Source organism: Herpailurus yagouaroundi, unplaced genomic scaffold (assembly GCF_014898765.1).
Source record: "Herpailurus yagouaroundi ecotype Mexico unplaced genomic scaffold, PumYag 100, whole genome shotgun sequence".
NCBI classification, from domain to species: Eukaryota; Metazoa; Chordata; class Mammalia; order Carnivora; family Felidae; genus Herpailurus; species Herpailurus yagouaroundi.
This window is the reverse complement of record NW_024412391.1, coordinates 20901520-20973608: the sequence shown is the minus strand read 5'-3', so window position 1 is coordinate 20973608 and position 72089 is coordinate 20901520. Positions and strand designations below refer to the sequence as shown.

The following is a 72089-nucleotide window of genomic DNA, read 5'->3' as shown; positions in this document are numbered from 1 at the left end:
TGGGGCATTATTACTTTCATAACATCATTGATGAGTACATTAGAGCCTCAATCTTCTGGCACAGTTCCTTGCTTGTTGCAGAACACAGACATGCCTGGGTCTTTGCTGTTCATCAAGGTATACTTTGTTCTTTCTCATATTTACCCACTCAGCATTTGTTTCATTGCTCTTTTTCTAGGTGATAAAAATATAAAAATTAAAACCATCAGATACGCCCTCAAGAAACAAAAAAATATCATAGGGAGAGAGAGGACAGAGATCAGTTTTGTAACAGAGTGTCCTATTGGAATGTGGAGGGAAACACTACAAGGGAGAAATGCCTTGGTAGTTTTGCCACATCTACCACGTAATTCCAACTAAGCACAATATACAATACCATTTGTTTATGATTGAAGATATTTTATTAAAGTTCTACTATTTGCCAGGCACTGTTCTGCTGGATATACAAACAAAAATAACAAAAATCCCCCGATTGAGTTTACACTGCAGTGGTGGAAAGAGAGTCAAAAAAGTTAAGTAAAATATATGTATTCCAGATCATGAATGCAGCAGGAGTGGAAGGTAGGGAGAATGGGCACACAAACTAAATGGATGATCAGGAAAGACTTCCATGAGAAGGAGATATTCAATGATCAAAGACCTGAAGAAAGTGAGCTGGTGGGCTGGTGAACTAGATGGGGGAGCACTCCAGGCAAAGGAAAAAAAAAAAAAAAACAATGAGGGCAAAGTCCTGAGGCAGAAGTGTTCTCTTGTGTTAAAGAAACAAGGAGGCCCAAATGACTGGTGTGAAGTGAGTGAGAAGGAGCTAAGTAGGATAATAGGGTGCAAAAGTTAAGGAGGGGATTCAATCCCAAGGACACTCACTTTTACTTTGAAGAAGATAGGAAACACTGGAACATTTCAAAGAGTGAGTAGATCTGTTACTTGTCTGTTACCTTGTCACAGATCATATTGTTGTGCTGAAAATAGGTGGATGGGGGAGGGAACGTTATGAGGGTTGAAACGGGGAGACAATGTTGGGAAGCTATTGCAATGATCCAGGTGGGTTATGATCCAGGTGACTTGGACCAGGGTGATAGCAATAGAAATGATACAAAGTGATGAGATTTGGGATATAATGTGAAGCTAGATTCAAGGGGATGTGCTGATTGAGTGGATGGGAGGTTATTGGTCATCTTAACAAGACAAGTTTTGGGGGAATGGAAGGAACAAATGCCTGTTTACAGCAGGTTTAAAAGTCATGGGGAGGAAAGGAGTTGGACACAGATTATAGAAAACACTTCTGAACAGTTTTGCTTTAAAGTGACAGTAGATGGAGAGGAAGTAGGGTCAAGAGAAGGTTATTTATTTTTTGTTTGTTTTTTAACAAGGAGAAATCATAGCATTTTTTAATATTGATGGGAGTGATATAGCAGAGAGGAAAAAATGATATGAGAGAGAGGTCATAAATGGCCAAAGTAACCGAGTAGGTGAGAGAGGATGAGAGCTAGTACACAACACAAACAGTTGTTCAATTAGGAGTGTGGACAGTGGATCCATAGTGATGAAGACAGAGGGTATAGGCTGTGATAATGTAGTTGATAGAAAGGGCCATGTAGTGTAGTGTTTTTGTTCCTGTTAACTCATGAAATGGGAAGCGAGGTTTTCAGTAGAGAGTGAGGGTGGTGGAAGCAGAGTTGGCCATGTGAAGAAAGAGGTGATGGTAAAAAGTAATCATCTAGGGGTGCCTGGGTGGCTCAGTTGGTTAAGCATCTGACTCTTGGTATCGGCTCAGGCCATTATCTCACTATTGGTGGGATCAAGCCCAGCAGTGGGCTCTGCTCTGACAGTGCAGAGCATGCTTGGGATTCATTCTCTCTCTCTCTCTCTCTCTCTCTCTCTCTCTCTCTCTCTCTCTCCATCTGTCTCTACCCTTTCCCTGCTCATGCTGTCTCTGCTTCACCCAAAATAAATAAATAAACTTAAAAAATAGTAGTCATCTAGGAAAGAAAGAGAAAGAGAGAGAGAGAGAACTCAAATATCCAGGTGTAAGTGTGGGAGTAAGTGACTAAGACTGTGTGAAGGACGTTAGTGGTGGACAGGAAGTCAAGGAAATGAGAGGTCAAAATATCATGTATGGATACATTGAAATCAGTCAACAAAAAACATAATAAGAAAAGTATTGCAAAAGACAATAAGCTAAAGCTGAAATCTTCAAGTTTTACTAAACTGACTTAGGTTTAAGCCTCTGTTTTCATTTATATTGAACACTCAGACAGTTTTTAAAATGTTCATCTTTTATAAATTATTTCTTTGCTTTTTTTAATGCAATTAAACAATTAAGAATGGGAATTTATAGGGGTGGCTGGGTGACTCAGTCAGTTAGGCATCTGTCTTCAGCCTAGGTCATGATCTTGCCATTCTTGAGTTTGAGCCCCACATAGGGCTCTGTGCTGACAGCTCAGAGCCTGGAGCCTGTTTTGGATTCTGTGTCTCCTTTTCTCTCTCTCCGACCTTCCCTCACTCACACTCTGTCTCTGTCTCTCTCAAAAATAAATATACCTAAAAAAAAAAAGAATGTGAATTTATAGGGGAGTTCTCAGTGCCTCTTGGACTTGAATGCCTGTTTCCTTCCCAAGATTAGCAAAGTTCTCAGCTATAATTTGTTCAATTAAATGTTCTGCCCCTTTTTCCCTCTCTTCTTCTAGGACTCCTATGATACAGATATTGCTTTATGGAATCACTAAGTTCTCTAAGTCTCCCATCACCTAATTGTTTTCTGTCCCTCTTTTTAGCTTCATTATTTTCCATAGTTTTACTTCTATATCACCTATTTTCTCTTCTGTTTCTTAATCTTCATTGTGACTGTATCCAGTAATTTTTGCATCTCAGTTATGGCAGTTTTTAAAAATTTCAGCCTGTTAGTTTTTAGATCTTTGATCTCTGCAGCAGGGGTTTCCCTGGTGTCTTCTATGGTTTTCTTCAAGCTCAGCTAGTAGTCTTATGATTGTTGTTCTAAATTCTTGTTCAGATATATTGTTTATATCTCTTATGAGCAAGTAAACATGATACACCACATCAATAAAAGAAAGGATAAGAACCACATGATCCTTCCAATAGATACAGAAAAAGCATTTGAAAAAATACAGCATCCTTTCTTGATTAAAAAAAAACCCTTAAGAAAGTAGGGATAGAAGGAACATATCTCAACATCCTAAAGGCCATATCTGAAAGACCCACAGCTAATATCATCCTCAAAGGGGAAAAACTGAGAGAGCTTTCCCCCTACAGTCAGAAACATGACAGGAATGTCCACTCTCACAACAGTTGTCTAACACAGTACTAGAAGTCTTAGCCTCAGCAATCAGAAAACACAAAGAAATACAAGGCATACAAATTGACAAGGAATAAGTCAAACTTTCATTCTTCACAGATGACATGGTACTCGATGTGGAAAACTCATAAGACTCCACCAAAAAACTACTAGAACTAACACATGAATTCAGCAAAGTTGCAGAATATAAAATCAACATACAGAAATCAGTTGCATTTCTATACACCAATAATGAAGCAGCATAAAGAGAAATCAAGGAATCTATCCCAATTTACAATTGCACCAAAAACGATAAGATAGCTAGAAATAAACCTAACCAAAGAGATAAAAGATCTGTATGTTGAAAACTATAGAGAGCTTATGAAAGAAATTGAAAGACACAAATAAATGGAAAAATACTCCAGGCATATGGGTTGGAAGAACAAATATTGTCAAGATGTCTGTACTATTCAAAGAATTCTACACATTCAATGCAATCCCTATCAAAATAACACCAGCATTCTTCACAGAGCTAGAACAAATAATTCTAAAATTTGCATGGAACCAGAAAAGACCCCAACTGCCACAGTAATGTTGAAAAATAAAAGCAAAGCTAGAAGTTTCACAATTCCAGATTTCAAGTTGTATTACAAAGTTTTAATCATCAAGACAGTATGGTACTGGCACAAGAACAGACACATAGATCATGGAACAGAACAGAGAACCCAGAAGTGGACTCACAAATGTATGTTTGGATAATCTTCAACAAAGCAGGAAAGAATATCAAATGAAAGAAAGACAGTCTCTTCAGCAAATGATGTTGGGAAAACTGGATGGCTACATGCAGAAGAATGAAACTGGACCATTTTCCTACACCATGCACAAAAATGAATTCAAAATGGATGAAAGACCTAAATATGAAATGGGAAACTATCAAAAATCCTAGAGGAGAAAACAGGCAGCAACCTTTTTGACCTCAGATGCAGAAATTTCTTACTAGACATGTTTTCAGAGGCAAGGGAAACAAAAGCAAAAATGAACTATTGGGACCTCATCAAGATAAAAAGATTCTGCACACAAAATGAATCAACAAAACTAAAAGGCAACCGATGGAATGGGAAAAGATATTTGCAAATGACATTTCAGATTAAGAAGGTTAGTATCCAAAATCTATAAAGAACTTATCAAACTCCACACCCAAAAAAACAAATAATCCAATGAAGAAATAGGCAGAAGACATGAATAGACACTTTTCCAAAGAAGACGTCCAGATGGCTAACAGACACATGAAAAGATGCTCAACATCACTCATCATCAGGGAAATACAAATCAAAAACACAATGAGATACCACCTCACACCTGTCAGAATGGCTAAAATGAATGTTCAGGAAACAACAGATTTTGGAGAGTATGCGGAGGAAGGGGAATCCTTTTGCACTCCTGGTGGGAATGTAAACTGGTGCAGCCACTCTGGAAAACAGTATGGAGGTTCCTCAAAGAATTGAAAATAGAATTACCCTATGATCCAGCAATTGCACTATTAGGCATGTATCCAAAGGATTCAAAAATGTTGATTTGAAGGGGCACATGTACCCATGTTTATAGCAACACTATCAACAATAGAAAAATTATGAAAAGAGCCCAGTTGTCCTTCAACTGACAAAATGATAAAGAAGACGAGGTATACACACACACACACACACACACACACACACACACACACACACACAAACTGGAATATTACTTATCAATCAAAAAGAATGAAATCTTGCCATTTGCAGCAATGTGGATAGAACTTTTGCTTATGCTAAGCAAAATAAGTCAGTCAAAGACAAATATATGATTTCACTCATGTGTGGAATTTAAGAAATGAAACAGATGAACATAGGGGAAGGGAAAGAAAAATAAGACAAGAACAGAGAGGGAGGCAAACCATAAGAGACTCTTAAATATAGAGAGCAAACTGAGAATTGCTGGAGAGGAGGTGAGTAGGGGGATGGCCTAAATGGGTGATGGGCATTAAGGAGGGCATTTGTTGGGATGAGCACTGGCTGTTATATGTAAGTGATAACTCACTAAATTCTACTCTTGAAACCGGTACTACACTATATGTTAACTTGAATTCAAATACAAAAAATAAATGAAATAAAATAAAAAATAAAAAGAATGGGAATTTATAGCTAGCCTGTGACTAGTATATACGTGAATTTTTAAAATTACAAAGCACATAATGAATATAAGCATATACCTACAACGAATCCAAATTTGAAACAGTCACTCAAAGATTTATACCTAGAAAAGAAAATTTTCCATTGGGTAGAAGAGAAAAGAAAAACACCATTTTTCTTTCTTTGATATGCAATTTTAGAGAAAAGAAAGTTTTAAAAAGATGTGGCTAGTAAATGTGTGCAAATTTTAAATGTTGCAATGATCGAGTTCAATGACTCTAACTGGTGAATGACTATAGCCAGAAAAGAATATTAAGTGAAATAGTCCAAAAACAATCATAAGTGAAATCCATCACAGACCCATCATTTCACATTGGGCCATTAATCTTCAACAAGATGCCAACTGTGAATCACATGAATATCTGGATGTGAGAGGGCATCATCTATAATACCCAGTGTTAATAGAAAACTGTCAGACCCAAGCTCAGTTGCCTACTGGTGATGATCATTGATCTGCTCTTATGGAAAGACAGAGACTTATGAATTTTGGACGCCATTTTGAAGCAGGCTTTCACATGCTGCCCCATCAGTCACCTGCAGAATATTAATCAAACTCTAGCTTTTTTTAGTTTCAGATGGCTCAGTCCTTTCCAGATTGGTTACTGGGAAAGGGATATATAAGATTAATGAGGGATCTAAGTTGATATAAAAGTGCTGAAAGCTAAACAGCAGAACAGAGATCCAATTAGTTTGGGCTAAATCTCAAGTTGTAAGCCTATTACCTCACATGAGAAATAAGAAGAAAATACAGTAATATTTATTAACATTTGAAGACACCAGTGACCAACAGAATTTAAATATCTTTGTAAGTGATCTCAAAGCATGGACAATTGTACATACTGTGAAATTTCCAGCAGTAATTTTTTTTCACATTTATTTTTGAGAGAGAGACACAGCAGGGAGGGGCAGACAGAGAGGGAGACACAGAATCCAAAGCAGGCTCCAGGCTCCAAGCTGTCAGCATAGAGCATGACTCAGGGCTTGAACTTATAAACCTCGAGATCATGACCTGAGCCAAAGTCAGACACTTAACCGACTGAGCCACCCAGGCGCCCCTGCAGCACTAATTTTTAGTTCATACATAGAAATCACTCTAAATCTGTTTAAAGTAAGTGTTTTCATTTTCACTTGCTATTTTTAGAAAAAGAAATTTAATGTGAAAGAACTTGAGACCATTTTAAGATGTGAATGTTTAAAGAACCAAATAGAAATTCATCAACTTAAGGAAAAATAAGAGATTTGAGAAAAAGGAAGTTTGGTGAACAAAATAAGTATGTGTGAATTAGGTGAGGACAAGCGTAAAGTGTTTTACAAAGTTTGAAATAGCATGACCCACCACCAATCATTTCCATCTGCACTACAGAAAAAAGAGAAAATCACCTGATGTTCTAACAAAATCTCAATAAAACTGATGCAGTTAATAAAAAAAACCATGAATAACACATTTCCCCCGCTGTGTGTGAGGAGGCTGAAGTTATGTCATGAGTGCTATGTGATGTTACACATTTGTGGTAAAGCAACCCGCCTTAGTCAGTTTGGGTGGCTATAACAGTTTACCATAGACTGGGGTGCTTAAACCACATTCATTTCTCACACTTTGGGAGGATACAAGTCTGAGATCATGGTGCCAGTACAGTCAGGTTCTGGTGAGGGCTCTCATCTGGGTTGCAGATGGCTGACTTCTCATTGCATCCTAACATGGTGGACAGATGGGTGAGCAAGCTTTCTGTCTTCAACTTATCAGTGCATAATTCCATTTGTGAGGTCTCCACCTTTATCACTTAATTATTGCTCAAAGGCCCCACCTCCAAATACCACTGCAGCAGTGGGGATTAGATTTCAACATATGGACTCAAACATTCAGTCCATAACACAACACAGCTGTTGACTCATGAGAAAAATAGGGACAAAGATATATTAGAACCAAGGAGAAACCAGAGTAAAAATGTCAACTAGAACAAAGCCACTGGCGCAAGAATGTTGATGTTTATCTTCCATATAGCGAATGAAGAGGAACTGAGTGAACCAAGAAACAACCACTAGAAGAATGGCTTTTGGAATTTGACCTTGGGTTGAAGGATAAGGAGAGAACTGATTATACTGCTCTTGAATTCAGTGAGGAGTAAATAGTTCAGTTTTATTTTGCTTTGCTTTTTACTGAAGTTGAGCTTACAGGTATAGAGATAATAGTATTATTTTCAATTAGTTGTTATACTGAGAACTCAGTCAGAAAAGGGCCTTACTTTTCCACCAAACACTTGCAGTTAAGAGGAGACAAGTGTAACAGAGAAAGAAACATATAATAACCATTAATTCAGAAATCTAGTTGATCTTTGCAATACTACTATCAGTCTATACGCTTGCCTACCTGTATGCACTTTGAATACTAACATTTTTCCTACTGATTCTCCAATTCATGAAAGGCTGAATTTATGATCTTATGAAGACACTCCTGGGTGATCAGTAAGAGGATGTTGAGGGGGGTATGCAAAACTACTACTGAGCCAGCCTATTGTCCAACTGTCTGGAACTACCTCTCAAAATTTTCTAGTATCATTCTGGATACATGGGGTAATTATATTTCCTTACCTCCCTGAGGTTAGGAATGGCCATATGACTCAAAAAAAAAAAAAATAGAATGCAGGTGGAGGTGGTATGTGTCACCTCTGGGCAGAAGTATTTAATTGCCATTGGAGACTTTTCAGGACTCTCTTCCTTGGCTACTACAATCATGGAAGCATATATCAATAATGAGATGCAAAGCTGAGCTATCATGTGGAGGACAGGTGCCTGGAAGGTTACTGGAGGTACAGTGAACTCTGAACAAGATTTAAACCTTTGTTTTTAGGCCACTGACATTTGGGGGTCGTCTATCACTGCACAATAACCTAGCCTATCCAGACTAATACAAGCTCCAGCTTTCCCAAAGACTCAGAATAAACAAAAGAAACACCTTAGTTCTTTGGTATCAAAGCTGACATACAATTATGTTGGCATATAACTTTATGTTAGAAGACTCATTTGCAACTTTATCACTGAAGTTTACAAGACTGCGCCTTTTAGTAGTACATATTTATTAAAACACAGCCCTCAGTGGAACTATATACTGAAAATCGGGTGCCCAATAAAGTTAGTTACAAAACAACTGCCCTATTGAATGCATTCCATATACCCACTCACCTCTACTTACTAGGCTTTCTTTGAATTGCAAGTCCTCTAAAGGAATGCCAACTTAGCCTAAGACCCTAGGATTTCTTCAATGTCCTTTAATTTAGATGTAAAATAGGACTTTATTTTATTTTCCGCCTTTTATTCATTTCATAGGACTTCTTTCTAATCTATCAGAAAGACAGATGAGCAAGGTAGTAAATGTTTTCAGTTTTGTGGACTATATGGTCTCTATTGAAACTTCTCAATTCTGTCACTGTGGCAGGAAAGCTTCCACCGACACCAAATGGGTGTGCCTATTCACAAAAATTAACAACAGGCTGCATTTGACCCACGGATAATAGTTTGCCATATCTTGCTTTAGATGTTACTTCTGGTATAAGTCACATCCATATAATTCCATATTATCAGCTATCATTATAGCTTATTTGGGGACTACATTAATTAAATCGCCATGCCCTCTGACAACTTATCTGATACTCTTCACAATCATGAAACAAAATAGACACTCTATTTATGCTTTGGGCTTAATATCTTTTTTTGAAAAATAATTTCATACAATACTAGTTCTGCAGGGATAGATGTAAAAAAAGAAAATAAATACTGTATCTTTGTAGGATATTCATAAACCCATTTTTGCCCAATATTATATTTTAAATGGACGTCTTTTATGGAAACATTTATTTTTTGCCTCACACAAATACCAAGAGATAAAAATCTTAGTAAGATAAAGGAGAGAAAGAGATGATAGTAGCCAGCACAGAACAGAATGGATCTGTAAAACTGTTTTCAGAAAATGAAATCATGACTGACATGATCTAACATCTCTCCCTCAGGAAAATACTAGCCCATATCAAATTACGTCTGTGTTTATTAGTTCAAAATAAAACATCTCTAAAATAGCCACATATACAGGAGACTGTTGGAAAGAAGAGGAAAGAAAGAGAAAGAAAAAAGAAATGCGTATATACCTGAATCTCCTTGAAGGAAAACAAAACAGTTTTACTCTTTTTAATTTCAATCTCAAATTAATTTATTTTAACGCAATACATGTTTTGTAGGTTTCTATTTGAATTCCAGTTAGTTAACATACAGTGTAATATTAGTTTCAGGTGTAGAATATAGTGATTCAACACTTCCATACATCACCTGATGCTCATCACAGCAAGTGCACTCCTTAAGCCCCATCACAATTTCACCCTTCCCCCTACCCACTTTCCCTCTGGTAACCATCAGTTTGTCCTCTAGAGTTAAGAGTCTGTTTCTTGGTTTGCCTCATTTCTCTTTTTTTTTCCCTTTTAATGCAACATATTTTGAATTACTGGGCAAATAGGAAGCCAGCTATGGCAAGTGAATTCAAACACAAAGTTATGAAAATAGATGAATTATGATAAGACCCAAGGCGATTTTTGTTTTCTGCCTCAAACAGCATGCGTATGGGTGGGGGGGAGAGGGGGGAGATATATATGTATCACACAATAGTGCAGTGTCTCAATGAGCACATCTAGAACACAGATTAAAATCAATTTTATTGGCTTGTAAAAGACACATGAATGAACTTTGTCTTTTAATGTACTTGGTTCATTTGTTCCTGTATAAACCCCTGAATATACTCATCAGTTGGTTTCTAAAGAAACTGGGATAAGTTCTCCACCTGACCGCTTCATTGCTCACTCAGGATATAACCAAGGACAAGACCTTCAAAGGGAGGAGAATAGATTGATGCAGACTGGAATGGTTCAAGCATGAAATAGATTGTAATGTGCCCCTGTGTCCCAACAAAAAGTAGAAGTGCTTCTATGTTCAGGTTACTTTGACTGCAGTGTAAGTGCCACATGGCTGGAGATGTCACTGAGCCTGAACAGGACTGAACACTGAAAGCAGACTGGCCAAGAGATGTGTACATAGACTTTGGATCAAAGCTAGCTCATCTACCACAAACTATATGAACTTGTGCAAATTAATCATTAAGTTTTGGCTTTTCAACTATTACATTGAGCTATATGAAACTGCCAATATTTGACTACTTTTCATCTACAAAATCTGCAATTTCATGATTCATCATCTGCATCTACATCATCCTATGGTTGTGATTAAGTAACAGGTTTCTATAAATGTATAGGTACAGTATAAATGCATTTGTAATTTTTCTACTTCCTCTAAAAAATTAATTAGGAGGTATTATTTAATAATAGTTGCAACGCATTTTACTTAATTGATTTATACACACAAACTAATAGTTGACAAGTACATATTTGTCATCAAAGAAATATCAACTGTATTGTAGAACAATTAATTTAATGGTGTGTATACTCGTGGTCCTGGGACCCTAAAGTTTACTTCCTCATTGGTAGAGCCTTTGCCAATAGTCATGTCATCAGGCTAGACATGTTTTATGCAAAACATGCTCCTCTGGTATAGTTTTGATACACCTGTTTGATACCTGTCTTATTTCAGGTTGGCATGCATTTGTAGTTAATTTAATGATACTGGCAAGCTCTGTCAAGATGTTGCAACAGTGACTTCACTTGTGACCTCCATCTACATGAACAAGCCTCCAGATATATAGCAGAGCTCCATTATTAATTGAAATTGGATCTGTACCTTACACATACATTCAGCTCCGGTAAAGCCCAGTTATACAACACTGAACACTGAAATGCTCAGAAGATGTTTGGTTTTCAAAAAGTACACGTTCATAAAGTTATTTAACTTTTTAGCCAAGGGTATGTTTGTACAGTATTATAAAACCTGGGAATTTGGATCAAATATCTGTTTGATAGATCTTAAGATTGAATAAATCCAAGGTGAAGGGTTGGGCGCTCATATAGGGAGAAGATTGAAGCAGGACAGCAGAAAATGGTCACTGAGTCTCTAGGGTAATTAAGGAATCCCTAATGAGTAGTTTTAGAACTGAAGAAACAAAGAATAATCCATAATTAATAATGAGATGTGACAGATTTGCTGGTAATGTTTATAATTACAATTAAACCATGAAAGGCACCTGACTCCCATTGGAATGTGGCAAGTGCCTTGTGGTTGCAATGCATCTCCTACTCAAATTTCTCAAAATGCTTTTTAGACAGATACTCTATTAGGTTAAAAACACTCAAGAAAAACATTTACAGTCAGAAGGACACATCACCCTTCTCCTTTATATCTGGAGTTTACGGAAGGTGACTTCAGTGAGAGAGGTTATGCACCTCCAAGTTTCAATCATACTCTACAAACTAGAGGATGTTGAATATTTTATTACTCTTTCATCCTCACCTATTTCACAGGTCTCAGACTGTCCTGGAAATAACTGGAGTTGTAGCCTGAACACTAATGAATTTTCTGAATCTTCAAGATCCATCGGAAACTAGGCTGAGACCAAAACTCTTGGCCGAATTTTAAAACATATGTCCATTGGCTTAATTTCCCATCAAAGAGCCTCTTCTTGTGTCCTTGTGAACTTAGCCCACATCCTACAGTCCCAAGGTCCTTCTCACACCTTAAGCAGCCATTGTCCAGAATAGGTTACTTTAGTACCCATTTTTAATTTTACGGATTATTTTTTAAACGTTTCTTTATTTTGAGAGGGAGAGCACGTGCACACGAAGGGCAGAGAGAGAAGGAGAGAATCACAAGCAGGCTCCGTGCTGTCTGTGCAGAGCCTGACACGCAGCTCAAACTCAAGAACTGTGAGATCATAACCTGAGCTCAAATCAAGAGCCGGACGCCCAACTGAGTCACCCAGGCAACCCTAGTTTTACAGATTATTTTACAATGATTTTATAGTTTGTAATAATGGTAGTTAATAGAATAACACTCACTTTTGGTAATAATTACATTTTATTTTTAAGAGAAAGTCGAAAACAGTCACTAATGATATAAGTTTGAAGTGTTCTGATACTGATGTTGGATATTTACTGGTAGATATTTTGAGAAACGTTTGAAGCATCTTAGTGACATGGTCCTATATTTCTGACCTACATAACGTCACTCCTGTTACTAATCAATCAAGAAGCATTTATTCTGTGCCTAGTACTAATGTAGATGTTGTGGAGCATTACAACATAAGATAACACCGGATTTTTTTTTTTTTTTTTTTTTTTTTTTTGAGCCTTCTAGGCATCACGGTGTCATGTGAGAATGCCCAGCTGCTGGAGGAAAATTGCCCAGAGGCCAGAAACTGCAGCTTGCAAAAATCTAACCAAAGTACAAAGGGAGCCTTTGGTGTTAACCACTGAATAAGAACCCAGCAGAGATCTTACTCAGAAAGCAGAAGTTCCCCGTGAACAGCTTTACCTTGAGAAGCACAACAAAAAAGGAAGGAAGCAAGTGTCACAAAAGAAAACCCTGGATTTTACAATGTGTCTCTTGCCGAATATTTTGTAGAATAAGCATTTGAGGAGATGTGGGGGGTGGGGAGACAATTCCGTTTTCCTCCTCCTTCCAAGAACCCTGTTCAGCCTGCATTTCTGAAGATAGTTTACCTTGATAGATAGTCTAAAGTCTAAGGAATCAATATGGCAGTGAGTCATTCCCTGAGAAAAACCCTCCCAATTCCACCTTCTCCCTCACACCTCCCTCTATAACTAAATTCATGCTAAAATGGACAGCAATGAATGGCAGCATGAGTGGGAAAATAATGTAGAAATTGCTGCAACCCGTGGAATGTACAACTGTGATTAAAGTGAACTTATTTACTGTCAGTGAGGTTATGGGCTGATGACCTTTGGAACAGGGATGACAAACAGACCACACCCATGGGACAAATTTAACTGACAAATGGGATTTAAATGGGTTTATTTTCTCAAACATGTAATTAAAAGCACACATATTCTTCTAAGAGAATATAAAAATTGTACCTTTCCAGACAGCAGATTTAAGGCTTAAATGTTTACCTTTGCAATAATTATTTTCATAATATTCATTTTTAAGCCATCATATCTTTAACTTATTTCTAAGAGGGAAAAACATGAATTTTATTTTATTTTATTTTATTTTATTTTATTTTATTTAAATATAATTTATTGTCAAGTTAGCTAACACACAGTGTATACAATGTACTCTTGGGTTAGGGAGTAGATTCACACAATCCATCGCTTACATACAACACCCAGTGTTCATCCCAACAAATGCCCTCCTCAATGCCCATTTCCCCCTCTCCCTCACACCCCCCCAACCCTTAGTTTGTTCTCTGTATTTAAGAGTCTCTTATGGTTGGCCTCCCTCTCTGTTTGAAACTATTTTTCCCCTTCCATTCCCCATGCTCTTCTGTTAAGTTTCTCAAATTCCACATATGAGTGAAAACATGATTTCTGTCTTTCTCTGACTGACTTTTCACTTAGCATAATACATTCCAGTCCCATCCACAGTGTTGCAAGTGGCAATATTTCATTCTTTCTCATTGTCAAGCAGTATTCCATTGTATATATAAGTCACATCTTCCTTACCCAGTCATCATTTGATGGGCATTTGGGCTTTTTCTATAACGTGGCTATTGTTGATAGTGCTGCTACAAACATTGGGGTACATTTTGCCCATTTCTTCCAGGTTGTCCAGTTTATTGGCATATAATTTTTCATAGTAGTCTCTAATAATTGTTTGTATTTCTGTGGTGTTGGTTGTGATCTCTCCTCTTTCATTCATGATTTTATCTATTTGGATTCTCTCTCTTTTCTTTTTAAGAAGCCTAGCTAGGGGTCTGTCAAGTTTGTTTACTCATTCAAAAAATCAGCTTTTAGATTCACTGATCTGTTCTACGGCTTTTTTGAATTCTATATTGTTTATTTCTGCTCTAATTTTTATCATTTATCTTCTTCTGATGACTGTGGGGTTTCTTTGCTGTTCTACTTCTAGTTCCTTTAAGTGTGTGGTTAGGCTTTGTATTTGGGATTTTTCTTGTTTTTTGAGATAGGCCTGGATTGCAATGTATTTTCCTCTGAGGACTGCCTTTGCTGCATCCCAAAGGGTTTGGACTGCTGTGTTAATTTTCATTTGCTTCCATATATTTTTTAAATTTCTTCTTTAATTGCCTGGTTGACCCATTCATTCTTTAGTAAGATGTTATTTAACCTCCATGCATTTGGAGGCTTTCCAAATTTTTTCTTATGGTTGATTTCACATTTTATAGCATTGTGATCAGAGGATTTACATACATGGTATGATCTCAATTCTTTTATATTTATTAAGGGCTGTTTTGTGATCCACTATGTGATCTATCTTGGAGAATGTTCCACGTGCACTCAAGAAGAATGTGTATTCTGCTGCTTTTGGATGAAAAGTTCTTAATATATCTGTCAAGTCCATCTGGTCCAGTGTAGCATTCAAGGCCATTGTTTCTTCATTGATTTTCTATCTAGATGATCTGTCCATTGTTGTAAGTGGATTATTAACAAGTCCCCTGTAATTACCATATTCTTATCAATAAGATTGCTTATGTTTGTGATTAATTGATTTATATATTTGGGTGCTATCAAGTTAGGGCATAAATATTTAAAATTGTTAGCTCTTCTTGATGGCTAGAGCCCATAATTATGATATAATGCCCTTCTTCATCTCTTGTTACAACCTTTAGTTTAGAATCTAGTTTGTCTGATAGAAGTATGGCTGCTCCAGCTTTCTTTCGACTTCTAGGAACATGATAGATGGTTCTCTATCCCTCATTTTCAATCTGAAGATGTCCTCAGTTCTCTTGAAGACAGCATATAGATGGATCTTGGTGTGTTTTTTGTTTTGTTTTGTTTTGTTTGTTTTTTTTTTAACCATTCTGATACCCTATGTCTTTTGATTGGGGCATTTAGTCTATTGACATTCAGAGTTATTATTGAAAGATGGATTTAGTGTCATTGTGTTATCTGTAGGTTTCATGATTGTGGTGATGTTTCTGGTCCTTTGCAGTCTTTGTAGCATTCCACTCACAGAGTCCCCCGTAGGATCTCTTGCAGGGCTGGTTTAGTGGTCATTAATTCCTTCAGTTTTTGTTTGTCTGGGAAAGGCTTTATCTCTCCCTCTAATTCTGAATGACAGCCTTGCTGGATAAAGGATTCTTGGCTGCATATTTTTCCTATTCAGCACATTGAATATTTCCTGCCACTCCCTTCTGGCCTGCCAACTTTCAGTGGACAGATCTGCTACTACCCTTATGTGTCTACCCTTGTAAGTTAAGGCCCATTTGTCCCTGGCTGCTTCCAGAAATCTCTCTTTATCTTTGTATTTTTCCAGTTTTACTATGATATGCTGTGGAGAAGACCTATTCCTGTTAAAACTGAAGGGCGTTGTCTGTGCCTTCTGGATTAGGATGTCTGCTTCCCTCCCTAGATTAGGGAAATTCTCAGCTCTAATTTGTTCAAGTAAACCTTCTGCCCCTTTCTCTCTCTCTTCTTCTTCTTCTGGAACTCCTATGATATGGATATTATTACATTTCATTGAATCACTTAGTTCTCTAATTCTCCCCTCGTGGTCTATATTTTCTTATCTTTTTCTCAGCTTCATCATTCTCCATAATTTTATCTTCTATTTCACTCATTCTCCCCTCTGCTTCCTCCGTCTATGCTGTCACTGCATCTGATTTATTTTGCACCTCATTTACAGCATTTCTTTTTTTTAATTTTTAAGAAAAAAATTTAATGTTTATTTACTTTTGAGAGATAGAGAGAGAGAGGCCTGAGCAGGAAGGGGCAGAGACAGAGGGAGACACAGAATCTGAAGCAAGCTTCAGGCTCTGAGCTATCAGCACAGAGCCTGACACAGGGTTCAAACTTATAGACTGCGAGATCATGACCTGAGCCAAAGTCAGACACAATTGACTGAGCAACCCAGACACCCCACAGCATTTCTTAATTTGTCATGACTATTTCTTAGTTCCTTGATCTCTGCAACAACAGATTCTCTGCTGTCTTCTATGCTTTTTTCAAGCCCAGCTATTAATCTTATGACTATTACTCTAAATTCTTGATCAGATATATTGTTTATATCTGTTTTGAGCAATTCTCTAGCTGTCATTTCTTTCTGGAATTTCTCTTGAGGAGAATTCTTCCATTTCATCATTTTGTCTAGTTTTCTTTTATGTGTTTTAATAGCTTGTTATGTGTCCCACACCTGCAAGTACTACTATATTAAAAAGGGGTCATACACTGTCCAGGGCCTGGCCCTTCAGAAGATGTTTTTGGAGTGTGTTGCATGCTCCCTGTCATTGTGACTCTGGTTGCTTTATCGCCCTACTCATAGTGGTGGTTTGGACCTTCTACCAGGTGTGCTTTGATTTGTTTGTTGAAGTAACCCCAGAAAAAATTTTAAATAAAGGGGGTGGTGGTGGAAGAAGCCTTATCTCCTACAAAGAGAGAAATGACAGGGGCAAGGAAAAAGAAAAGAAGAAAAAAAATTTTACCAGGCAGAAAATCAGAGAAACTATACAGTTTAGTCCAGAGAGAGAGAGAGGAAAATAAAGGATATACAGAAGGGGATTAAAAACATCTGCTTAAACAAACCAACAACCAGGCTAGAGAAGGTAAGAAATAGGAGGAAGAAAAGGAAAAAGAATAAGAATAAGAAGAAAAAAATATATATATACGCATATATATATACACATACATATATATATGCGTATATATATATATATATATATATATATATATAAAATAAGAATTGAACAAGAATCAAATCAGATAATGCAAAACCATTGGACTCATATCAGATGGTGCCTTGGAACTGGTGGCTGTGCTGGTCTGGAGGAGGGTCCATCTGGTTTGGTCAGTGTCAATCTTGTTCTGGTAGATACACAGTTACCAGGCACAGAGGGGCATGGTTTGGTGTGGGTGGGTCCTGCCTCCACTGTGGGCCCCTTTTCAGTTCCCTGAAGCCCCACCTTGTCAGTGATGGGGAGAAAAATGGCGACACCCCAGTCTCTCCTCCCTGGACTGGGTGACCCAAATCACTCTGTTCAGGCTGTCCTCACAGTGCCTCAGGGGCATGAGCGCTCTGGTTTGTCTCACTCCACAGTCTCCCATGCCTCCCAGGCACTCAGCTGTGATTCAAACCCTGATGTCTTAAAGGATCCCACTCCCTGTGCCCCAGTTCCAGGGTAGTGCCACTCCACCCAGCCCACTGACAAAGGGCCTCTGGCTGGGGGGCACCTGTAGGGTCTTTTGTCCTTGGAGCAGCTATATGCCTTCTTCCCACAGCACTCAAGGGAGAAGACTGCTCTCTCCAACTGGGCCTCTGAGCTTGCTCAGGACCCCGGGGCTGCCTCCCCCTCCTCCCCAGGTGGCATACAGGATGGCAGGCCTAGTCCAGAGAAAGCCCTGCAACTCTGGATCAAGTTAGAAATTGGTTCTTTCTCTGCTTTTTCCATTCCCTAGTTCATATTCATGGTTTTTCTCTTGTCCACATACAATCCTACACTTCCACAGCCTCTCTTTCTCTTCCTTTTATCTCTCCACAGAAGGGGATCCCTCCCCTCTGTGTCTACACTGCCTGTTTTCTCTCTCCCAGTTTGCGATTACACACCTATGGGCCTCCAAGTTGTCCCCGTGGGCCCCTGGAGATGTTTCTGTCACTCTGTCGTCCAGATTCCTGGAATTCCAAGTCTTCTGGCCTCAATACTACTGTGTTTGAGGGACAAGGGAACAAAGGGTCCCCCTACTTTTCTGCCATGTTCAAAAACATGAATTTTAAAATACTAAGTGTTAACACCCAGTTTCATGTATATGCATTATGTGACCTGAATATTTGAAAATGTTGTTTGAATTATATGATCAGAATCCTGCCTGTAGAATTGTGGATAACTGTTTTTAAATCCTCCTCAGCTAGTTTGGAGAGAAAAAAACAATATTGTACTATACTATAAGTAGCAAAAACAGTTTAAAATTAAGCTTAAAATCATGGTCCACATAAAATCATTGGGAGGGATCTTATTAGATAAAGAAACCATTTTTATGGGGAAACAAAAACTGCAGAAATTAACGAGGGTTGTTTTGTTTTGTTTCGCAATATTTTACATATGTTTTCTGAAATATGTTGGAGGTAATTATATACTTTTATTATTGAAGATTTAAAAATACCTGTACTTCTGCTCTTTTCAATATATGATTACAGTTCTATTCTCAAGTGAGATTAAAACCAGTTGAAAGCCAGTAATCTCTGATGTTCATAATAATCCCTTTTACTCCTAAGTAATGTTTTCCTCTCATTATTTCCTTACACTGCCTTGTTAATTATCACTTTTTACAGTTTAAAAGTTTTTCCTTAGGGAAACTAAAACAAAGGGAGAAAGAACTTGGCTTGAAAGTATAATTCTTTATTTTTCTTTTTCCAAACAACGATGACCTATTTTATGGCACCCACTTTGCAAATTATAACAAAATCTAGTTCCTTAGTCACTGGAAATATCAGAAGGAAGTATACTAATGTGGTTCAGTCTATGGCATTATGTTCTTCATATATCTACATACTTAACTTATTTGATTGCTTTAATTAAATTGGATTGATGAAAAATGGCGGCATGAAAAGAAATGTAATTACCATTCTTAGAAAACATCTAAGTGAGTATCTTTTATTGGGTGTCTATTCCTTTCTCCTTTGAATTCAGTGGTGTGTCCTCTCTGAGGTTTTCTGGTTTCCTCATGCTATACATGAAAAAAATCTCCTTCAGCCTCTGAGGTTGTATAACATGACAAACATGTTCTGTTCTGCAATAGGACAGAATAGCCTAATTGGTCTAGAATTTTTCTGGTCCTGGTGTTAGCAAAACTTTTAAGAGTAAGTGGACAGCAAGCTTGTGGAATAATCTAAGCTCAAGTGACCTAACTTTTATTTGATTACCCAGCAAGTCTGTAGCCCAAAGGGAAGATTTGATTTGGCCCAGGTTGCCTTACTCAATTCTGGGATGTCCTTCCTGGAAAAGTTTCTGCTAGGTCAATTCATTGGCAATATACTTCTGTTGTGATATACCTTACTGTTTAGGTTTGCCTTTGTGACAATTGTGAGTTTGTTGCTAGATAGCTGAACTGTTTTATTCCCTACACGTTTCAAAAATCATGATATAATATACCAAAAAGAACCATTTGGAGTATGTATATGTTAGGATTCTTCAGGTGAAAACAACAAAAAAATCTACCACCTTGAAATGAACCCAGTGAGGCACATATCAGATTTCAGGCCTACAGAACTGTAAGAGAATAAATTCATATTGTAGAAGTCGTTAAATTTATGGTAATCTGCTACAACAGCCACAAAATACCAATACACTGAATAAGGACACATGGGTTGGGCAAATTTAGACCCACTGCTGAACATATCAGAGTGGCAAGGGAACTGCTATGAGCTGGTCAGCTGAGGCAGTAAGTAACCAAACAAATTGTTCTGGAGAGAAAGATGGGGTAAGAATCAATGAGCCTCCCTTTGGAGCTGGCAGAAGCAATCCACACCATTCGCGGCTGTTTCACAATAAAGAATAAATGTGGATGGGAAGTCTAGAATATGTTTTTTAGTACACTTACCTCAGAAGGGATGTGAAACTGGAAGGTACTTTTAAAACTCGATGGTCTGTTCAGCTCAAAGGTCATTCAGCAAAGTGGTTCCTTCTTTTCTTTCTAAGAGAGGTATGGATTAATTTTTCTTCCATGTCTTACAACTTCTCTTGATCAATGTATTTTTAATGTCTGAGGAGGCTGTAATTTGTCACAGGGTCTGTCTGAAATGAGGTGAATGATGTTTCATGCTTGGAGACTGCTTGCCTGATGCCTAATGGAGGAAAGAATGATTCAGTGGAAGAAAAATAAGGGTGAGACACAACTATGACTAAGTGTTTACAGGAGTACAATGTTTTTCCTACTTAGAACAATATAAGATCATAAACTCATGAAAAATATTATAGCAACCTATTTAAATTTATTACATAATTCTTAGTTCACTGAGGTATTTCAATAGTTCTTTAAATGTGTATTAACAAAGACCTATTTTCTAACTTTTCATGCTTATTTCCATTTCTGGCATATAGTAAATGCTCTATAAATATTTGCTGTCATTAATGCTATTTTATCTATATGAGGATCTGCAGTATATGAGATGACTCATTTCTTCCTGAGTCATCAGGAAGAACTCTGAGATGTGAGGAAGACTATTTCCCTCTGAAGTAAAATTAATGTCAACCCCAAATAGGAAGCAATAGATCATTTCCTAGACATGTGGGAACAGTGAACTTGGCTAGAAACAGCATTCAATTTAATCTGTGAAGTTAACACAGAGGTATATAGAAGTAAATTCTTGCAGCTTATCTAGCACTGTCCTAAGGATAGAGAATCAGAATCTGAGGGACATGGGCATTTCAGTTATGAAAGGACATTTGCCCAGATATCTTCATGGACTAGAAGAGCTGGGCTTCAGGACCTGTCATTTTCTTTCACTACGGTTACTAATGCAAATCCTCAGGATCTTTGATCTTAGGACATAATACCATAGAGGGTTTGAGAATATGCTTCTATGGCCCCCAATAATCAAATTAGTTGATATCCTTGTCATATCTGAGCCAGCAAGCTTCTCAACCCAGTCACATTGTCCTGGGTAATACTGAAGAAGTTCAAGGCTAAAAACCAGAATCTGGACTTTGTCAAATTCAACTCTTGCTTGATGCCACACCTCTATGAGTCTCTGGCCTTTCTAGTCAAAAAACTCTACAACTTTTTGAATAAATCCTGGTGATGCAGCCTAATTGTTTCTATAGAAAAGTGTGTATAAAGTTATAAATAACTACTTTTTAAAAATGTAAATCCTTTTGGAATATTTTAAAAGGTAGGAGTTGTCTACACGTACTCTATAGTTTTAAGGCTGAATGTTACTTTTCATATTCTAATTTTTATAAAACATGGTAAACTATGCATGTGGCTATGCCTCTGTATTTTTCAAAATAGTTCAGTACACATACTACCTTACCATGGTTCTCAGTTGGGCACCACTCTACAGTTTCTCAGAGGCATTTGTAAATGTGGGAGGTGGTGATACAAAGGAAGGAGTTTTCTCTTGTCACGTCTATTAGAAGAGGGTGGTATCTAGGTCCTGAAGGGTCAGATATAGTCAACTTACTGCAACATCGGGAGAATCACACACAAGAAAGAACGACAAAAACTGTTTTGCCCCAAACGCCAATTGTATTTCCATTGGAAACATTTCTCCTAGTTTTTTATGATGTAAGGATTGACTGTGACTTTATGAGGTTATGATTTAAAACAGAAAGACTTTGGAGGTCTGAGTGAATTTCCCAATGCTAAATCAGGAAATAGTATTACCAGCTTGACTTCTTACTCCCATATTACTGTATGCAGCAGTAGGGGTGGGGAGGTGGATGGGTGTAGGCATAGCTGGCTTTCTATGAATTTCTTTAGTTTTCAAAAGGCTCTAACAATAAAAAATATTTCTTCTCCTTTTTCAATGGCCGAAGCCTGATGACATAGTCCTTGGGTCTGTAGGAAATGAAAATCTTCTAAACTTTCTAGTTAATTTGATCAATCAAAACAGCCAAGTCAGATACCTCACCTTGGTTACAGGGAATTGCAGACTTGGAAACAAAGTCCCAGTCCTCACTCACTTGGTATGGATCAGCCATTCACTTAACACTTATAATTATTCACATAACACTTCTTTCCACTAGACGTAATCATCTAAAGGTGACAGTATAGGGGGAACCTCTGATCACCCAAGCATATTCTCAACCAGATTACAAAGACCAGCATTATATGCACACTTTGCTGATGTAGAAATAGGTTGAGATACAAATAGGGGCTGATCAAATATCAGAGCAGGGCTGACCATTTACACAAAGGCATTCATTCCAGAGACAGATGCAGCTGGGTCTCACAGGGCTGCCCGAGACAAAGACTCTTCAGCTACAATCCTTTATGAGTGAGGCTTAAACAATCATACAATCAGTTGGCATTACAGCATCCAATCTTTTTAAACTCAGTGACCAAAGATCAGCCCCAACCAGTGAACTTTCTAATTGTTGTAAATGTCATGTAAATGCCTGGCTTATCCCCAGCCCCAACATTTTCAGGAGATAAAAGTTAATTCGGAGACAAAGTTGTACGGAAGTCAGAGAAGCCTTTTAAAGCAACATTATTGAGATTTTTTAATCTCTTGCCAAAATGAAGAAAAGAAAAAGTTACATTTCTGTCCAACAATCTCAAAATCAGCAAGACAAAGAAAAATAATCCAACCCCCAAAGCCAACAAAAGGCCCATTTACTATTTGACACCCTGGGTGGACTTTGAAGCCACACTTCTCCAACAATCACTGTATTATGTCCATAGAATAATGCCAACCTATTAATGTGGGGTTTGTTCAATCAATTTGGAATTCAAATCAGAGTAAATCGGGATAGAAGGCTGCCCTAACACCAAGTCATTGAAGCTAATCAAATGTAGAGATACAAAAAACAAATAAACAAATAAAAAACAAAGTCTTCATTCCAGGAGCAGGGAAGGCAAGATTAAAACTTAATAGAACTAAAAACTCTGTCCACATTAACCTAACTATATGGTACAAAAGCGTATTTCCAAAATAAAAGAAAACATGACCCTCATGACTTTCAGGACTCAAATGTGATTCATGCTGTCTGTCCCTCCTGTCCTCACACTAATTCACAAAAGAACATATTCATCTTTACAAACTGTTCTTAAAATGTTTAGACTTTAAACTTGAAATGTCAATGTGATAGAAACAAGCTGTAGGGAGACTTTAAATGTCTATATGTTTAAAACTTGTTTTTAAACAAAAACATGGATGTGTTTTTAGAATGACTAAAGCACATCCCAACATAACTTCCCATTGCCAAAATGCTTCATGACTTAGGTCACTGCACTTAGGTCATCTTGGAAGCACTGGTAATTAGAGGCCACTTAATTGGTAAACAGAATTAGAACAATAAGATATTCAGAAACAAAAGTCATTAGTGGAGGAAGAAGACAGAAGAAAAATATGATTATATCATTTGTATAAACTTTGAAATCACACATTCTTCTAGATATTTCAAATGTCCTCTCTCTCAGAGGCACTGTTCTTGTAAACTTCCAAATTCTGTCCAAGGTAAACTTTCAAACTGTATCAAGTTCAAAATACTTTTTTTAATTAGGGAAAAGAAACCTTAGTGGACTTAAATTTCTAAATACATTATGAACACAAATTCAAGTAAGAATAGAATTACTAAAGACCATTTTTCTTAAAACTCAGGAAAATAAATGATGATTAAATAGAAAAATTTTTATTTTATTTATTTATACTTATTTATACTTAAATTCAGCATATATATACAAAGTAGGAAACAAACCAATCACGTCCCTGTCCATATAGCAAGGCATTCAGTGTGAAAAGTTTCTATGGATTTCACAGAATGTATTGAATATGAGTTATTTATATCTCTTAAACATTCAAGAAAAAACACTGAATTCAGTTTCCAGAATTGATAATTGGACTAGTAGAAAGTCAAAATGTCATTTAATAGCTATCTGATTGATTATAAAGTATTATTAGTTCAAGAGAACACTCACTTTGAGACTGATTAAGGAAAACTGTTTTTTTTTAAATTGGTCTTCAAGTTTTGAGCCCTTGAGCCAAGACTTCTAATCCTCTACAAATTTATGGGATACAATGGAAAAGTGATTTAGCACCCAAGTTCTAAGAATCAAAGATATCATAACTATGATAGTAAGTAATAATTATCTTCTGCTTATACCAATACAATCTCTTCAATCAATGAATTATTACCCTATTTGAGATTGCCATGTTTGGGGTGCAAGTGGGGAAACATAATTCAGCAAAACGTAATGAAAGATCAAGACTGAGAATTGTGAGGCTTTTACATTCAAATATGTAGGAAGTCAGTTTTCTAATAACAATGATAGGTGGTCTCCTATGAACCACAGAAGGGCAGTCTAACATTGATCAAGTGAAATTATTCTAACTACATATAACAGGAACCCACTGTAGATGAACAGCAATTTGCTTCATACAAATCCTGGTTTCATGGTACTCTCACTTGCCTTGGCTTGTTGCATGCCAGCCTTCTTTGGCCTTTCTCAGTTCTTGAACTTGCTCTGTTCTGTCTCCACAAAGAATCTTAATACTGTACAGCAGTCCCCCCTTATCCATGGGAGATATGTTCCAAGGCTCCCGGCAGAAGCTTGAAATCATAGCATATATATATATTTTTTTTATATAAAATATATTTATATGTATTTTATATATATGATATTTCGTATATATTATCACAGCATATATGCACATTTTATATATTTTATAAACATATCAATATCATAGCATATATATATTCATAGTATATATATGCTTTGATATATATATATGCTGTGATATATATATATTTGCTGTGAAATCCATATATATATATACATATATATACATATATACATATATATATATACATATATATATATATATATATATATATATGCTGTGATTTCAAGCATCCACTGGGAACCTTGGAATATATATACACACCTATAATAAAGTTTAATTTGTAAATTAGGCACCGTAGAGATTAATAGCAATAATAACACAGAAGAGTTATATAACAATATATTGTAATAAAAGTTATGTGAAGGCGGTCTCACAAGTGCATACTTGCAAAATACCTTATTGTCCTGTACTCACCCTCCTTCCCTGATAATATGAGACGGTAAAATGCCTACGTGATGAGAAGCGCGGTGAACGACGTGAGCACGCCTGACGTAGGGTCAGGCTACTGTTGACCTTCTGCTGATTCGTCAGGCGGATCCTCTGCTTCAGGAGTGCAGTTGGCGGGGAGGAACCGAAACTCGGAAAGAAAGCGAAACTGCTGTTCTCCCTCTACCTTGGCCCATCCCTCTTCATTCCTTTCCTAGCGCTTCTTCAAGGAACCGTTCTCCCACACTACCACTGGGTCTGTTTCCCTATTAATACTCTCGGAGCACTTTTCTTTCTGAACTTTCTGTCTCGGCATTACTCATACTTTCAAGAAATACTTGATTGAGGAAATAATGTTTAAAACCTGTAGGTGCTGCCATGGTGTAAACTCCAAAAGGGTCCGAATTGTATCTAATTCATATATTGTTCGGTCTCTAGGATTTAGCATAATGCCTGGCAGCAAAGTGTTTAATGCAGTGAATGAGAGAGGGCACGAAGTGGGCAAAATATTAATATGGGCTTTTTAATTTTTTTTTCAACGTTTATTTATTTTTGGGACAGAGAGAGAGACAGAGCATGAACGGGGGAGGGGCAGAGAGAGAGGGAGACACAGAATCGGAAACAGGCTCCAGGCTCCGAGCCATCAGCCCAGAGCACGACGCGGGGCTCGAACTCACGGACCGCGAGATCGTGACCTGGCTGAAGTCGGACGCTTAACCGACTGCGCCACCCAGGCGCCCCAATATGGGCTTTTTATGGGGCGCTTGGGTGGCTCAGTGGGTTAAGCGTTGTACTTCAGCTCAGGTCATGATCTCCCCATTGGTGAGTTCACACCCCGCATCGGGCTCTGGGCTGACAGCTCGGACCCTGGAGCCTGCTCCTGGTTCTTTGTCTCCCTCGCTCTCTGCCCCTCCCCCACTCATGCGCTGTCTCTCTCCGGCTCTCAAAAATGAATAAATGTTAAAACAAAATTTAAGTGGCTTTTTAGATACTTGGACTCAGTAACTTTGGGATGAAGAAGTTTGAAGATTTCGTTGTAGCGCTCAGATGTTACCATTTGCCTAAAATACATACCATGAATGTGGCCATAACTATGTTCGTGATATTACTTGATTAATGCCGGACTGCAAATTGTACAGTTTGAGCACTCTTAAAAAAAAGCAAAAACCTGTACCGTCTTACTTTTTCTTTTATTGCTGCTTATCTCACAGCCCTGGTTTCCAGCTGATTTTGCCTGTTTTCTGCATGTTATTTCAGTTTAAAGATTTATTTATTCTTTCATTGATCTGATATTTATTGAACACCTACTATGTTATCCAAATTAAGATAGTATTTCATAGATTGTTGTTAAGTGTATCAGTTAAGTAGGAAAGAATTATTATCTATAATTCCTGGAAGATCTACTTCTTAGAATTCCTATGCTAAATCTGTATTTAATAAGGGTCAAATTACATGACTTTGTGTACGTCAGTTAACTTCTCAGAGAATTCATTCTATATATATAAAGAAAGAGCTGGGTAATACTGGATGAGTTTGAAATCATTTTGAGCTCTACAGTAACGTAATTCCAGTCTATTACGTAAGCCCTGTTTTGGGTGATTTCAAATGAAAAAATAGACAGTATAAGTAGCAAAGCAAAACTGGGGTTCAGTACGTACTCTTCAATTGCATTTACTACAAGACCAGGCCAAGGAAGATATAGCAAATATTCTTCTCCTTTCAGAAGGAGAGAGGGGATACTCATAAAACATGAGTGGGACATTGCAGCAACATTAACATGTTTTTTCTTCCTCTTTATGAAAACGGTTAGCCATAAGTAAATACGCTGGGAACATGCTTTCTAGAAAGAGAACATAGAAACCCAAACCAACAGAAAGTAACTGAAGAGTACTTGAAAATACAAGATGAATTCAAATCATCAGGAAGAGGCTTTAGCTTGTTGTTTTGAAGAATTCTTGGAAGACTAGAAAAAGCTCATCTCTTTTTTTAATTAATTTATTTTTATTTTGAGAGGGAGAGAGAGTGCATGTGTGCACGTGAGAGGGGGAGGGGCAGAGAGAGAGAAGGGAGAGAGAATCCCAAGCAGGCTCCACACTGTCAGTACAGAGCCCAGTGTGGGGCTCTGAATTCACAAACCATGAGATCGTGACTGGAGCTGAAATTAAGAATCAGATGCATAACCGACTGAACCACCTAGGCACTCCCAAAGGCCATCTGTTTTTATTTATATATTTTTTATTATTTTATTTTGTTTTGTTTTTGAGAGAGAGAGAGACAGAGTGCAAGTGGGAGAGGGGCAGAGAGAGAGGGAGACACCGAATCTGCAGCAGGCTCCAGGCTCTGAGCTATGGGCACAGAGCCTGAGGTGGGACTCAAACTCACGGACCGTGAGAGCTTGACCTGAGCTGAAGTCAGATGCTTAACCCACTGAGCCACCCAGGCACCCAAGGCCATCTGTTTTTAAACTGAGAGGCAAGGTTTGGAGAAGAACATTTCTTGAATAGAAGTATCTTAAATGTTTCTCAGAGGAACCGAGCTCCCTGGCAAACATTTTCCAACTCAGGACCAGGAGTGATTATAGGGGAAAAGTTCCTACACCTGCTGCTAATTAAGACATACTATTCAAGTACAGGATAAAGGGAGGGCAGGACATTTGGAATGCCAAAGACATAAGTTTAAATAACTGCTTGTTCACTGATACAAGCTTTAGGAATATGGACCAGTCTGCAGGAGTATAAGTTTGTGTTTTGAATATCTGATGGTAAAGTCATCTTCTGTAGGATCAGACCAGTTCTTAACCTAGGTAGTCCTAAAATGGAACATTCTGGTTGACACAAATAATGTAAGTATTGCTAAGTAACTATGAAGTTGAGGAAATTTGAAGCGTGTCCTTTTTGAGTTGCTAATACATAAGAATAATATTAATAAGATATAATAATAGTGGCTAGTATTTAGTGAGCGTTTATTCTACAAAAGACTCTGTTCTCTCTATATATGTTAATTCATCTACTCAATATTGTAGGTCCCTGAAAATATCAACCATGAGAGAATATTCGTATAATTATAAATTAGTTACATGTTCTTGGAAATTCTGAGGAATTGTAAAAGGCTAGAATGAACAAAGGAAGAATCATCACAGTTATTTGCAACATCTATGGCGATGTTTCTCCAAGAGAGGTCCCCAACAGAACCACTTGGGTGCTTAGCCCACCATAGACTTAGATTCAGATCCAGTGGCTGAGAATTAGCTTGGAAAAGAGATAGTGTCTCATGTGATAAATAATGGATCCAAGACTTTTCACAGAATCAGGGAACTTTCTGAATGTGAAATATTCAGAGTCTGAAACAGAAATTCCTGCATGAAAATTCTGTAAGACTCAGAGAGGTGAAGAATTCAAATGTAATCATTGCCATACACATCGTGAAAATGAAGTAGTAATTTAAAATCTTTCCACAATTAAAAGTCCCATCCAAGATGGTTTGCTCAGGAGTTCTGTTGAATACTTAAGAAGAAATAATAGGAATTCCTCAGAAGTTCTTTCAGAAAATTAAGAGTGGAGCATTTCTCACCTCATTCTCTGGAGCCAGTATTACTCAGAGAATAAAACCAGAAAAGGGGGGTGCCTGGGTGGCTCAGTTGGTTAAACGTCTGACTTCAGCTCAGGTCATGATCTCACCGTTTGTGGCTTCAAGCCCCACATCAGGCTCTGTGCTGACAGCTTGGAGCCTGGAGTTTGCTTCGGATTCTGTGTCTCCCTGTCTCTCTTCCCCTCCCCTGCTCATGCTCTGTCTCAAAAATAAACATGAAAAAAATTTTTAATTAAAAAAAAAATAAAACCAGAGAAGGACATCACAAGGAAAAACATACAAACTATCGACCAATATTCCTCAAAAATAGGAAAGAAGGAACAAATAAGTCACTGGCACTTAAATCCTTCTCTGGTTTTGCTTTCAGGAACCCCACCTAAGATAATAGTAACGTTCCAAATCTAAAAAGAACCAAGAAGAAGAGTGGAGGGATAGGGAAAGAAGTTTTATAAGGGAAATTCCTATAAAGGACATTATTGGGCATAATTTGGGAAATTTGAAAATGTACTGGATATTAGGAAATATGGCTGTTTCAATGCTTAATTTCTTGGCTCTGATAATGATGCTGAGTTCAGCTGGAGAATGTTCCTGTTCTTAGGAGATACATGATGAAGTGTTTACAAGTGAAGCATCACTAATATCTGTAACTTATTTTCAAACGGTAAGAAAAAAAAGAGAGCAGGTGTGAAAACTGTTAATAATTTGTGATTCCAAGTGAATAATGTACACATATTCATTATCCTTTTGATTTTTCTGTTCATCTTTTTTTAAAAAATAAAATGGATTAGAGAAGTGAAAAAACCACAGCTACCACTACATACCTATCAGAATGGCTAAAATTTTTAAAAATTAAAAACAGGCAATACCAATTACTGTTGGCAATATGGAGAAAGTGATGTGGGCTCTCATACACCGCTGGTGAGAGGGCAAAATGGTACAGCAGCTTTGGCAAACAGGTGGTCATTTCTCATAGTTAAAAAGTAGACTTACCGGGGCACCTGGGTGGCTCAGTCGGTTGGGCGGCCGACTTCGGCTCAGGTCACGATCTCACAGTCCGTGAGTTCGAGCCCCACATCAGGCTCTGGGCTGATGGCTCAGAGCCTGGAGCCTGCTTCCGATTCTGTGTCTCCCTCTCTCTCTGCCCCTCCCCCAATCATGCTCTGTCTCTCTCTGTCTCAAAAATAAAAAAAACGTTAAAAAAAAAAAAAGTAGACTTACCTAAATTTCCTCTCCTAGCTGTTTACCAGAGATATGAAAACTTATGTCCACATATAAAACTATACATCAATGTTTATAGTGACTTTATTCATAACAAACTGGAAACTGGAGACAGTGCAAATGTCCCTTAACTGGGAAAGGCATACACTGTGATACATCCATACAATAAAATATTACTTCACAATAAAAAGAAATAAACTACTGATACAGCAACATGGATGAATATCCAATATATTACGCAAAGACTCAAAAGCTATATATTGTATAATCCATTTATATGACAGTCTGAAAAAGGTAAATTATAAGGACAGAAAACAGATCAGTAGGTGGGCTGAGGGTGAAATAAGGAGTTGGCTACAAAGACACATGCCTCCATGTGTCTTTGGAGACTTCCTAGAAAGATAGAACTGTTCTATAGAACTATAGAACTTTCTAGAATGATAGAACTGTTCTATACTTTTTGGTGGTGGTTACATGATGATATGTGCTCAGGACTATATGCTAAAAGGGGTGAATGTACTTTATATCTTAATAAAAAATGTATCTTAATTTTAAAACTAAATAACTAAATGTTATTTAAAAAGTCAAGTCAGTCCTCTCTCTAAACCATCCAATGGAGTCTTACCCAGAATAAACAGCAAAGTCATTGCAATAGCTTATCATCTGGCATCCTTTCAGCTCTCTGATCTCATATGGTACTTCTCTTCCCCTCCCTCAATCTGTTCGAGCCACATTGGCCACTTTCTATTCCCGAAACCTATCAAGTCATGTGTCCACCTCAGAGCCTTTGCACCTCACCTATTCCCTCTGCTCTTCCCCCAGATGGCTATATAACTTGTTTACTCTAATATCACCTTTACACTAACATCTTCTTCCTAATCCCTCCTTACACTGGTACTCCTTTTGTCCATGTTACTTTTCATTATCAAACATACCATGTGTATATAATACTTTAACATTTATTTAGTATAATTTCTGTCTCTCTCAAGAGAGGGGAGGGCTTCTTCAGAATTTTTTAACAGCTATGGCATATGCACTCACAACAGTGCTTAACATATAGTAGTAAGTTGAATAAATGGTATTCATTGGTTGAATAAATGAATTGAGATATAATGGAAGAGTCATTATTTCACCCATCCATGCTCTACACTCAATTTCACTTGCATACTTTTTATAACACACTAAAAATCAATCTTATCATAATTATTAAGGAAGTGGACCTTTATTCTAATTCCACTTTTATGAGAAAAAAGTAAATGATGAAAAAACAGAATTATTAAGCATATATTTGTAAAAACAGTATCTACATGTCCATAGAATAAACACAAATTCATCTGGATTCAGATGTAAATCACTTAGATCTGAAATATGGAATGAAGTGCTCATTTGCTCTTCCTCCTCTGTGAAGCCTTCATTCCTATCTCTTTCCTCCCAACCACTGAGCTCTCAAAGGGAGTTGGTTCACTTTCAGCTTCCCACCATCCACTCTGTGCTTCATGCATGCTGCACTTGTCACACGAAATTTTATTTGCAAGGATCTTAAGGTTAAGAATGTTAGGGGCACCTGGGTGGCTCAGTTGGTCAAGCATCTGACTTTGGCTCAGGTCATAATCTCATGGTTCGTGAATTCAAGCCCCTCCACGCTGGTAGTGCAGAGCCTGCTTGGGATTCCCTCTCTCTCTCTCTCTGCCCCTGCCCCACTCATGCGTGCTCATGCTCTCTAGCTCTCTAACTCAAAATAAATGAAAAAAAAAAAAAAAAAGAAAAGAAGTTAAATTATGTGTTCCAACTGCCTAGCCTAGCACCAGGCATAAAGAGGTTTAATAAAGGATCATTGAGTTGAATGTAAATGAGTTGATTTTTGAAGTCATAGATTTGAAGTCTTCAGAATTGTGAATTATCAAGGAAATGCTGAGTTGATTATTCTATCCAGTTATAGATATATAATAGATATAATGAATAATCTGTATCTATATAGACATACATCTAGATATATAGATACAGACATAGATATTTTGAAGAGAGTTTCATTGACTATCCCGAAACCACAGAGTTGATTTGGTTCAGTAGCTCAGACACCATTTGTAGAGTTTTCTGATCAATCAAAATTTTAGTAGACTTAATCTTATGCATGAATTTCTCTTCTTAAGGAAACTTTGAGGAGGGGGAAGACACGGGACGGGATCTGGATTAGAAAGAAGTAGAGCAAAAAAGGTTAATTTTTTTTTTAAAGCATGCTGTAGGAATTCTTATGAGAAAGCTGTGATCAAGGCCATGAGAAAACTTCCAAGCTACTTCATCCTTGGGATGACTTCATTGTGGTTATCAAAGTTTCTACTTTGACAGAGATAGCATTCAGTAAGAAGGCATATGTTTCAACTGAAAGTCAAGGATACCAGGAAAAAAGAAATTTGAGTCCCAACTGCCTCCATTGGAGTCCAACCTGTATAATATTTTCCTAATTGTTTTTTCACTTTCAGACTCAATAGCCCATTTAAATTGTCTTCAAATTGATCTTCCTACCACAGAGTTGTGACAATGTTTTTCCAGTGCTCAAAAAACAAGCCACATTTCCTGAAGGACTCCATCTGAACATCTTTCAAAGCATGACCCTTTTATAATATGGTCTCAGGGCATATTTTCATCAGCATATTCCATGAGGCTTCTATGCACACATAGCATGGGAACCAGACCGGACCAAACCAAACATTTATTCTTCAGTCGTACCCCACGAGTTTTCTCTCTCTTCCTTTCTTTAACCAGCTCCCTCCTCCTGGAGTGTTCACTCCTCATAGTACTTTTATCAAACTTCCGACAGACTATCCATCCAGTTATCTTACACAGCCTTTCACGATCTCTCCCAGTCTGGTGGGCTCTCTCTCTCTTTTCTGATCCATCATGGACCTTTACACCTCCCTAGCAGGTCCCAGCTTTAACCATAATTGTACACGCATTTGTCTTATTTCTGCTTTCTCATGCCACCCCTGCCTGATTTTGAAAATCTGACCTGGTTACTTTTATTTACTATAGGTGATAGCATAGAACATTTTCTACATCATGTTCTCAGTTTTTCTCTCTTTATAAAAATGTATTTATTTTGAGAGAAAGAGGGAGTGAGAAAGAGAGTGAGAACATGAGCGGGGGAGGGGCAGAGGGAGAGAGAGAGAATCCCAAGCAGGATCCTTACTGTCAGCACAGAGCCCACCACACAGCTCAATCCCGCGAACTGCCAGATCTGAGCTCAAACCAAGAGTCGGATGCTTAACTGACTGAGCCACCTCAGTCAGTATTTCTTGATTTGTAAAGTTGACTAAGTCTCGGGAGAGACACTGTGAAATCACAATTGTTGATCTCAGTAGCCAAACCTAGTTTAGGTGTCCTCAAGAAGTTTTCCAAAGATTTATTACAGGGATCTATAAGAAGACAATGGTGTCTTTTTTTTTTCTCTCATTCTCAAATCCCTCAAATTCCATACAATACAGATAGGGGGGGCAGTGGGGTGGGTGGAAATCCCTTCACAGAGTACTGGACTAGGGAAAAGGAGATATTCTGGCCATTGTCATTTAATTAATCTGAGTGTCATCTGGAAGATGAACAGTCTAGATTAAGTATCTTTAATTTTTCTAACACTAAAGCTTAACAATTTAAATAACATCATGCTGTAATCTGGAAGAAAGAAGTCACCGCTCGGTTATGCTCAATGTACAGAAATTGACAAGCTGAAAACAGAGGGTGGTTTCTGGCCAGCAAATTGGTTTCCCTTCTATGCTTTGTCTGAAGACAGAGACGTTACATCTATCGCTAGGCCGCTGTCTCTGCCACCTGATTTAGACACGTGTCCTGCATGGCAGGCAGTCATCCTACACAACTGCCGGAGCTTAAACTCCTGAGGGGAATCTAATATTCAAATGGAGAGGATTAGTTTTTTGTTGGAAACTTATGGAATATCAATTCAAAATAAATTTGAATATTCAAGTGTTCAAATCAAGATATATAAATATTTCATTATCCTACTACTGTACTTTCATTCTACTTCGAGAAATTAAATCACACAGATGTAACCAAGTTCATTTTTTAAGTGGAGAAAAGTTAGAATTCAGAGTGCTTCAAAGGTCAGTGTTCAGAGGAAATCAGATGACAGGTGCATCATGTTTTAGTCCTAGATTCTGCTCATAATTCATAACGGGAAAATCTATAGCTCTATATGCTAGTTCAGAGGTGAATAATAATGATAAAAAAGATACTTTCTTCCTGCTCTGCTGTCTATTCACATTTTATAAATACTTGGAAGTAATTTTACATCTGTATCTGAATATTAAAAATACAATTTTGTTTGAACATACAATATAGTTGTATATGAATCATGCATATAAAATAGTACTATTAGGAAAACTGCTTTAGAACATAGTGATTACCTGCCTTAAAGGAAAATAGAACTTTAAAGCAATAAGGCTGACTTTAAATTGTGCGTAGAACCAGTAATTGTGTATTTAAGGCAATTAAAAGATTTATTGAATCTCGGTTAAAAGTAGATTGACAATGACATTAAACAATAAAGTATAATTTATTTGGTGCTACTTTGTGAATGCTCCTTAACTACAAATCATCTCACGATACCATATACAATATACTGTCAATCACAACTCAAACATAAAATAACCTACAAAATCGCATGGCTATCATCAATATACACTGATTATATTTTTAAAAGAAAGTTAGTAATTAATTAAGGTGCAGTAACTTTTTTCAAATAAAATATTAGCACCATACCAGATATAATGATCTAAAACTATTGGCCTTCTCAAACGTCTTAAATAACTAAATATAAACATTTTTTTTTCAAAGCACAAATATTAATTTGCAAAATCAGTTCTACAGTCGTTAATATTTCTCTCTTTCATTGCATTTTTCCCCGGTAGGGAAAAATATGAAGTAAAAACGTTGACAGGATATGAAAATCAAACACATAGATCTAACCAAAGAAAAGGCTGTTCTTCAGCAATGTGTTCCAACAGAAGCGAAAGTGGACATTTCGCGGCGGATGGTACTGAAAGGCGAGAGTTCGAGTTCTGTGGTGTATTCGTTGTCATTGTCGTCGCTGGTCACTGTTGAAGACTTCTGAATGCACTCATCACAGCAACAGCAGCAACACTCCATGAAGGCCCGACTGAAGGGTTTGCAAAGACAGAAAAGGAGGACAGGGGTGACACAGGACTTAAAGAACAAAAGGAACTGGCTGATGATATAAAGCAGGTCCATGGTCTGCTGGGAAACCCCCGTAGCCATGTAGGCAGTAACGATGTTGCAGATATTTTCAGGAATAATGCAAAACCCATACAAAATGGTCAGAGCCACCACTGTACAGTTCATCTGGCTTTCCAGCTGAATCTGTCGCTTATTCCCTCGGGTACAGGCTTTCTCCGCTTTGCGGATTTTCCTCGCAGTCACTAAAGAGCAGGTGATGGTGAAAAGTGTGGGCAAACAAAAGTAACAGCCGAAGTACCACCAGAGTCTTGCGCTGTCATAGGTAAGGGCTAGAACGTAGATGGTGTCCGGTAAGTCAGGGGAGACCTTGATGACGCAGCGTTCCGCGGGAGCTCGGCCACTAAACCCCAAATCCTCCTTGCTCAGCTGGCGGAGAACGACTTCTGGAAGTGCTAACAGTAGGGCACCCACCCATATAACAGCAAGCTTGGCAGTTGTGGAAGAACAATTCTCGATCATTTCATAGTACATCTGCACGTTGGTGGCTGCTCGGAAGCGGTCTATACACAGAGCACATAAGGTGAAGGTAGTGACTCCGAGGGAAGCCACCTGCGGGAGGAGCACAGAATGCGTTTATTCCGGGTGATCTCTGAAAGATCGGAATCCTAGGCAATAAATACAGATTGGCAAAACGGGGAAAAAACAAAACAAACGAAAAAACACAAATAGAACAATTTCCTGGAATGAGGCACGGTTAACTCGTTAACTGGGTTGGTGACATTTGCCAAATCATTGTGAAGATGAAAATAGGCAGGAAAAAAAAGGAAAGAAATGTAGTGGTTCAGGGTCATGGAGTCAGAAAAATTTACAGCTGGAAGGATCCATAAGGACCCACTAGTCCAATACCACTTTGTTATTGAAAAGAACACAGACACCCCAAGAATTTCAGTCACCACAAAAATGCCTGCCACCAGAAGATCTAGATAAGGAAGGATAGTTGAGTATATCCCATTTTCATTACTAAAAGGATAATCATGTTTTCCAGTGTGGGGGCCGATAGCACACCTCACACACAGCAAACATTTAAGAGCTTATCGGGGCGCCTGGGTGGCTCAGTCAGTTACATGTCTGACTCTTGTTTCAGCTCAGGTCATGATCTCACAGTTTGTGAGTTCTCTCTGCACTGACAGCACAAAGCCTGCTTGGGATTCTGTCTCTCTCTCTCTCTCTCTCTCTCTCTCCCTCAAATAAATAAACTTAAAACATACAAGAGTTTATTTCCAACAAATGAGATGAGTAGAGATCTCCAATTTCTCCTAATGTAAAATAAAGTATTTTAATATTATTTTCAAATGATATACTTCCGGAAAACAAGAAAGGCAAACTCTCCAGAATTTGAAATCGATGAAAAAACAAATGCCCAACAGGTCAGTGACTCCTCCCCCTGCACATTGCATGCTTGCCCTAGGGATATCTGCATTTCCTAGTGAGAGTTTCAGGTTGGTTTTAGCCAGAGGGATGGGGCCAGGTACCCAGGTAGAGAGGTAAGAAACAAGGCTAGGGTCAGTGTTTGTGGGGATTAGGTCAAAGATCCCCTTATGAATTTCAAATTCCCCAAATAGTGACATCTTCATGGGTATATAGAGAAAAAACATAAAGGGAAATAGTAGAGAAACTCGTCTGCATTACATGATTTGGATCTAGGTGAACTGGAGATTTAAAGGGCAAATTCTAACCAGGAGCCCGAATTACACTGGCTTAAGGCCAGAATTAACACCATCTATGTGGCTCAGAAAAACCCAAATTACAATTTTAAATTGTCCCAGGCACCTGGTGGAAGAAAGCACAAACCTCTCTGGAAAAACGCACTTTAAAAGCGGGCCTCAGAGAAATCCACAGATAAAACTCAAGGGAACATGAATTCAAAATTAAAAATCACGATATGCAAGAGACAACCCACCACTTGTGAACTTATGTGCCAAAAGAAGCAAGGTACAGAATCAGGCATATATCAGCCGTATACATTTACCATGAAATAAGTACATTATCAAATTTAAAATTATATGATACTCGGGGCGCCTGGGTGGCGCAGTCGGTTAAGCGTCCGACTTCAGCCAGGTCACGATCTCGCGGTCCGTGAGTTCGAGCCCCTCGTCGGGCTCTGGGCTGATGGCTCAGAGCCTGGAGCCTGTTTCCGATTCTGTGTCTCCCTCTCTCTCTGCCCCTCCCCTGTTCATGCTCTGTCTCTCTCTGTCCCAAAAATAAATAAACGTTGAAAAAAAAAATTTAAAATTATATGATACTAAAAGAATGTCAAAGAAATAGGAGATATAAAAAGTAACCATGAAAATATGCAAAAAGGAGCCAGATATAATGTCTAAATATACCAGTCATAGGAAAATTTCAGATCAAAGAACCCTTTGACACTGCCCACATAGAGCCCTGTATCCAAACTCATATATGCGCATGGCCCAGGCATCTAACTAAATCAACAATTAAAGGTTAACAACCAAAACTATGTACATATTTTTTTCACACAGATACTTTGCCAGGAATATAAATGCATGTTCCTAATGTAAACATACTATCATTCTGTAGTCTGTAAAATATTTACAAACATCATACACTCTAATAGGGTACACAGACATGTACTCAACGCAAACATTTATTGATATCGATTATGTGCAAACACTCTGCTAGATATTGGGGATATAGAAAGAAACAAGAAACCGTTCTTTCCCTCAGAGAGGTCATAGTCAGCCAAGAGGCGGAAGGTGGTTCTCACAGTCACAAGATAAACACGGTCGTCATCTGGGAGCACCAGATTTACTCAACTATTCAGAGGAAATTGAAGTAATTTAATGTTTAATACATGTAGCCATTATTTATATACTTAAGTAAAGACAATGAAGGTAGATGGTAAACTGTCCATGAGGTTTAAGATGAAACAGGAGACAAAAACTCCCTAGGTGGGAAAGATGTTTTGGGGTGTACCTTGGACACTCGGTATGTGCATGCACTCTCCTCTGGCAGCTATTGGTCATGCCTTGGCAAAGGGGCAAGGGGGAAATACACACACACACACACACACACACACACACACATACATATATACATATATATTAGACATATATATATCACATATATATACTGGACATATATATAATAGACATTAACATTATATATATATATATAATTAGACATTAACATTTTGTAAATGTTAATGTCTAATTTTTTGGAACTCAAAGGGATCATGTTGAAGAAAGGAAAACCATTTGTCATAACAATTTGGACACTCAACACATTGGTTGTTTATCTGCCACATTCAAGCTGTCACTCTCCACAGTAATGATGGCAACTTGCCTTGCAGATTCTACGAGAGTTCCAATGTCCAATGTTCTCCCCTTTTTACACGCAACACATTAGTCAACGTCTACCAGTCCCGCTACAGAAAGTAAGGACGTGGCATCCATGCCCTGACTATTCTCACAACTCTTAGTTGAGACAGTCTGAAAACGAGATGTAATGAGGGCTTAAGTGTATGAAAAGCAAAACTGAAGAAAAAGTATGACTCACAATCCACATCAAGGCAGATCAAGACTACATGACTGAGCTTATAAGCACAATTCCTGTTGTACAAAATCTTCAGAAAGTTTTCCATACATACCAATACAAGGAATATCAATCCGATATGACTGCCGTAAAAAGTCATCTCTACATACACGTTTTAAAAATTAACCTTCAAATTAATGAATTGTTCATCTTGATGGTAATTTATTTTGCATCTCTGCCAGAGATTCAAAATAATTCTAAAATTGAGGCCCCTGCTGTGCGACTGTCTTAAGATCAGATCTGTCAGTAACTGCCACACTTTGAATGGAAACCCGAGGACTTGCTCTCTTCTCAAGGTCTGTATCAAACAGTATTACTTAGAAATTGCAGTATTTTATTTCATGGATTTCTGAAACATTACATTTACATACTAGTTTTTCAAGCAGTTTGATTCATTTCTCTAGAAGAACATAAAACAACAAAAGGTTCTCCAACTATCAAATGCACACACATCTTCAGCAAGGCTTTCTGTGTCATCTTCACTAATGCAAATCTTTGTGCATGTCACCCATGTATCCTGAGTCAGTCCATAAAGAAAGCTACAAAGGTTAATGCTGTGCATTCTTTTATAATTATGAATAGCATTTCTATTAAAAGGAAAGCTTGGTAAGACAAAAACACTAGGGAATCTGACAACAGGCAATCTCTCAGAGACTTGGAACATCTCTTTGCTTGGTAGTTTTCTATCATTCTTTACAAAGAACACATAACACTCAAGAGATAGCATCTTCTCCCCTGATTAATCTCCTTAATTTTAAACACAGAGATTTAAGATCTGGACCAATGATCACAAGAGCTAGCATTTGCATACCTAACTCTCAGTCTGTTGCAAAGCATTTCATGAAAGGTAATAACCGATGAACGTAGGTGGACATGTACTAAGAAGGGTGTGTTAGATTGCCTCTCCTTAGATATTTATGAACTGTGATACATATCCACTTTTAATTAGAAGAAGTTTACTTGCTAGAAAACCAAAAAATGCTTTCTAGGTTCTGTATATTTCATTGCACATGATAACAAAAGCCAGAGCAAGTTTTAAGCAAAATTTACATGTGCTCCTACTTTCACTCAGGAATTCTATGCTATTTTTTTTTAGTTTATTTGCATGTGAAAGCAGGGGAGGGGCAGAGAGAGCGAGGGAGAGAGAGAATCCCAAGCAGGCTCCATGCTATAAGCCTGAGCCCATCGCGGGACTTGATCCCACCAATCGTGAGATCATGACCTGAGCAGAAACCAAGAGTCTGGTGCTTAACCGACCGAGCCACACAGGCACCCTTCCACATTGTATTTTATTTGCAGATGCTTAGTTCTTCAGCCATATTCTCAAAAGCTTTAGGACTGAGCACCAAATATGTTTAAAAGAACATATTTGATCTGTAATCCAAATCGCGGTTTGAGGGAAGCTTCCCAAGTTTCATACACAAGTTTCAGGAGGCTCCTGCACCTAGTTTCTTGTTGTCAAATCGCACTTCTCTCTGATAGCATTCTCCTCCGTTAGTATCCAGCTGAAGCAGGAAAGTCACAAGAGCTGGGGCCTTGGAGTAAAATGCTGCCCCAAATGCAGATGGCACTTACCATGTAGTCGCCAACAGCAACCGCAGCCCCAAGGCCAGTCCTAGATGTCTCCTCCCTCTTACTGCCACTGCCTGCAGTGCTATCACTTCAGATACTTTTCTGCAAATCTACTTATGCACTTGATTTTATGAAGCGAAAGAGCAAGAAAGGTACAAAGCCCCTGCTCAGTACATCCCCAAATTATTTATAGAAGGCTTTAAACATCTGTAAAGAATCCACTTCAGAAATTAATTGATAAAAAACATCTGGATCATGGGTGGTGGGCTAATTTCTGCTATCTCAGATATAAAATCTATCCATGCAATTAAAAATGCAAAATGTTGGTGTAACATGAAAAGATCTCTATCACAATTTTCAAACATATTTGTTTACTTACAGCTCATTAGAAATTCTACCGAGATGAATAGTGCAATTTTATGCAATTATAAAACTGTATCATAAATGCTGGATCTTCTGCATTTAATGACCATATCAGATTGCTAAAATTCAATGTCACTAAGAAATATGCTCTTGGGAGTAAAGCTGGAAGGGGTGGTTTTTTGAAGCAACATCCTGAGAGATGGAATGAGTAAGATGCAATCTCCTATTAATTAAACTGCAATGGGAGAAATAATTAACATCAACAAAAGCAGAACTGTAAACACTTCTAATAGACAAGACTATTAATTTTGAGAATGAAGATCAGAGGGAAGCTGGAAGCATAAATTTTTAACTATTTGGGAAAAAGATATTAAGCATTTGAGGGTGTTGGCATCAAAATACACAAACAAAATCTTTCTTCCAAACAGCAATGCTCTGCCCTTCTCCATATCCCAGAGGAACAACCATAAAACTCCTTCAGCGCCCGCTCAGTCCACATCCAGAGTGGTGAGGCTTCTCCAAGCTGCAGCCACCTGCAGCATTGCTTCGAGGCACTGGGCAGGCACAAAGTTGATACATGAGTACTCACCGTGGGAAAGCAGCAGCTCTGGGGTCAAAATGTTCTTCCCACTGTTCAAGTTCAAATTCAATACAAAAATATCAGCCCATGAGAAAGCCTAGGCCATCATAGTCACTTCTCCCGTTCCCTCAAAATGATAGGAAGAAAGTATGCACAGATGCTTTATGAAAAATGGTAAGGATCTTTGTAGGAAGATCCTTGGCTGTTGTCTTATCTGTTGCTGCATTTCTCAGAAGCGTACTGCAGACAGACAAATAAGAAATCATTTTGAATGAGAGTAAGCTATGAAAGTACAACTCTTACCAAATAAATAGTATCTCTTGCTAAACTTCCTGATATAAACCAGTGATCCCCCGGGGGGGGGGGGAGACCAATGTACTTCCGAAGCAAAATGTCTTTCATATGAAATTAAGTCTATATGCTTCAGTACAGTGAATAGGCTGATTTTTAGAAAATAGGGAAATTTCTAACTAAAGTCATGACAACTGTACTCTATCCTAACTTATATTTTACCTCAAAAAGATGTTTAAGTAGATCTATTTCTGTGTACTCCTTTGTATACAAGTAACTCACAAAACAAGGGCATTACTGTTAAGAAAACCCATTCATTTGGACCATGAATGATAATCTATTATAAGTCTGTGGTTACAGGCCTAACAATCAGTCAGGAAAAAAGCAGGAGGAGCACAGGGTAGAGTTTCCTTTGAAACTCTAAATGTCTTCAGCTTGTATGTCTTTGGCGTCCTCTTGCATTTTCCATAATCCTTACGCTTACAGCACTTGAGGGCAACTTTTCCAGGAAAGAGACGCTTCTTTGAACACCAGTGGGACTAACATGTTATCAGAGACTCTGCTGTGAATAAGATGGCCTTTTTCAAGAGGTCTTCATTCCAGAAAGCATGCAAGTCATGACACTGTGGTAGTAACACACTTCCATTAGTGTTTCCAAGTCAAAATAGAGCAAGGAGGAGAGATTTGCCGCACCCCTTCCAGGCATGCGTGCATCTCTAAAACAAAATAAAGCTATTTACAGCCACTCTTCCACAGTCAAAGAGAAGGCTTCTTACCTTTATCAAAATCACTAGAATTTAATCTGATACACCCACATATTATAAATATCCATTTATTTCAATTATACCCAATATATTTCATCTATACTTGATTCCCAATGTTATGGAAAAGCAAAATATTTTGAAGATATTGACTATTACTATTGTCTCATTCTCTATCTCCCTCCTTTTTGCTTAAGTTTAGTAACACGCTCTTACATATTTTAAAAACAATTGAGACTATTTTTTTTAATATGAAATTTATTGTCAAATTGGTTTCCATGCAACACCCAGTGCTCATCCCAACAGGTGCCCTCCTCAGTACCCATCACCCACCCTCCCCTCCCTCCCACCCCCCATCAACACTCAGTTTATTCTCAGTTTTTAAGAGTCTCTTATGGTTTGGCTCCCTCCCTCCCTCTCTCTCTCTTTGTTTTTTTCAATTGAGACTATTTAAAAGCTAACATATCACCCCCAAACTTGTATTGATGTTATAAATCTTTCTTTACCTTATTGTCCCACCTTGACATAAGGTTTCCTACCAATTGTGACTTCTGGCTTCTGCAGCACAGTACATTTCTGTGTACTATATATACACAGTATAACAGTATATATATATATATATATATATATATATATATATATATATATGTATACACACACACACACACACACATATACACACACACATTTTACTACAACTTGCGTAAAATATTATAATTTGGTTATAAATGTGTCAATGCTCATTAGTATAAAAAATAACAGTGAAGCAAAATTAACATCATTTGTCCTAGGAGGGAAACAATCTATTGAAATCAACAGATGTTAATATATATAATTTGTATATTGAATGTTGATTCTCAATAATTAAAATCCATTTAAAAATGTAATATTTATCCCAAGCCCAGGCTTGGCCATCCCAAGCTCTGATGAGTTTCCAAAGAACAGTAATCAGTTTTCACCAATTTTCCTTTGTCCTTAATAATATTAGTTTGCATGACAGAAAACCTAAACTAAAAACATATTCCTCATCCATTTGCAGCTGGGTAATTATGATTTGAATGACACTAAGAAACCCGAAATTTTGAAGACAAAATTTCTCTTCTCTTAGCCAAAACTCCACTCTTGGTAGTCTGTTAAGGAAATACTCTTTCTTCACTCAATCCTCCTATAAAAGGTATGTACCTCTAAATCTTTCATCCTGCTGTGAATGAGTTAACAGATCTTTTCCTATACATGAGAAAGTTGAACCAAGGAGAAGACAGTGAAGGTAGGAGAAAAGGCACTTAGGGTGAGGAGTGACGAGCAGGAAGTAAAAAATGGCAGCCTTGAGCACAGTCATAGACTAATGAAAATGACTCATTCCAGTCCTGGATCAAATCAGTGACCTTGGCCTTCTTAATGCTATGAACCATTCAAGTGTGCTGACAAGTAACAGTGAAAACCATCATAAATTCACAAACTGAAAGTATTCTATCTCGGGAATAAGCCTGGCACTGTGATTCCATCCTGTGTTTTATGGAAGTTTTATGGAAAGTATGTATACCTACTTTTCAAATAGAGAGGCCCCATATCTGAAGTTGCAGCAACCCCATTTTCCACTCTACCTTGAAAGTTTAGATGAGATCATCTCCTCTGGCAAAAAGAACGCCATTCTGATTAGGATACTTGAGAGTTAGTCTTGACAAGAAGGTTGGGTTAATTAGTAGACTTTGGCAGGTCAATTCTTGGGAAGTTAAAGGACAGGAGGATCCCAAGAGGATGAAATCAGAAGTGCAATGCCAGACACAAATCTCACTGCATAGTAGCTTGCCCATCCCTCTCCCCACACAGTCCACACCCCAGACACAGATCCCTGTGCCTCCAATGTGACACTGTTAAATCTACTTGCAGCACATGGAAAGAGCTTTTAAAGGTGGAAACATTCTATCAAGGTCCATGGTGTGGAAGGGGAAAAGCATGGTAGATATGCCTTCACCTACTCAGCCTGGGAACCATAAACTCAGACCTATTTTGCTTTTGCAGGTATATTTGCTTCCTTTCTGCTGTTGAAGGATGCTTTGTTAGTATAACTAGGTATCTTGGCAATCCATGGGAACTCAGGATAAGTCCTCACTCAGAATCTTTCTTGCTTGAAAGATTAATCCAATTCTTGAGAAAGTCCATTCTTTCTGATACTCTTTCTATAATAGGGTCTGAAGTAACTATAATAGGGTCTAAAGTATCTCCATTGTCAGCCCTTCTTCCTAGGTTCTCTAAGGTCAAATTAAATAAGAGGTACATTTTTGAGATTTTTCAGAAGAAAAGGACTCAAATCAGTGTACTGTTTATTACACTGTTAAATAAATCATTCATTTAAGTAAAATTTTAAAATTCGGCTTAATTCCTTATGGCTAATAGACTCATAATTCCAAGGCAGAGATGGTTATCTCAGGCAATGTATTCCAAATAATAATTTAATTCTTAGAATAATTCTGTGTTCTAAGTGAAATTTCTAGGGCTGTCCTATCTGCCCAATTATCTTGCCAATCATTCTAATGGGCTTCCTATCCCATGAAATATTGAGAAAATAAGAAAGCAAGAATTAAGAGACTTTCATATTTGTATCTTTTCATCATGGACCTAGGCTGTATAGATTTATGCAGATTAATAAGAATACGATTAAAAAATAATTAGAGCACAGTTTTCACTTGTATTTCTCCATTTTTGGTTCTGAGTACAACTGTGAGTGGACTCATTCCAGGACCCATTCCTGATTTCCATAATACCCTGTTTAAACCTCTGTTGTAGGGCACCTGGGTGACTTAGTTGAACGTCAGACTCTTGATTTTTGCTCAGGTTATGATCTCAAGGTTCATGAGTTAGAGCCCCATATCAGACTCTGCACTGACAGTGCAGAGCCTGCTTGGAATTCTCTCTCTCTCTCTCTCTCTCTCTCTCCCTTTCTCTCTCTCTCTGCCCTTTTTCTGCTTGTGTGCAAATGAAAACAATTAAATAAACCTGTTATAGCACTCATTACACTGCAGAACATTACTTCTCTATAACTTAATTTTTTTAAGTTTATTTTTATTTATTTTGAGAGAGAGTGGGTGTATGTGCACATGCATGCAGGCGCATGTGAGTGGGAGAGAGAGAGAGAGAGAGAGAGAGAGAGAATCCCAAGCAGGCTCCAGGCTGTCAGCACAGAGCCTGACTTGGGGCTTGATCTTAAGAGCCATGAGATCAGGACCTGAAGGGAGGTGAAGAGCTGGATGCTTAACCAACTGAGTCACCCAGGTGCCTCACTTATTCTATAACTTTAAAAGCGTAAGGAATCTATGTTATTCATGTCTGGAAACTCTCCCCCCTTTTCTCCCATGCTTTCTACTCCCATCCCCACCTAACATGGTACCTGACATAGTAGAAAAGTCCAATAAATTTTTGATGAATAAACGAATAGTAAATAAATGAATGAATGATGACATACATGGAAAAGGATTATAGAAGATAATGAATTACTCAAATTGTTCTTTAATCAGTTATTGGGTGCTGCTGTTTTATATATAATCCTTCCAAGCTGAATGCCAATGAATATCTCAAGAAGGGGAGTAGAGAAAATCCATATTTCTGTGTGTCTTCACTGACAAACTTTAGAAAAGGATGGCTTCTCAGTATAAAATATAGTTAAGGAAATTATTTGAATTTCACATTTGATTATCATAAAACTTTTATTTATGTAGAATCTAAATTCAGTAAACCTTGCCATACACTATTCATAAATGGCATTGTAAATAAGAGCTCATTCTATAACTTTTTAAAACTTGTCTGTGAGAATCATCAACTATTTTTATTCCGTGGAAATGTAGAAAACGATTATAAAAGGATTAATGGGAAGTCATAAAATATTTGTTAAGCACCATTCTCACACAGTGAGTTTATTTTTCCAGAGAATATTATTAGTAACTTTCAAATTGCTCAAAAAACTGTTTGTTTCCACTTACAAGTCCATCAGAATACCTAATGGCTAATCCACAACTCAAGCAAATTGCCATCCGCCATGTTAAGTGCGCTGTTACTTGAATGTGGGGCTCTAGGGCAATCTGTGTGGAATCGCATACCTGTATGGTAAGTCATCTTCAGCTTCCAGGATCCTTCCTTTCTTACCTGCCAGTGCTAACTACAGTCTCAGGCAATTAAGGAGCCATCTAGTCCACTCAGTTTAAAAACAGTATTTTTAAAGCCATTGGAGAATTTGGCTCTTTTCACCACAAAAGATTGTAGATCTTTCACAAATCATCCCTGGTCCAGGGGTCCTGGGGAGATGCATTCCCTCTATCCATCCTCTACCCTCACATGGGAATCTGTGTCCCAGTAAAATAAAAATAAAGTTCGATCTGAGATTATCTGACAACTATTTGAAGCCTTCTTCCCTATCACACATCATGAAGGTATGAGTTCTTTAAGGGGGAGCCTGTATCATTCAACACTTCCAATTAATGTCCCAACAGAAATAAATATTTGGCAGCGGACTGGAATCAGACGATACACTGACCGGTTGGCTTCCATCAAGTAATGAGCAATGATCTGTTCCAGTTGCCATATTCAGTGCCTGAATTATTTGGCTTTAATAATTTTTTACATCCTTAAAGGAATAGTATGGTAGGAAACTCCTATACCATTCTCTTATTGCAGTCCATACCCAGACCTTCATTTCCATCTTTCTGTCTCTCCCTCCTTTTTTCCCTCCCTCTCCCTTGCCCCTCTCTTTCCACATACAACTATCATTTTGAGCATAGTTTTGTTTATTTTGTCTATTTTGTCTACTAGCTGATAAACGAGTTTAAAATGATGTGTCTGTTAGGATGTCCACCGTCCACTCAGATTCTCTTCTCTCCTATCCCCTTCTCCTACCATTCCATTTGCCCTTGGTCCTTACAGGATTTATCACTAGGCCCCAAAGATACCAGAATCCTGGAATAGAAAGAGAGAAGTTATCAAGTACAACAGTTCCCACTATATTCCCCCTCATAGCAACATTAAATATGATAAAACAACTCTCTAGCAACAGACCCAGGAAGCTGGCTACTCTCGTCAAGCCTTATGCCAGCAAAGTGAAATAAAAACAAGAGTTGAATGTAAATTGCAAAGATGTGTAATTTCCGCTGAAGAAACAACTCCTATTTTTCTACACAAGCCCAACTTTCCCCAAAATTCCACTGGCTCCTTAAGATTATGCTAATACTGAAGTTGTAGGGGGGGTGGGGGTGGGGAAAGAACCATGGTAGAAGAGGAAAAGAAGGCAAAGAGAAGAGAGGAGAGAAAATTTGTGAATACAAATTAACTGTGGCCTAGCTACTATGGAAAACAGTATGGAGATTTCTCAAAAATTTGAAAATAGAATTACCATATGATTTAGCAATTCCACTTTTGGGTATTTATCTGAAGAACGTGAAAACACTAACTTGAAAAGATATACGCACCCCTATGTTCATTGTAGCATGATTTACATTAGCCAAGATATGGAAACAACCTAAGTGTCCACTGATGAATGAATGGTAAAGAAAATGTGGTGTATGTATGTATGTGTATATATTTACAATGGAATATTATTCTGCCACAAAAAAGCATGAAATCTTGCCGTTTGCAACAACATGGAGGACCTCAAGGGCATTATGCTAAATGAAATAAACCAGACCGGGAAAGACAAAGACCATATGATCTCAGCTATATATGGAATCTAAAGAATGAAAAATCTCAAAACACAAAAAACCAAGCTCATAGAAACAGAGAAGACACCGGTGTCTGCTAGAGGCTGGATTTTCTGGGGATGGTTGAAGGGTGTCAAAAGATACAAGCTTCCAGTTATAAAATAAGTCATGGGGATGTAATGTACAACATGGTGACTATAGGTAATAACATTGCATTACATACTTGAAAGTTGCTAAGAAAGTAAAAAAGTAGATCTTAAGATTTTCATAAGATAAAAGAATGTCATAACTATGTAAGGTGATGGATACTAACTAGAGTTATTGTGGTGATCATTTCACGATTACACAGCTATTAAATCATTATGTTGTACACCTGAAACTAATATCATATGTCAATTATACATCAATAAAAAATAAAAATTAATTGTGGATAAAATTTTATACTAAGAAATATTAAAAATAAAAACACTGGATAAGGCAAAACAGATTACTATCTAAAAGGTAAATCATACACTATAAATCAATAATAACGTGCATGGGGGGATGTCAACAAATAAAGTAAATACAAGAAAGTAAAAAGTGAAGAGAAGGCAAAATCTAAATTAAAGGAAATAAAATTCAAATAATTTTAGAAGTCTTGTGGTCAAGAAGAAAACAATTTGGTGGGGGAAAGGTTTTTGAGAAAGTTTAAAGAAATGTAATTATTTATAGTGTCTTTTACCAATCTAAAACACTTCGTGATTTTGAGAACATGAAATGTAACCTATGTAACTTGATTTGATAACTAAAGTAATCATGCTTGACATATTAAAAACTGCAATTGTATCAGATTATTGAAATTAAAAAAAATTTTTTTTAAAACAGGTACCAACTCTGGAACTTAATGTTCTGGGTTTTTTTAAAGGTTTTATTTTAAGTAATCCCTATACACAATGTGGGGCTCGAACTCACAACACCAAGATCAAGAGTTTCATGCTCTACCAAATGAGCCAGCCAGGCACCCCTGGAACTTATTGTTAATGTAAGACAAACAAGATGAAACCTAAGAATATAAGAAGCCATAAACTTCAGCATTTAGCAAGTGATGTTAACTGGGCTTATTTTTTCCCTACCTACTGGATATAAAAATCTTCTTTAAAAGACACCAAGGAGCAGACATCAAAAGAAACACTCCCTGGACATTCTTGCCTCCTAGATGTTTGTCTAATAAACAAGCTTGAGACAAAATGTCTGGCTACCACAGAATAGGTATATATGTTTGAGATGATCATTTCTCCTCTCTGGGTCTCATGTTTCATCTTTAAAATCAGAGGGTTGGATCAGACTGCCCGCTGGTTCTAATTTAACATGATAATTCAAAAGCCACTGTAGTGAGGACTGTGGTTCCAGACTGCCTCCCCACAGAATTCCTTCAGGTATAAAGTGCTGATTCCAACTTCTGGGACTAGTGGTGATTGACGGCTCTTAGCTGCATCCCTGTCTAGGAACTGCCCTTCAGAGAGATCCACCCAGCTCAAGGTTATGCCCCCTTCCTGGAAGCAACTTGCATCCAGTGACTGGTCCCTTTAGGGGACATAAAGTCTGGGCCATCTTGCCTCAATTCAGGATATAAGGCCCTCGGGGCCCTGCAACTCCCTGTGGTATCAGTTGAGGTCTCAGTGGGACCTGTTTCACGGTTCAACTTTCCCCCCTGCCCAATTCTGCTTCCTTCATTCCCTACGAGGCACTGAACCTAAGCACACACCCCAATAAACTTCCTGTGAAGCAAATATCCACATTTGGGTCGGATTTCTCAGGGACGTGACACGGAACAGGCACTAAATCTCTTACTTCTTGGAGGCAGAACTGTTTTATTCTGAGTTTTGGACTGTATTTCTTGTTCTCAAAATCAGGAACTATGGGGCTGATACTACTATCCAATAATTATTTTCACAAAACATACTAACACATTATAAAATTATTTCAGAAGAATAGGATTAGGTAGGAATGTAGAAACACTACATCTGAAGATAGTCATTCATTACTTTAACAATAAAAAATGTATATTATAGTCTAATTTTTAAAGAAAAAAATGAGTAAATTTTTTTCCAACCTTTGCTTCTCTAGGGAAAATAAAACCTAGTACTAATAACTAAAAAAATAGGGCTATAAAGAATAGGAAAAACTACAGAGCAAACAAAACAAAACAAAAAAAGCAGTAATTGTTTTAATAATAAAAGAGGTAAAAAAATAAGAAGCAGAGAATTGAAAAATGAAATACAAATGAAAATACACATTTTTTAAGAATCCTCAGTTAGAAAAACAATTAAAAGGCATACATAATAAAGTCATCACTCAAAACTCATAGGTTGCATTAAACCTGAGTTTTTATATCCTTTTCTGAATTTGGATGGGATTCCTTTCTTTTAAAGTTTTTTTTTTTCAAGAACTTGGGTAATATGTTTTTTCTTTCCCCATTTTTTTTTCTGTCTTCTTTGTATGGTTTTTCCCTCTAATGTATAAAGGTTTTATCATGCCCAGTACATTTTAGACAAGCCAATACACTTCTCTTGTATGGCGGCAGTGGGGGGTGGGGAGCGGGTAACTCTCCTGGTCACTGTATAGTTTACTTTTGTCTCATTCTTGTATGTCAATTTCTTCTGCATTATTCAAGCAAACAATCAGAGAAATCTTAAATCTTGACCTTGAAGCTGCAATTGATAGGCACATTTCTCCTACATGAATTCAATTACCTCCTCTGCAATTCAAAAATGAACTACCAAATAAATTAGACATTTCAGAGCTACTTGGAGCCTGGCAACAAGAGAAACCCTAGGTCTTGGTGGAGCAGCAACAGCTGATTTAGCCAGCATGGAATGATTCTGCATCTGATCCCTGCCAGGATAACAGAGGGTCTCATTTACTGTCTCTTCCCTTACTTCTTCTAAGTAGGTACTGTTTTCTGTTTACTTATCCCCTAGCTTTAGGCCCTGGAACAATGTTGAACATAGTGTCACTGGCCCTGGTGCCAGACAGGATCAGGGGCTCTGGAATATTTACAGTTTCCCTTCTTCTGCTTCCATAAATGAAACGGGCAGTCTGAATGGAGGAAATCAAGGGCCAGCTGGCTAAAAACACAACTGGCAACAAAGCACTTGGGCTCCTTCCAAGAGCTGGTGTTTAAAGAGAGGCCATTTAAAGAGCAAATTCCAACCACCATAATAATGGTTCAGGACACTAGCTGTAAGAAGAAACAGTAAGATTTTCCTCCGAAATATTTTTGTTTCCAAAGTTTGGAACCTGTTATATTCCCTCTTCTTCTTAAGAAATTTTCTAGAGTTAGTCAATCCCTTAAAATAGCCAATCAATACCCCTAACAAATGACAAGTATATGTTGTATACTTCTGAGAATTTATATACCTATATATAAATTCTATGCCATGATGGCCAACGTGTTATTCTTGCTTAAGTGCATTCACACGAAAGAAATAAAACTGTTAAGAAATGGAGAAGGAAAAGGAAAGAAATCAAAAATGACATAAGAATTTAGATGGGATAGCATGGCAGAGAGCCAAAGACACGTAAACTAATTTTGGAAGGTTATTAACATATCATGAAGCCAACTGACAAAAGCAGATTTCCTTTATTAAATAAAATAGTATTCCAACTTATATATTTAAGAAAAAATGCAATAATCTTCTTGGGGAGAAATCATATTGGAGCCCTACTGGATAAACAAAACATGTTTTTTTTGTGGTTGCTGAGTTCTGGTAAGACAACCTTGACTGGTCACTTATTAACCCTAGAATCTCTGATAGGTGCCAAATAAAAAAATATATATAAATGCCATATTCAGAGAGATAAATTTAAAATCTAAACAATTCTATACATTATGAGATCATAATTAATTATGTAATCCAGGAGAAAATGAATTTGAAGGTGGGTGAACAAAGCTGCCTCTCTCTCTCTCTCCCCCCTCCCTCCTTCCTCCCTCCTTCTCTCTCAATGATTGGCAAGAGAAATGGAGGAAGGTACCCAGAAAAAAAGTGAAGGGGTTCAGCAGCCAGGTAGGTGCGTGGAACAGCAGTTCTGATGCTATAAATCCCAGAAATGGGTAAAGCCAGTAGCTTGAGACCCCCTGGAAGGCATTACCTCGATATAGGGCACAATCTTACAAGAGAAGTCCTCCAGCAGCCACTTTTTCGTCAGCTCGTGAAAGATGACAAGCGGAAGGCAGAAGAAGATGATGAGAAAGTCCCAGAAGGCCAGGTTGGCCAAGAGGGAATTGGAGATGCTCCGCATGTAGTAGTTGTGACACACGATGCACATCACCGCCAGGTTGCCAATGATGCCAGTCGCAAAGATCACCACAGACAAACACATGACCGCATAGGCGCCGTAGGACTCCTGGGTCAGTGGGTAGAAGGGGTTCTTTATTCTCAAGCGTCGGTTTGTGCTGTTTCCCCGGCGGGGACCCCCGCGCTCGTGGATCCCTTCGCCCGAGGACCCATTCTGGGCCAGCGCCCTGCCAGGGGGTGCAATTGTCCTCCTTTCGTGCCCAGACAGTCCATTGACCGTCTTGGGTGGGGTGTCGTGGTGGGAGCCCTGGAGTTTCCCGCCTCTCCTTGGCCAGTAATAAAGGTCGCTGGCGCCAGGTTCCGTCCTCACACTCTGCTCCTGGCTGTGCCCAGAAATGCCAGAGCCTCTAGGACCCTTCTCTTCCTCCTCTGAGATCTGAAGGAGGAGTTGGAGAGCCGGGGGGTTCCCTCTCGCCAAAGTTCCAGGGGGCTCCTGACCTCGGACACCTTTCCACCTCCAGGCTCCAGGCGGCCTGGCTGGAGGTCCCGAGGGTTCTGCGGTCAACGCCTCCGCCCCTCTGCCTGCACCTGGGTCACCGCCCGGAGCTGCCCTTATGTCCCTAAAGGGCGGTGCGCGCACCGCTGCCCCCTGCTCCTCCTCCCTGAGCGCACGGGCTAGCAGGTCTTCTGCAGAATTTCCCAGTCCCCAAGAGTCCCTGCTGCGACGGTGGCTCAGTGCAGGTGAACAGTTTTCCCCTAGGCAAGTTTCGTTTCTTGGCGAAGAAGCGGACCCGAGGCCAGGAGAGGCAGAAACCTTGAGCAGTAGCAGAAGCAGCAGCCGCAAGGTGCGGGCGAGAGGCGAGCCCGGGGCCCGCATGGCTCGGTGAGGGCGCTCCCCGCGGCCGCGGCTCCCGGTTAGGACCGACACCTGCTGCCTAAGTTGCTGCTGAGAGTTAGACACATGTCACATACTCACCCCCGCCCCGGCAGTGGGGGACGGGAGATTACGGGGAGGTTGGGGGATGGGTCTTGGGTCACAAACTCTCCCCCTCTACAATCCTTCCTCGTTTGGCTTCCCGTGCATCTCTCGGCCGAACCCACCCCGAGCGCTGCGTATCCCCCCCCCCCCCCGCAAGGTTCAGAGAGGGAGTCACTGCTCCCGACGGCTGACCTTGAAAAGTTGTAACCAACACCTGACTGTTGATGAATGTTGCTACCGGGAGAAGCCCGGACCAAGCCCCACGTTCCTCCCTGCCTTTGGGTGGTTGCCTTCTTGGTAACAGTTGCTCTGCCTATTTACATCCTTTCGATACAGCTTTATCCAGTTGGTAACCGTTGTGCTGCCTTTTTACATCCTTTCAACCGCTTTGTCCAGTTGTAAGCCGAGGTCGCTACAGGGGGAGAAAAACAAGCTCCCCTTCTTCAGATGACTGGCAGCCACAATCCCGCTCCCGGCTCGCTGGAAACAGGTTGCAAACAGCCAGACGCCGCGCAGACGCGCCCGGGAAACTCTTGCCCCACCTAACCCCAGCGACTCGCCAGGCCGCTGCTGCCGTGGAGAAGCGGGATGCGACACCCGTGGTCACTGTCAAAGTTGCTTCTCCTCCAGCTCAAAGTTGACCAGGGGGCGGTGCCGGCTGCTGGGCGGTGCGTCCTGGCGGAGAAGGGAGTCTATGGCGGGAGTGAGGAGGGCGGGCGCCGCTCCTCGGTGGACGGTGCCGTGCCGGCGGCCGAAAGAGCTGGTGGCGGCGACAGCGGGCGCTACCCGGGCGGAGAGTGTGGTGCCTGGAGCCGCCGCGGGCCAGGCGGTGCATGGCCGGAAAGGGGGAGGTGGCCCGGCCTCTCCCCGCGGCTCCAGTCGCTGCGCGCGAGGGCGACACCCAGCGCTCCGCTCCTTGCCTCCTCCCCCTCCTCTGCCTCTTCGGAGAGATGCCGGTTTGTGGGGAGACTGGATTCCCTGGTGGTTTACGACTCATTAAACCCACACACGTTTCATTCAAGCCCTTTGTAGCTGCTTTCACTCGTAGGAGCTGGAAGCGGAGAGGGAACAAGGGCGGGGCGCGGAGCTAGGGATGGGCGGGACACGTTAATTCCCCAGATGTCGGAACCAGCTTGACAGGTCCCAGAGCCGGGTGGGGAGGAGCAGGGGCGAGACCCGTGCTTTCTCTTCCCATCCGCCGTGCGCATGCCCAGGCCTCGGCCCCGAAGGAGGAGTAAGGTGAGCAGCCCGCTCACCTCCTTCGGTATTCCCAGGGGCTGAGACTCGAGAGAAAGGAAGCTCAGAGGTTTCCTTCGCAGAGAAGGAGCAGTTCCGGGAATGGGACGCACAGTGAAAATGTCCAGGATGCATCGTTACCTTTAACACCGAGTTAGGATGCAGGCTAACAGGGGTTACTTAGAATGCCCAGAGTACAAAGAAAGTAGTTTCGTTTGATGAACTAGTGGGAAATGACAGGTGGGCGAAAATTAACTTGGCATGGCTGACCATGCCTTTCCAACCTTTAGCAGGAAGCCTGCTAAAGCTGTTCAGGGTATAGTTGGTAAGACAGACACATATAACATAAAATGGGCAAACTGATTAAGAGAGAAAGTGACAGACGAAGAAAAAAAAAAACACATTTTGAAATGAAAAAAAAAAAGGCAACATCTAGAAAGAAGAGAAAATACAATGAAAAATATGATGCCAATTGTGACAGGTATAGAACAATGGCCCTCCAAAAGATGTCCACATCCTAATTCCCAATACCTGTGAAAATCTGGCAAAAGGGACTTTGCAGATGTGATACAGTTAAAGATCTTGAGATAGGAAGAATTATCATCCAGGTGGGTCCACTGAAATCACAAAGGTCCTTACAAGAGGGAACTGGAAGGGTCAGAGTGGTGCAATGAGCCAAGCAATCTCTAGAAGCTGGAAAAGTCCCCGCTTGCTCATTTTACACTTCTGACTTCCAGAACTGTAAGATAATGAATCTGTGTTGTTTTAGGCCACTAAATTTGTAGTGATTTGTTGCAGCAGCAATAATAAACTAATATACCAATTAACCTAAAAATGTAGACAGCAACAACGATTTTATTGGAAAATATTAGCTACCAAAAATAGCTCAAGAAGAATGTTTTTAGAAACCTGAGTAGAACCTTAACATTAAAGAAATGAAATCATTCCTCACGTTCTACTTATCAGAAAGCACTAGACAGTATCGAATCCTAAGGGGTAATTATGCTTTATATGAAATGTCTGATAGCTGCCCAATTCATTTTGTGAAGTCAGAATAACCTTTAACCTTAATATCAAATTGGAAAACGCCAGAAAAAGGGAAAAAAAAGGGTTAATAGCACTCATTTATACATTAGTTCATCTACATATAATAATTCTCTCAAGTGCATGAATCCATTAAACAAATAGTCTGCTCACATTATTTAGGGAAGAGCAGTGAACAAAATAAAGGTCTGCTCCCTCTGAATTTACGTTCTCTTGGGGGAGACAGATAGTAAACAAATAAGTATACAATACATCAGATGATGATAAGTGCTAGAGAGAAAAGAATGGAGAGTAAGGAAGTAGAGTAATGGATTAGGGAAATATGTTAAAAGGATGGGCAGGGAAAGCCTTCTTAATATAAAAGGTGATTTTTGAATACTTACTAACATATATCCAATAATCCCAGATAAAACCTTGACGAACCTTCAACACTACCTGTTTTATTTTTAAATACGGCATATAATAGGGTTTATCCCAGAAATATCAGGATAGCCTAACAGAATATTTTTTTATAATTTATGAAATTAAGCAATTTATGAAAAGAAGGACAAAGATATATTTATGTCAACAGATGCAGAAGAAGCATTTGGTTAAATGCCATCATCATTCATTATTAAAACTGTTAGCAAACTCCTTTAGAAAAAAAACACACTTTAATATAACAAATGTTAATTTAAAAATACAGCAAACATTAATGTCAAAATAACAGACACATTCCCTTTAAAATGAAACAAGACAGGACTACCTCTTCTATAATCAGCACTATACTGAAAATACTTATCAATGCAATAAGACAAGAAAAAGAAATAGTTGTAGTAAAGAAGTACAGTTGGTGTTATTTGTAGATTAGATAAGCCTACATACAAAATTTAAAGCGAATTAAGGTATCAAGGCTTATATAGCTACAGTAACAAAAAGAGCATGATACTGGTGCAGAGTGTGCCAAATAGATCAATGAAACAGAACAGAAAAGAGGTAAGCATGCATAAACTTATGTTAGAATTTGACATAGCAAGAGAACTGCTGTTACAAATAGTTGGAATCGGGGGCCTGGGTGGCTCAGTCGGTTGAGTGTCTGACTTCAGCTCAGATCATGATCTCACGGTTCATGAGTTCGAGCCCTGCCCACATCAGGCTCCGTGCTGACAGCTCAGAGCCTGGAGCCTGCTTCAGATTCTGTGTCTCCCTCTCTCTGACCCTCCCCCACTCATGCTCTGTCTCTCTCTCTCTCTGTCAAAAATAAATAAACTTAAAAAAAAAAAAAACAAATAGTTGGAATGGTTGGACTGGACAATAAATGGTACTGAAAATAATTGACAATCCATAGAGGGAAAAAATAGAGTTATATTTCTCTTTTCAATGCTATATATAAAATATATTTCAGATTAAAGATTTTAATATGAAAACCAAGTATTTAAAACTTTGAGAAGAAAATATAGGAAAATATTATGACGTAAGAGTAGGAAAGATTTCATATGATTGAAGAAGAAAAAGTGTAAAAAATAATAACAATAAATATGATTATCTTCAAGTTTTACATTTCTGAACCAACAAGGAAACCAACAGCAAAGTTAAAATCAAGCTACAGGTTTGAAGCCAACTGTGGTACAAAAAGAATGGTAAGATCTAGTGCTGCCTATCAGTGAGAGAAAAGTCTAGCTCCAGTGGGTCTTTTAAAGACACAAAACATGCTACCGTACAGGTTTACAACTGCCCACCTGAAATACAAAGTAATCACCCAGCACACTCACTCAAAGCTGAATTATTATTACACAAATCATCATAACAAAGTGATACAATTTCTATTAATTTGCATGCACTTTGGTAAAACTGAGAGGGCTTCCCAAGGTGGTCCCCCTAGCAGTATCCCTGTTGGGGACAACTTATTAAAATTTTGCTCTAGGATGAAGAGGAGCAAATATGGGAACACTCATGCATGCTGTAGTCTTGAGGTTATTTACTACCATTTTATCATTTTCTCTCAAATAATCCACGTTCCACAGAGATCTTCAGAACTTACTTTTTGTCCTGCAACAGGGCAAACAGACTGGCTTCCAATATCTACAAAAACACCTATAAAGAGAAGCAAAAAAGATTAATTTTAAAAAGATGGGCAAAGGATGAGATCAGGAATTTCACAAAGTTAGAAATTCAAATGACCATTAACAATGTGGAACTATGGGGGTACCTGGGTGGCTTAGTTGGTTAAGTGTCGGACTTCGGCTCAGGTCATGGTCCTGCGGTTTGTGAGTTCGAGCCCTGTGTCAGGCTCTGTGATGACAGCCTGGAGCCTGCTTCAGATGCTGTGTCTCCCTCTCTCTCTCTGCCCCTCCCCTGCTTATGCTCTGTCTCTCAATAATAATAAATAATCATCAAAAAACTTTTTAAAAAACAATGTGGAACTACGGTCAATCTAATAATTAGAGAACTGCAAATTATAATAACAATGGGATGCCATTTTACCTCTATCCAACTGTTTGACACGGTAGGAAGAAATGGGAGCTGTCATAACCTGCTCTTGGAAGACAGTATTTTGTCAATACCTTAAAAAAGTTGATGACGGGGCGCCTGGGCGGCTCAGTTGATAGAGCATCTAACTTCGGTTCAGGTCATGATCTCAGGGTCCGTGAGTTCAAGCCCCGCGTCAGGCTCTGTACATCCAGCTCAAAGCCTGGAGCCTGCTTCAGATTCTGTCTCTCTTTCTCTCTCTCTCAAAAATAAATAAACATTTAAAAAAATTAAAAAGGGGGCACCTGGATGGCTCAGTTGGTTAGGCATCCGACTTTGGCTCACGTCATGGTCTCATGGCTTGTGGGTTCAAGCCCCACATGGGGCTCTGTGCTAACAACTCAGAGCCTAGAGCTCGCTTCAGATTCTGTGTCTCCCTCTTTCTCTGCCCCTCCTCTGCTCATGCTCTGTCTCTCTCCTTCAGAAATAAACATTAAAAAAATTTATTTTAATTAAAAAAAAAAAGTTGACGATGTTTATACCTTCTGAACATGAAACACTACCCTTAAGAATAAACCCTAGAGGAGCTCTTGAATGTGGGCATAAGGAAACCTTTATACTTGTTTTTAATAAAAAGAATGGAAACATTGCAAATGTCAATCAATATACGAATGGAAAAATTAATTGTAGTATATTCATGAAAAGGACAAACCAGACTTACACATATCAACAAGGCTGAATCTGAGAAATATAAATGTCAGGGGAAAAAAGCAAGATTCAATGTCAACTATACTATGCTGTCATTTGTGTAACTCTTAAAAAGAACAGAAAACACTATGGTAAACCACACATGATATATCACAAAAGTATAAAATATATGGAGGAAAAAATACATATCAGCTTCAGAATATTAGTTACCTCTGGGGCTAGAGGGACGGGAATGGGATGAGAGAGAGCTTCTACTCTGTCGCATTTCATATTTTGTTTAAAAAAAAAAAAAACAATTCAAGAGGGGGTAATCTGGGTTAATTCCAGAACAAGAAAAAATAGTTGCCCAAATAAAACCAGAGGTATTGCCTCCCCTCTTATCTCATTAGTTTGAAGCTTGGGTTAATAAGGGTAAGATATTTTTATATCCTTTTTACTCTAGATCACAATAATGTGTCACTAATTTTCACCTCTACCCAGAAAGGAAGCCAAACTCAATAGGAAAAAATCTCTTTGCACCCTTCCCAGAAACCCACTGTAACTGACACGTGCTTGCCCTCAGGTGGGCATCATTCTCAGAGTGGTAAGCTGCAGAACTAAGGTATCCAGCTTGGGGAGTTGCTTAGGGAAGTCCTGGCTGCCTTTGCTGGTCTGAGATGATACCTCCTTAACCTGCCTGAACAACAATGCCTTTCTATTAGGATGGCTACCATGCTCTGGCTCCTTAAGTAAAGGCTTATTGTGGCCACGAATAAAACTACGGAGAGCTCCAGCCACGCTGTTGGAGCCTGGAACAATGTAAATCATTTATCTTCTTGGCAACGATTTTCTTATCTGTACAACAATGATATTCACACCTGTTCTCAGCTGTGCCCACCCAAGTCATTATGATGATTAGGCAAATATGAAAACACTTCATAAAATGTACAGTATCTGTCTTTGTTCCTTTTAGTATTCAACTATTTGTTGCTATTAGCAAAATTTAAATGACAACAGGAATACACAAGCTGTGAAGGAGATCATGGTTGATAAAAGAAAGTCTGAAGTAATAGGTTAAATTTAGAAAGCATTCACTGCAAAAAAGAAGAAACAAATGTCTTTGAATCTTTTCCCAAAGCTTATCTCATCTGTAACCATAATTTTTAAAATAGGAATAGTCACAACTCATCTATTTCTGTAGTTTCTACTATAGATATATAGATCAGAAAATATGTTGCCTAATCATTGTCTGATTTACATCAGGGGTCATTTATCTGCACAAGAACTGATTTGAACATGGATTTTTCTGTGTCAGCATCCCACAGGGTTTATTATATATAATATTGATTTTTTTAAATACAAAACAGAACATGTAAATTATTACATGTCTTGGCATTTCTGTACAATCTATTACACTTTGTTTAGTGTTTGGTGTGAAGTTAGGACACATTACAAAATCAGAGAAATGACTATTTCAACTTTTAAGATACATGACTGAACAGAGGAAGTTTTACTCAGCACCCAATTTACTTCTCAAATAATATTTATTTCCTTTCGGCTTCAGAGAGTTCAAATGGACCACTTCTCTAAAAGAAATTATAACATGCAAACAATAGTTTATTATCTTCTGAGATTCAAATATGTCTTTTTTTTTTTTTTTTTTTTACAGTTTGTAATTGCGAACTCTATCCCTAAATTACTAAAAGTTAGTTTGGTAGCTTCCTTGACTACCTACTCTACCCCCTCCCTTTGCCACATATGAGAGCTTAATTAGAATTAATGGAAAAAAATGTTCTGTTTGGGATAAAACACTAATATGATTATGTCTATCTTAAAAATAAAGTGTCAATATTAAAGTATGTAAAGTATTTTAAATGAAACAATAATTAAAATGGTCCTTTACTTATGCCAGAAAAAAATTATGTAGCTGTTGGGCTGCATAAATTATGTTTAGACCACTACACTATATTGCATAACTAAATCTTTTTTGTTGTTGTTAATTGGAAAGAAACTTGAATGCAGAAAAGGATAAAATTGAAGATTATATAACCAAACATTCTAACCTTTCACGTCTCTTCATCAAGGTAATTCTTTATCAAATGCAGCCCCACCATTTTATGAAAATTCGTTGAGAAGCAATGATATTTAGTTGGCACTGAGCCAATAATGATATCCCAGGAAACCAGAGTACCTCAGGCTTTGGTCCCTCATAGCTTCTCAAATAATATGTCTTCCCTAGCAATTTTATTACTTTAGTTCTATTCCTGTAAATAATCACAGTAAGCAGAACTTTTCAACAGTTATCCAAAGAAAATGTAATATTATAAAAGACACATTATACTTCCTTCTTTTAATGTTTGGATCCATGTTGTTGTATATTGTATCAATAAGATTCCTTCTAAGACTCTCCAAAACAAATCATCCTGTTCTACTGTTGCCCCATCTCTGACCAAACATCACTCTTTAAATCAGTTTTTGTGTAACATTGGTACTGAATAGTACTCAAGCATAAAAGCAAGTCAAGCCAAGCTTTTAATGCTAGGGAAGCATTATCTTTGTTTAAAACTTAAAAATACTAGTAAATTTGACCAGAATGCAATTTTTCGGTACCAAGCCAGTAAGGAAGATCATGCATTTCTATATGAAAAGTGAAGAGCTGAGATAGTTAGAAGGATTTTAAAAGAGAATACATCACTGAGCTGGCTGTCTCTCAGCAACCTTTTAAATTTTAGCTCCAGCAAAGACATCAATTCAGTGAACACATCTAAGCCTTGAGTCTTGGCACTTTTTGCAATTATTTTCTTGATTAGCAGCTGAAATATAAACGGTTCTAAAACAAGGTTTGCTTTGTGAGTGAGAGCATTAAACTCTAAAGATTGGTCAACAAAAGGGAAGCAATAAACCTTTTGAGTATAATTTTTTCTGGTTTGTGTTCCCCTTTTTAGAAGATCTCCTTTAAAGATGTGATTTTTAAGTAATCTCTATACCCAACATGGTCTAGAACTCACAACCCCACCCCAAAGATTTAGAGTTGCATGCTCTACCTACTGAGGCAGCCAGACAACCCCTAGAAGACCTCCTTTATGTGATTTTTAACTTGATATATTGAGAGGGTGTGACTGAGTATTATCACTACAACAAACTGATCTGATAACAGAAAATTTTTGAGTGGTTAAATTAACAAAATGTTAAGATTTGGCTAAGGCAATTAAATTTGTACTTGAGATTAGTTCTTTAGTGTTTGCATTTTCAGGCTACCATATGCAGCCATTTCCAAGGCCCCAGCTGGTCCACAGGGTGCTTTTTCAGGACCGGTTTTATGCTCATCCCTTCATGAACTCAATATCCTTTCCTGAGCATCTACCTTTTGGAGAAGGGAAGGCTTTCATTTCAACTATCAGAAAACAAAGAAGCTGATTATCTCCTCTTGTATGACAGAGAGGACATAATGTAATATGATTGAAGTCCCTTGCAGTGCTCTACCTTCTAAGCGAGGTGCCCCTGGGATTACAAGGTGTCCACAAGGGTGGCCTCTTTTAGGCAGTGTAGAGTGGAATAGTTTCCATAATTTCAAGATGCTTTTTAGATCATTAGAGAAAACATGATACTTGCACCCTCTGACATGACTTCCATTAATGTGTATATTGAACTCCATGAAAGAATTTTACTTATAAAATAAGAGATTTGGCTGCTAAAAAGAAACTAAACACCATTCATCTAGTACAACCTCCTTTGTTTTAGAAATAACTGAAACCAAAATGGGTGAGGTAATTTCCCCTATATCATGCAGTGCAGAACAGAACTTGGACTAAAACCCAAGTTCTTTGAGAATGAAGAGAAAGGACCACCAGCCAGTGGTTCAGAGAGGCTTCCTGAAGGAGGTGGATGGTACAAGGGCAGAAGGGTAGGAGTTAGTTATTGAAGTGGGAGGAGGAAGAGTCCATGGTGCAAGCAGAGGGATTGAGTCCAGCAAAAATAGGGAGAACAGAAAAAATGCTGAAGTATAGAGAACACCAAGCAGTTCAGGGTTTCTAGGAATAATGGATGAGAATTTGTGTTCTTAAGGAAAAAAGTTTACTGTCAATTTTACTTTTTGAGGGATGCTCAATTAGGGCAATACTTAGATGACATTTGACTTAGAGATCTACTTATTCTGATTCTAGCAATGTTTAAATCCATATTAATCTTTTATTTATTTGATAACACTTATTGCTTACCTCCTCTATGCCAGGAACTATGTGTGTGCTATATGTAGAATGGCTAAGTGAATTCACAGAAAAATCGTGGGGGCATTTCCCAATAGAGAAGGGGTTCTGAATGGGAAAAGTCATGGGTCTTCACTGCATTGACTAGAAAAGTTGCTGTAATGATGGAAAAGGTATTGCATGTAAAATCAGAGTGTACTTTCACATACATCCATAGCTGGTAACTGTTATTTAACTGATTTATTTTAGTTGCTTGAATATCAATGAAGATATTGAACTTTTTGCAAGGACCCCTTGTTTTGTCTTACCACCAACCACACACACACTCTTCTGGGAAGTATGCCCACCCAGTTTATTGTCCTAGTACTGGCTCTGTCAAATTAACCAAAGTTTAGCCAATTAATCCCATGTCTGGAACTTTTCCAACTATGAAAGAAACAGGGAGAAGGTATGGGGAGTTGCTCCCATTTAGGTAGATCTTCAGACAGGTGTTGTTGGCAGCCATATTTCCAATGAGGATAAAGGCACACAGAAAAGCAATCTATAGTTAGAAAGACAAGTGAAGGATATTCAGAAATAGATTTAAATAAACAACAGATTTATGTTTTATAAAGATTAAAATATTTAAGGCATGCATGAATCACTTTCTGACGATTCCTTACACTGACTGTTCTTCAGTGATGAAACCAACTATAGGATCTACTTGAGTCAGATAAGAAAATTCCTATTACAACTATTTCTCTAGATATAGTAGGATAAATAATATTTCTGTGACTCCTTTCCTACTAGACTTACAAATGAATCTCAAACCCATCCTCCCTTTTCAAATCCTTCTTTAATTACCAGCAAAGCATAGATGCCTCCTGAACTATAACAACCAGAAAGAAAACAGCTGTAAGACAATTATCTCAAAGTACCCATTAATAATCTGCTTTTAATCCTGACTATTATTCTAATTAGTACTATTTTTTAAGTTTATTTATTTATTTTGAGAGAGAGAGAGAGAGAGAGAGCGAGCGAGCATGTGAGCAGGGGAGGGGCAAAGAGAGAGGGAGAGAAAGAGAATCTGAAGCAGTCTCCACATAGAGCCCAATGAGGGGCTTGAAACCACAAACTGTGAGATCATAACCTAAGCTGAAACAAAGAGTCAGATGTTTAACTGACTGAGACACCCAGGCACCCAAAATTACTGCTATTTTTTAAGAGACTTCATTCTTGGTCAAATCAGGAATTCATTCATCCAACTTTTTGTCCCATGCAGAGCCGGGTATTATCCCACTAGTGCACAGTTTTGAAAATTAAAAAATAAACATTATACCTTCACCAAATTAAATGAAAAATATTACTATTTCCCAGAATGGTTCGTGAGGGCAGAATATTAACTCAACAAACACTCATTGGTTATCTGTTACGCACAAGACAGTGCGATATGGTTGTAGGTACATTTTTAAAAAAGAAAAAAGAGATCTTACCAAGAAGTATGAAACAGACTATGTAAAAAGTGAAGGGAAATCCAATCATATAGCTAAAACATTCTCTGATGAAAGTACTTTCTCCTGAAAAATACAAGGACAAATGCATGAATTCTCAAAAGATGGGGAAGAAAAATCAAAAAATAAAAACGAAAAGGGAAACTCTCAAGATTCAGGTTAAAGGTGGTTATTGCTTTAATCTGTATTCAATATCCTGAAAATCTTTATACTTTTCTACTTAAACCTATGCATCGAAACAATGCCTGACATATTTTCTCACTGTGTGTCTTCAGCAATGCACGGTTGCTAATGACAGCATTTGCTCATGAGGCTTCCCTGCAGGAGAGCCTTTGGGGTGGAGAATTTTCTATAACAGCAGACCTGCCATAGCTGATCTGTCAGGGTGAGTCAGACAGACATTCTGCTCCCTGAGGATGACAAGAAAACAAATAAAAATTAAACCAAATGCAAACAGTTGCATCAAAGGCATTTGACAAATTAGCAGGTGCCCTAAGGAATCAAAAGCAAGGGCAGAAATAAATAACACTTCCTTCATTGAAATCTTTTGATTTTAAATTCCAAACACATAAATTAAACCATCTATTATGTCTTCTGATATTCAATCGCACAAATATGTGGGCTTGAAACTTGGCCAACATTATATGCTTTCATGCTCTACTCATACTCATTTTTCACTCTTTCTCCAAAGAGTCTTATCAAGCTTCAGCTACTCCAAGGCACAGTGCTGGGCACTGGGGAATTGTTATGGTGAGCAGACACTGACAAATACTCCCTCACAGAGCCCATAGCTTAACAGAGGCGGAGAGGCAGGCATAGCAATTAAGAGTTCACACAAGTAAATGTGAAATTTTAGTAGAGACAAATTTGACAAAGGACAGCTATGTGATGCTTAGGATCTATGACTGGAGTCTTTTAAGCAATTCAGAGGGTCTAAGATGGCTTCTATAAAGAAGTTCTGAAGGACTCTTAGAAGCTAACTACTCAACAAGGGAAGGGAAAGATACTCCAGGCAGAAGAAACATCGATGTCCTAAGGCACGTGATCAGTTGAGAGACTAAAAGGAGGTCACTGTGGCTAAAGCAGAGCATGCCAAAGTGCTGTGGCTGGAGACAGGGCTCAAGACAAAGGAGCCAAGCCATGAAGCATCAAGGCATGACATGATAAAGGGCTTACTTGCATCTTGAAAGATCTATAAAGTCAATGGAGTGCTCAGTGGTGTGCGTGCGAGCGTTCGTGTGTGTGTCTGCTGGGGCGGGGGGGGGCGGTGTCAGGCTATTTGAGTGGCAGTCACGTTTACTTTTGTACTCTATTTGATCACTTGTGAATTTTACCAACAGACAACTGTCCTTGCTACCAGTTTCTCCTATGGTAAGAGCAATTGGAGTTGAATATAAAGTGATTTATATCTAGATTGTGGAAAAACACAAATATAGCAGCCTATATAAAGAGAATATTAAGTCAGTAGACATAAAACACAATCACAAGTTTTGCATGTTGTTCACTTGTAACATAACACAACCAAATGCCTCTTTTAAATGTACAATTTGTGTTCAAAAGTAGTACAATTTGCTATTCTTAAGATGAAGAGAATTGAGAAAAAAACCTCATCCTAAAACCAATTAAATGTTTGAATAATCACCTTTAAGCATATACACTGCTGTTCCCGAGCAAAATAATGAATAAAATATCTGGTGACATTCAAAGGTGAACAGTGTTCCTCTTTTAGAGAATTTAAAATATAGCAAATGCACAAGAGGTTAGGAATATGAAAAATCTGAATACAGTGTGAGCACAGTACGCTGAATGATAATATACAGAATAATACGTTCGTAGTAATTTAATAACTTGCTGTTATGGTTGACGTCAGCAACAAAGAGAACCCAGATCACAGAATATTGTCTTTTCAACTCAATTTAATAATGCAGTAATACACCTACAGAATTATGCGCATCGTATATGTCACGGAATTCCAGTTTTTAAATGGTTGAGTGCCTGTTATATGCCAGGTGCTTTAAACATTTCCATGTTGCATCTTTGTGAGCTAGTTGTTTGCAGGAAAGGCCCTCACAGAGCTTGAAGCCCAGGCCTGCTGAAGCCTGATCGTGGGGAATAGAACCTCACTTCATTCCACCTCCATATAAAGGCTCAGGAAGGTGCTAATTTTATTTTGCACTAGTTATTTGCACCTAGTGAGGAGGCAGGCACGCAGCCAGAGTCTCTACAACAGCCTGATTGATACCAACAGCAGTGTATAAAGAACGCTTGAAAATGGCAAGGGAAGCTTCTCCTGCTTGGTAGGGTCCTTATTCCACGCGGGCAGCGTCACCCAAAGCTGCAGGATACCACTGGCCTCCGGGGGGAATACGAGAAGCCATACCTGCACCTCTAAAACCCGTGTTAACCCCTATTGTATGTAACTGCTCTCTGTTCTTGCTATCTCTGTAAAGTTCCTAACCAACTGCCACTAAAACCTTCTATCTTTCTGTCCATCACATTACCATCCCATTGTGACATTGTGGAAATTCTTTTACTTTAGAAATGAAGACAGGGAGGCTCTGAGCATTACGGTAACTCATCCAAATTAACAAGCAATAGTGCCGAGGTCCCGATCAACACAAGTGTGGCCTTTGTGGATGCAACTGTTAGAAAAGGCAGGAGAGCTGAGGCCACAGTGATAGGGTGAGCATTGCACAAAGAGCAAGAAGTCGGTGTCGTAAGTGTGTAATTGTGACACTAAGGAGAGAAAATTTAGGTTGCATTTTTTTTTTCACGTTGCACATGAAAATCATAATGTGATATTACAAATATGTTTATCTTACCATCAAACGGTAAGTTCTGTGAATATGGGAAATCTATTTCATTCACCTACGTAAGGCCAGTATGAAGCAAAGGGCCACACGTGTAGTAGACATGTAAATAATAAAATTGTAAACTTTCAAAATGCCTTTTGAGCTGACTGATTTCATTACTTAACTAAGGTGAAAAGATTAGTTTGCTGATTTGGGGGATATAGTCTAAGTACTCTTTCTGTGAGGGTGTTTTTAGATGAGATTTACATTTAAATTGGTGGACCTTCAGCAAAGCACCTCCATACTGTGGGTGGGCCTCATCCAATCAGTTAAAGGCCTGAATAGAACAAAAGACTGACCTTCCCCACACAAGAAGGAATTCCGCATCGCTTCTGGGCCTTTTGGCTCAGATCAAGTGAAGAAGGAATTCGGCTAGCAGACTGCTTCCAGACTTCAACTGTAACATCGGCTCTTCTCTGGGTCTCCAGTTTGGCAGCCCACCCTGCAGAATTTGAACTTCCCGACCTTTATAATTGTGTGAACCAATTCATCAATAAATCTCTCTCTTTCTCTGCTTCTCTAGAGAACCTTAACTAATACAGGCAGCATTAACATAACATTTTAAGGATACAAATGTCTCAACATATACAGCCTTTAATGGTGTACAGACTATTAAGGTGGGGTCATATCCTATATTTTTTCCATTTACTTATACATTCATCAAATACTTCTTCAGCATCTCTGATAACCCCGGGCACTTGTTCCAGGAGCTGAGGGTACAGTGAAGAATGAGATTGCTTAGCAAAATTTATGTATTACTTTCTGAAAACCTTTTTGACTTAAGTAATTAAGTCAAAGTAGTCCATTCAACTTGGAAGTGAAACAAAACTTATTTCTATAGGATAGAAATATTTTACATTTTGTTTCCTTTTAACTCAAGAAACTTGGAAGCAACTGTGCCATGAAAACAACAGAAGAGAATTATTACCCACAAACTATTCGTCTCCAGCTTTTGTACATTTTACTTATTTCCATATTCTTATTTTCATATTTCATATTCTTATTTCCATATTGCCTTATCAGGCCATGTTTGTGTGTATTAGTATCTACCTGTATCTAATATATAGGTCTTCTTTCTTTATAGCTGTATAGATATATACACATATATAATATATACTTTCGTTTTTTCCTAATACCGTATAAGGGTGAATAATTTTAACTCCTTAACTGACTATGCCCCATTCTGCACAGTTGACATCTCTGTAGCCTGAGACTCAGAGCAGAAAATACACATCGCATTGATACAGCTAATTACTGGTAGACCCAGGAGCAGGTGTCTTCACTCTCCTGCTGCTTCTGCTACGGCCCAAACTGCCTCCCTGGCCAAAGATTTTCATTGAAGAACAGCTAGATGTCAATTTGCCCATAAAATGCCATTTGGGTGCCATTTTCCTAACTTTTCCTTGAAAACATACATAACCCCCTTGACTATTTTCTGAATGTTAGAAACCTATTGAAGGATGTCATCATTTCAACATGATAACTTAAGCTTACAGATGATGTTTCCATTTATTTCTGAGAACAAATTTAATGTGAGCTTTTTCATTCACCCCATCACAATTTACTATCAACCCTCCTTTAAAAGTAGGCCTAGATGTTATCAGCAGATACTCAGTCTTAAGGATGGGGACTATGCAATACTCCCTCTCATTGTTAACAAAAATAAGCATTTCCATGCTATCGTGATGCTTTAAGTAAAGCAATGAGGCTCGTGACAAGCACAGTGCAAATTAAAGCAGAATAAAAAGAATGCAGGAGGAGTTTGTTGAGCTCCCAAAATATATAGCTAAAACCATTCTTTAAAGAGTGCACAGGCAGTTCAAAATTTCAGCCCTCCAAAGATCACAAACTTCTTTGTATTTCAGAACGCTTAAAGGATATGTGAAAAAAGCGATCCAGAATCCAAAGGCAAAATCCACTGTCTGTATCACAAAGCCCCCACCCACATAGTATAGCTTGACTCCAGCACACTTCAGATTGTAGGCTGGGAATGAACTTGAATGAACCTCCTGAGTTCAAAGCCCTCCATTTTTAGCTCTGAGTAGACACGTAACTTCCCTATTCCTCCTAAACCATTTGGAATCTCTGAAAACCTCAATAGAATCCAAAAATGGCCTCCCGTTTTTGTGATGGACCTAATTATGTTTCTCAAGGTCTCCAAACATAGCACTGCCATGATGCTGCTCAAACTTGTGGGGTGTTTCCTCTGACTGGGCTGGCTTCTCACGCCCGGTTCTCTCCGGGACCACTAGACCAGGATACTGTGGGGAAGAGCTCCCTCGCCTGCCTCTAGAAGGTAATGCCGCTGCGGGCAATCGCCAGGGTGGCTTCGTCAACTGCCTCCTGCAGCCAAACTAGTTAATTTGATCACACAAAGTTTGCACTTTGGCTTGGCTAAATCTTTTTTATATTTATAGTCTTTCATTTGGAAATCCAAGTTTCATGTATAAACAAATGTCTAATTACAACATCAACTATATATCACATGTATAAACAAAATGTATGATTTGCACATTGACTACAGATTTTCTCCAGAAAAACAACAATTATTTCATATGAAGTTTTGGAATTAATAGGAATCTGCTCCGTTGTGATTTATGTGCACTTGCAATCTGAGATTGTTACGGAGGAAATTGTGGCAGTTAATCAACATGCAAATGACATGTTTATGCATGAGTTAAAATGAATTTTGACAGATGTATGAATACCAGATATTAAAGTTTAATGCTTTAGCCCTGTAATGAAAATGACACAAACCACAGAAAGATCTGTCTTACCTGTAGACATACTGAAGGTCAAGAGAGTTTTAATTAATACCAGGTAGTTTTTCACTTGTTAGTAACAGATGAAATATAAAATATAAATACTCAAAATGCCAGAGGAAAATGCTCTTGTACTCAGAACCTTACCTGGCACCTCCATCACAATGTGTTATTATAATATTCATTCCAGTAAATAGAGTTTTCAGACATGTCTTCAGAATTAAAATGAGTGTATTTAAGTAACCATTCTGAGATCAAATTCTTTTTCTATGTTCATAAATATTTGAAAATGTATTACAGTTTCTGAATATTAACCATGAAAGTTCAACTTCTGTTAGGAAGGAGTTGTTATGAAAAAGTATGAGATTAGAAGATAAACACAAAAGTAATTAAAGTAATTTTCTATAATGTCACTCATCTGTGCTTAATTCTCATCACTCATTTGGAAGATCCTCAAATTAGTATGAATTAACACTTATGGAGTGTTCCACAAATGTTACCGGCCATTTATTATGTACTCTTATGTGCTACTATTATGTACCGGCAATTGTGCTAATTACATTACATTTATTACCCCCTTTAAACCTCAGGAATTCCAGGAAATCTAAGCAAACTGAGGCCGAGGGAGTCAAATATCTTGACCAAGCTCACACTGCCAGGAAGTAGTGGAACTGTGTTTTCAATCAAGGTCTGATTCCAGACTTCCTGTACTTAACCACTACACTGTAGATTTCGGACTAAACCATTGACTAATAACTGCTTTCTCCCACAATCCTTTGCCATTTCCTGGGTACGGTACTTGTCAATGAATTCAGTGTGGAACTGGAGTTGAGGATCCACAATAGCACCTACGATGCCTAGGAAAGACTGCAAGAAGGAGAAATACTCGCTTTTGGTATGAGAGACAACAAGAAGTCAAAAGAGGATAACTAGAAAGAAGAGAAATGGATCTGGGTAGAGATAACTTAACAAATGTTAGGGCTTCCATGAGATAATAAGACACAAAGGAAGAGAGTGGGACGGGCGTAAAAAAGTAAAAGCTGACAAATGTAAAATGCCTGTTATAGAAATCTCATTATGAAGTGGAGGAGAAGCATGAACCACTAATTGGAAAGGGGTGATGGAAACAAGGAAAGGAGAATGGAAAAGGTGAGACAAAGAACGAGAAGCTGTGTTTAGAATCCTCCACAGGACAGGCATTTTTTATATGTTTCACTCCATTTAATTTTCGTATTAACTGCACCAAGTGTAAAATATCGAAGAATATTTTTTCCTTATTTTTACAGGTGAAGGTACCAAACAACATTTCGGAGAACACTCAGCTGATAGAATTTAAAAAGTCAAGACTTGAACCCACATCCTTTGATCCCAAATGCTGCCACATGTTTAAGTCTAAGGAGGGAGGGAGTTGATAAATGGAGATGTCTGAGACGATTTTGAATCGTCTATTCAAACGGCTATTGCTTCCTTGCTACATTGGAAACATTCTGCATATGACTTCTAGTTTTAGCAGTTACACATACTTATTGAAAGAAATGGGGAAATTTTTCTAAAATTTCCTGCTGCATTCATTTTACAAAGAAAATGTTTGTACTTTTCTTGTGAACTGGAATGTGTTTTTGTGAGTCTAATAATGACCTATTTTGTTTCCATTTACTCTACCTCTTAAAGGAAGGTCTGTAGTTGAAATGAGGTCCATCGGACCTTGGTACAGATCCCTGCCTGAATCTTCTGGGTGCAGAGGAAGAGAAAAGGGATTAATTTAGGCTGTACATTTACTTGACCAGCTAGCTAAGAGATACAACAGACTGAAGGCAATAAAGAGGGGCACTCTTCTCCTTTGAAGATACTAGCTTTTTAAATTTTGTTTTGATTGGCAACCAGAAAT

At 38.4% G+C, this 72089-nt stretch overlaps 1 protein-coding gene across 1 annotated transcript; it reads right to left on the bottom strand.

Annotated features, from left to right (window-relative positions):
- Positions 1 to 33596: 33596 nt before the first annotated feature.
- On the bottom strand, positions 33597 to 54277 carry GPR37 (G protein-coupled receptor 37). The gene is made up of 2 exons (XM_040472077.1): positions 52353 to 54277; positions 33597 to 35967 (listed from the first exon to the last, which is right to left on the bottom strand). Exons 1-2 carry the CDS (start codon positions 53373 to 53375, stop codon positions 35149 to 35151), a joined length of 1842 nt encoding a protein of 613 aa, XP_040328011.1. The 5' UTR covers positions 53376 to 54277; the 3' UTR covers positions 33597 to 35148.
- Between the last annotated feature and the right edge of the window lie 17812 nt (positions 54278 to 72089).

Excerpts from the sequence above, each read along its gene's own strand:
- GPR37 (XM_040472077.1), bottom strand. The coding sequence starts at position 53,375 with ATGCGGGCCCCGGGCTCGCCTCTCGCCCGCACCTTGCGGCTGCTGCTT. Across the intron at positions 35,968-52,352 it reads AGATTGTGCCCTATATCGAG|GTGGCTTCCCTCGGAGTCAC; the intron begins GTAATGCCTTCC and ends CTCCTCCCGCAG.